At 52.7% G+C, this 71,119-nt stretch overlaps 4 protein-coding genes and 1 long non-coding RNA gene across 7 annotated transcripts; 1 reads left to right on the top strand and 4 right to left on the bottom strand.

Moving 5' to 3' along the window:
- Positions 1–12,566: 12,566 nt before the first annotated feature.
- On the bottom strand, positions 12,567–18,283 carry LOC119099971 (chitin deacetylase 1-like). The gene is given in 5 exon segments (XM_037223088.1): positions 12,567–14,525; positions 14,861–14,942; positions 14,944–15,114; positions 16,122–16,270; positions 18,218–18,283. Coding segments are annotated over 5 exon segments (1,596 nt in total). The 5' UTR covers positions 18,261–18,283; the 3' UTR covers positions 12,567–13,374.
- Positions 18,284–36,525: 18,242 nt separating this feature from the next.
- LOC119100424 (uncharacterized) lies at positions 36,526–39,526 on the bottom strand. Its single transcript, XM_037223521.1, has 3 exons — positions 39,359–39,526; positions 36,943–38,121; positions 36,526–36,573 (listed from the first exon to the last, which is right to left on the bottom strand). The coding sequence occupies exons 1-3, from the start codon at positions 39,518–39,520 to the stop codon at positions 36,526–36,528; spliced, it is 1,389 nt and encodes a 462-aa protein (XP_037079416.1). The 5' UTR covers positions 39,521–39,526.
- A 1,304-nt stretch (positions 39,527–40,830) lies between these two features.
- On the bottom strand, positions 40,831–41,894 carry LOC119100423 (mitochondrial mRNA pseudouridine synthase Trub2; the record flags this gene model as incomplete). The annotated part of the gene is made up of 1 exon (XM_037223520.1): positions 40,831–41,894. A coding segment is annotated over one exon (750 nt), but the record flags the coding sequence as incomplete, so codon positions are not given.
- A 9,318-nt stretch (positions 41,895–51,212) lies between these two features.
- LOC119101002 (cell division cycle protein 123 homolog) lies at positions 51,213–64,106 on the bottom strand. 3 transcript variants are annotated; one of them, XM_037224240.1, is made up of 10 exons: positions 64,085–64,106; positions 62,827–62,958; positions 61,775–61,934; positions 60,863–61,072; positions 60,484–60,598; positions 60,078–60,200; positions 58,275–58,398; positions 54,487–54,685; positions 51,886–51,986; positions 51,213–51,490 (listed from the first exon to the last, which is right to left on the bottom strand). In XM_037224240.1, exons 2-9 carry the CDS (start codon positions 62,910–62,912, stop codon positions 51,939–51,941), a joined length of 1,065 nt encoding a protein of 354 aa, XP_037080135.1. In that variant the 5' UTR covers positions 62,913–62,958; positions 64,085–64,106; the 3' UTR covers positions 51,213–51,490; positions 51,886–51,938. The 3 variants fall into 3 exon arrangements, with proteins under 3 accessions (XP_037080135.1, XP_037080134.1, XP_037080132.1); XM_037224239.1 differs by lacking the exon at positions 64,085–64,106 and adding an exon at positions 63,906–64,068; XM_037224237.1 differs by lacking the exon at positions 64,085–64,106 and adding an exon at positions 63,739–63,868.
- A 351-nt stretch (positions 64,107–64,457) lies between these two features.
- On the top strand, positions 64,458–68,723 carry LOC119101532 (uncharacterized). The gene is made up of 3 exons (XR_005094574.1): positions 64,458–64,703; positions 66,909–67,108; positions 68,587–68,723. It is a non-coding gene; the product is annotated as an uncharacterized LOC119101532 (long non-coding RNA).
- Positions 68,724–71,119: the final 2,396 nt, after the last annotated feature.

Raw genomic sequence — 71,119 nt, 5'->3', positions numbered from 1 at the left:
AAAGCGTAGATATCAATTTACTACAGCTATGCAAAGTTTGGCGTGGATGCGTCACACCGTTCGGGCGTTTTCTGGGAAAACCATGAGGGCAAATTGAGCCCCACTTGAACGCGTGTTATTTCAAATCTGGTATCAGGAGAGTAGTTTCCTAACTAGTTGAGAGGGCTACTTACGTCACTCCCTCCCCAAATTTGGGCTCCCGCCGGGAGGAAACCAGTTTGCTGGTGTATTTAGTGGAAGGCGTTTTCATTTACATTGTTTAGCCTCCACAACCTAATTTTGCGAAACTAAGTCCTGCATGGTACATTTTTGGGACGAACGGTGTGTTAAAATAAATGGAGAGATGTAAACTGCCTGGCTGCCATAGACATAGACATAGCCAACAGTTTTATTTACTCCTGGCGCATAGCTGATCTATTCGATTCCTCCATATCATTCGGAGAACAGACTACCCAGTTTGCTTAAGTCATCCATGCGTCTCGACACAGTTTACAGTGAAGAGACAAAATTCCAGAATTGGAGAGGTATTTGCCCTACCCCACACAGTAAACATCTTAAATTGTGGTCTGTCCTTACAGACCTAACTTAAATTTGGTTACAACGACGGCCGGTAGGCAGCAGCGGCTTTTTGTTGTACTTCGGCAGTCATTCTTCAGCGGCGCAACGCGGAGCCTGTAACGTTAGAGGGAAAAATCAGTGGGTCCAATCCCTATTATCTCCGTAATGTCGATCAGTGCCGTCGCTGCACTTCAGTGGGAAGAGCATCGGACCCGGATCGATGTGTTTCGGACACACGGTTTCTGCCTCGGGAACCATGCTGCATGCGAATTACTTCACGGGTGTGGTGAGTCAGGATTTTTGCAACTAAATAAGCAAAGTTATAACTTAAATCCCCAAGTTTTTCCCAGAGACAGGCTTGCAACATCTTTGGTCAAGTTTTTTTAAGGTGGAGCTTTATTTTAAAAAGACAAGAAATGAATTGTTTTACTAATAACTACAGTCTAAGCATCGGTCTAGTACACATTTGTTCTTAGTTTCTTGTCGCATTTCCGTCTCCTTTATATATGAGTGGCGTTTAATGCCATAGTACGGGATATTTCGCGGCTATTCTGACGCCATCTGGCGTGACATCAAAGCTCAAGATAATATAGCAGATCGGTCCGTTCCCTACGCACATGTGTTCTAGAATTGGTCATGTTTTTTTGCCTAGCAGAGCACCGTCGACAAGTTTGAATCTATTCGTTAGACCTAACGGGCACGCGAACAAAAAGTATTTTAAATGACCTTTCAAAAGGAGAAGCTAACCTTTTTTATTACTGTTATAGGCTGGCACAGAAAGTTCCGCCTTGCTCATTTCCTTCCCTCAAGACTGGATGCTGAATCAGCCCTTGAGGAGCTGGCCGCTCAAGCCGAAAACATACCATGTAATTCTCTGCGAGATTTTGGTTTTTGCTCAAGGTTTGAGGCACCTCCAACAGCAACGTGTGAGCATTTCCATGAATTTGGAGACACATTCCTCTCGTCCATGTGCCTCAGTAACTGAGAATGTGAGAAAGGCACCTGACCTAATCGCATATTTTTCGTCCGCACCGTCCACCGAACACCGGAAAATCAGCTGCGACATGGCCAAGGTTATGCGGGCTAGCTATGCTGCGCACTGCATCTCATATACAAGTTCAAGCGTAGGCAAACTACTTCGTGACGTCGTCTTCCTGTTTGGCCCCGCCCGCCACTTCCGCATGGCCAGATCTGTCGGGAGCGAGCCGGGCTCAGCATGCTGAGAGGCGATCCAGGGGGCGCCCGAAGGCCGCCGCGTCCGGCCGGACGCCTGTCCGGCGGCGGCCGGAGACAGGTCACGAACTGGCCGCGGAGACGGCAGTGGCGCTGGCGCAATCCAGCGACGGAGGGCCCGCGGGCTGGCCGCCTGTTAAGCAACGGACACGGCCTGCTTTGGACAGGATGAGCCGGCACGTGGGAAGGCTGAGAGCCGCGCCTTGTCGAACAATGCCCAACGTCGTGGCTGGCTGTAGTGCCCGGGGAAAAACGCGATTGCGAGTGCGGAGGTCCTTTCACATGGGCGATGGCTTCCCGTGTCGGATGCCAGACATATGCCAAACACGGTGACCTTCCCACACCGAAGGCCAGCGGCGCTTCCTTCCCACGGCATCAAACTGTGAATGCGCGTACGACTGAACTAATTATCCTCATAGTACTATTACCGATTTCTTATAAGAATTTCTAATTATCATCTTATTTTCATATTTTTCGTAAGAAATATGATACCAGCTACTATACGTATAGAATACATAAATATATCGTAAGCCCTTCTAGAGCCACAACTTAGCATTGAAAATCTCCCGGATCTGTAACCATGTGCGGTGCTGTGAGACAAGTGCGTGATTGGTAGGTGTTATTTAGGTGATGTGATTGATGTTCCGAATTCCGTAAATTTATTTCACCTGTTGCCTGGGCGGTGGTTGAAATCCCTTATTTGTTTTCCTGAACGTAGGGTGATATAAGCATATGTTAAGGAAAACTTCGCTCCCGCGGCATGGCCATAAATATCCCATGTCAACGGCCATCAGCCCGACTCAAACGAGTAAGGTAAACGTTTGCTTAAGTCCCGAGCACCCGACATACTACGCCTCCAAGACAGGTGTCTCCTAAAAGTGCCTAATCGACGACTGTTGCGGTTCGCTTTGTATTCACTACTGTTTGCACCGAGTCTGCCAAACGAGGGGTTAGCTATATTCACTTATAGCCTTCCACGGCTTGCACAAGATTAACAGTAAAACTCAGTTTAGGACAAATTTTTCGGTGAAACATTTAACGCCTCAGTTCTTCAGCTCCATAAACATAACAGGTATGGATATATTGAATACGCTTCACTGTTTGGCGGTTTTGACCTCCACTTTATTTCCCTTATTGTGCAGCGGTGCAGAGCCGATAACAGCACGCATTCCATTTTTCGAATCATCCTGCATTACGATACCAAAGTCATGACTCTTGGCACTTTATGCAAGCGTTTACCTGGTGGACGTCTAGTCGTTGGTAATCAGGATCTTGATAAATTTAGCGAACAATGCAAGCCACTTACGTGTGAATAAAGAGGATGGATGATGTGGCTCTTTACCGTGCACGCTGACCTTCGTACGCAATGGAATGCTTTTAGTCTTAAAAATATACCCCAATCGTGCTAGAAGAAATACTTTCCATGCTTTGTCACTGCCACGATTTTTGGCAGAAGACCAGCTGCCCTGACAACTCCACAAGCCAGATATATGCTCGCATAAACAACTCGAAATTTGAATTGTCCTGTAAGCACGATTTCCCTTCCATACTCTTACGACGACAGACCGCATGGTGTGTGCCCATCAGGCTAGGGAGGCAAATTTACCTAGACGATTGCCTTCGCGTGTCATTCCTTAACTATTGCAGTCTTGCAACGTTAAGGACAACTATGAACCAAGTGAAAACCCCTATGGCCTGCTCACCTCGACGAGCCTACACCAAATCTGTCGCTCTGACGCACGAGTCGTGAGCCATGCTTTGGTCGCCGCCTCAGTTGAGGCCGTAAACCGCTCGGCCCTCATGCCGACATACACTTCCCCGTGGCCCTGGTTAGTGGCCGATCAGCTCCGGTCTCAGGCAGGTACCAGCACAGACACGGGTGTTGGGGGATTGAGCCCGTCAGCCGAGGAGCCTAGAGGCCGTAGTTTCGGGTGTCAAGTGTGTAAATATAATCTTATGCACTGAAAGTCCCAAATCGCTCGTTATTTACCTTCCTGTATTATGAACACACACGCATCTTCCTCACAGTTGTGGTTTTAGTAAGTGCTGTCAGTCAACTCTATTATCATCACCCTCTCAAAATGACATAATTCGTCTAACTTTACACCACATACGATAATTTTTCGACTTCACCTTACAATGAAGACCTTAGAGACCCCTAAGAACTAAAAATGATCAAATAAGAGCCACGGGGAAAACGATGTTGGAAAGCTCGTATCAACCTGCATCAGGTATATGTGACTGAACGATCGCGAACGTGATTTTTTATGGTTCAAATTGGGCCATGGGAATCAAACTGGCGCCTCAGCCCCCCTCCCCCCTCTGGTATTCCAAGACCTAAGCACGCTGCGGCATGTCCGGCTGTGTCAATAACTGAGTTAACCTGATCAATGGGGAAAGTAAGGTCAGGACACTGGGGATGTAGGACGCGCTCAGCTGCTGAGGCTATATTGCTTCGCCTACCTTTCACCCTGGCAGGAAGGGTGACCACAGTGGGGAATCCACCCTGTACCTCTGATTTTCTTGACGAGTAGCTTTACCAATGCACCACCCACGAATAGGGACAGCAACGTTAGAAGTCCCTCCCCCCTCCCCCCCCCCCTTCTAAAGCTGTAAAATATGTTCCATGGAGGTTTAAACGTATGACAATCGAAAGGCAAATTTGGTCACAGAGGTCAAAGTTTATCTTTTGGATTAAACCTGAAATTGGTCTTACCTTTGAAAAAGCTAGAAGAACACTAGAAATACGCTTTAGATTGATATGGCTCAAACGCAGTCTGGAAAACCTTCTTGAAGTGCATGTCTGCCAACAATTCGTTATTTGCCATCTCTAAGCAAAATTTCACCGACATGACCCCCGATAAAGAAGTCATCGAACATGAACCATTTAAACTAGAGCTCTCAAACTTTCACAAAATGTTTGGCGTCGATGAGCACTCTGATACCCAAAATTTCAGCACTGTGCTCAAAATTGTCTTAAGATTATTTTGAAAAGACCTTTTAAGAGGCCTCTGTGGACCATCGCTGGCGAGAAGTTATTAAATTGGGTTCTACGAAACATTTCTCGCTCGATGTGCACGCTTCTTGCAGTCAACATAAACTGGTCATTAATTAATCCTTAACAGCGCCTCGCAGAAGTGTTGACAAAAATGCTGCATTCCTCTTTTTTAGCCGAAAATTCCGGTTTATTTCCAAACGTGACGTCTTCCGTAACTTCATGCCGAAATAACGGATCATGCTGATCAATATTTAAAAAGTTCCCTTGTGTTTGGTTCGGTGAAGTTGCTAATGTATTAGAACTTGTCTGTCGCGATAGCACGTCGGACGGCACAAGGCGTGATCTTCGGCTAGGTCTGGCGCTGACAGCCGTCTGAGCTGATCAGTAGCACCAGTGGTCGTGACGCCTGCGACCGCTGAGAACTCTGGCGCAAAGGTTGATCACTTTCTGAACTTGTTGGATTTAAGCAGCGCCGCATGACCCGTAGACGCTCATGCAATAGTGGAAGAAAGAATGCGTCGGTAGGTTGCACGATTATTTTTTGCGTGTTGGCAGGCAAAAGGCGTCGGCGCGTCTGAGTGCGATCAGGATGCCCGCGTATTTTGCGGAAAGAAAGGTGCAAAGGCCTTGACACGCCCCTGCGCTGCGCCGCTCACTGTCGTCAGTTGGCACGTGACTCGCCGGGCCGGCCTGGCCTCCCTCCGCACCACCGTGGCCGGGCTCATGGGCCCAGCTCTACCCTTGGCGGCCGACGCTACAAGGACGCGTACCCCGTGGTGGGCGTGCATTTGCGCTATTCTTGCACCTGGTTGCAGACGCGACTCTGGCATTCACCTCTGACCGGGGGAAGCACCCGGCAAGCGAATGAGCGCCGGGACATACACACGCGGCGGCCGGCCGGGGGACAGCCTGCCGCGCGGTGGCGTCCGTTTCGTTGACCTCCTCGAGAAGATCGACCGGCTCTGCGGCTGACACCGCGCGCTAGCGAGGGGTCGCTGGTACCGAGGGGTCGCTGGTACATTAGTACCGAGGTGAACCACATCCGCACCCGGGCCGCAGGCGGCGGCGCGGGCGGGTGAGCGGTCTCCGCCCGGGCTCCGTCACCGGTCTGTCTCCGACTGATCTCCGTCACCGGTCTGTCCCCGACTAATCTCCGCCACAGGTCTGTCTCCGCCCGGGCTTCGTCACCGGTCCGTCTCCGACTGCGTCGCTGGTCTGCCTCCTCCGCCGCGGGCGCAGGCGTGGCGGTGAAGGGGTGGGGGTGAAGGAGGGCTGGCGGGAAGACGTCACCTGACCGCGATGCATTGGTGGCCCGTGGCGCTCAGGCTCGCGGCGGCCGGGCCGGCCTTGTAAAACTGGTCGTTGCGCCACGCGAGGCACCAGTGAAATGGCTCCGGGCCGGCTCGCTCGAGAGGTGACCAGACGCTCCTGCCCACGGCGCGGGGCTGACCGCCGCCTCGCTTCTGGTCCCAGGGCCGGATATGGCCGGGTAATGACGTCCAGTGCGGTTTGTTCAGTGCCTCAAGGGGTTCACTGTCCCCGGCTGGAGACGCACTGTGATGCTCTGCAAACATTCTGTGATCCTGATGCCATATGAGCGGTATTGCAACGATGTGTATCACGCATCTGCGAGGATCTATCTCTATCTGTTGATCCTGTATATATCTTCTTCGATCGATCACGCACCCACACCCACATCTATAACTGGAAATGCATCGCCCTGCAATAGATCGGAGCGGAGCACGTGCGCACACAATGACAGAATGATCCGATGAGACGAACACCTCTTAATCCGTCACTGGATATGAAAACCGGAGCGGCAGTGGTGCGGAAATCTCCCATCGAGGTGCGCGCACCACCAAGCGTGGTGACTAGCGCAGGCCCGTTGTATCGAGGGCATGCCAAACTGAGACAGGTCACGTGTCGCACATTCGGTGACTGATTCCCTGAACGTTCTCCCCATGAGAACGACCCTCGTGACTTTCGGCCGGCGGCTCATGGTTTCGAACCAGATGAAGCATGGAAAGTGGTGGACAAAGTCCACGGCCGATGGTGCGGATGTGACTACGTCGTCGGTTAAGTGATGACTGTCCCTTGACTCCAATCGAAGTAGAATGAAGACGTCATTAATATATATTTAAGCACATTGCAGTTCATAATGCTTTGTCGTCCATGAGTTGCCTGCCTTGCGGCAGGTTTGGCAAGGAATACGTATGGATCATGTGATGTGAGAGAGTTTTGCAATACCGTCAGCTTTTTAGGCATGGCTTTTTATTTGTTATGCTGAACAAGATTTGTTATAGTGTTTCATCGTGGAAAAACATGAAGTGTCGCCTCGCTTGCTTCGTCGCACACATCACGCCAAGCCCTTGACTTACTTACGCCAGGAATTGCATATCTTTCAAACCGGGTTTTAGCACGGTCAGAACGGGTACGTGCTTAATCAGTATATGCTCACGCCATTGCTTGCCGTTCTTTGGAATGGCAATGTCGGCCATCGCCATTGGACGCGCAATCAGCAGAATATCTATGCTGCCATATGTACGGGATGCATAGGTATTTTTTCAAGTTAAGCGGTTTTAAACGACACGACCGACACACAGCCCGGCCTGTTCCTTTCACGCAGCCCAGCAAGGGCATCTGAACTTGCGTAATGCTGACTGGCTGTGATTCGATAATCTGACAGTGCTCTTTTGCATAATGAGCTGGACGAATTTTATGATACGGTAATGAGGAGCTGATGGTACGCTGAACGATTTCAGATCGTCCGCGCGCCGCACAGCTGGGAATGTCCTCACACTCCGATCACTGATCTTCGTCTACTTGTAGGCGAGCATAGCTCAGGTTCTTGTCCATTGTCCGTCTGAATGTCTCTGCCCTCTCCTTTTCCACGGCGCCACCGTCCGTTGTTGCACTCATGTCCATACTTATTTTTCCCTGTGGCTAGTTTGCTGAGACTTGATGCTATATAACACGGCAGGCTGTACCAAGATTTATTCGCCACGCTTCTGTCACCTGGGTATATATAACTTGGGTAAAGTATATAGAAGACACTGCTATGGGGCTTGAGCAGAAGCTCACTTCGTCAGTAAGTGCAGTCGTTACCCGCCGGCTGTTGCGTTTCAGTCGCGGTGAGGCTTGCATGTGCATGATCAAGGGTGTCGCTTTCTGAAATCGGTTGGGAGAGCCTGAACTGATGGGGCTCACCTAACCTCTTCCGCTCACAAAACCCGTTTTTTTCTCGGATTTTGGCCACTTAATGTGCGTTCTCAGACTTAAAGCAGCGAAATTTTTGATGCGGAATGTCGTATTGTGACACGCATGGACAAGGCCCTATGGAAGACAATGGGAGACTGGATTTACGACCTGTACGGCGTGACACGCGATCCCGTCCTGACTCATTCGGGCCACTACATGGCCCACTGTGAACACCCATTTTTGGGAGTTAGGTACGAGTTCAAAGACTCCAGAGGCTAGTCCTTCCGTATGTGCCGCGCAAACAGCTGCGGAGCGTACATGCTGTTCTTTTTAACTCGCCATTCACTGACCTGGTGCCGACCTGAGCGCCAGTGCTCGAGGGAATTCATGAGGGCTGGGCTTATGGCTGGCCTCACCACCTGAGTTGGCCAGAGGGCTGATGGCTGGCTTCGCCGATTCTGCTCTCGCCAGCCAATCGCTTTTGCAATGTCCAACTCTTTCCATGCATGGGAGGCTTATTTCGAGAATACCACTTGGTTCTGTCTATATGCGTAATTATAACTGAGCTCGCACGACTTTGGCATGTCCATAACAGGCACACAACAGACATGTCGGCAACTGGAACGATAGAAGAAGTCAAGACTGGTGACCGAATGGGTCTCCAGAGCGCCCGTCTTACCAAATAGCGTGACCAACGCTTTGATGTATATTGGAATTGACATCAGGAAGGAGGCCTCAGTTTTGCTGCTGTAGAGTGATGGGTTGGGAGTCCTCAAGTTGAAAATTGACCTTCAGTATACCAGGAGGCATTGTTAGGCGACGTTATCAGAAAGATTGGGTATACTGAGCAAACTCGACGCTCGGAAGCTGTGCTAGTCGTCACATTTGTTCACAAACGTCGATCAACATCATCCCAACATTTTTATTCACTCTGGAACACAGTCATATGGAAGGTACACCGCCGAGCTGTACTTTGAATCATCTCGTCCCGCAGCCGACTTAATTATGCCCGGTCAGCTCAGGTAGTTAGAGCGCCTGCTTCCCGACTCACAGGCCTGTGGCGGGGTAGGTTCAAACCATTTAAGGCGCCCGTTATTTGTTTCCGAATGGAACAGTCTGCGATCGGTGGCAGCGGCCGCGCCAACAGTCGGGTAGCGCCAGAGGGCAGGACGGACTGAGCGGAGCACTACGGTACGTTAAAGTCTCGCCGCAGCCTCTCGCCGTTGACACATAATTGTACGATCGGGTTAGTGCATGGTAATGCTGGTGCAGGAACAGGGGGGCCCACATAAAAGCTAAACCATGTTTCCCTCAACAGCGGCAACTGTGGTTGTCGCACAGTCGTGGCTGGCGGTGTTCTACTGCCGGTTGAATGGCAAACCACCGTCAAACGCTGTCAGCGACGGCGATAGCCATCAGTGATTCGACAACCGCCATATCGTGACACAAAAGGTGCTTCAGATGACCCACTGGTGGTCCAGCATGCGCAACAGCTGGGCCCGCCGCAGGCAGCTGATTGCCCGGTCGATCGTCCGCGGTGATACGGCCCATCTTAGGTCTGGAGGTGGCCTTGGGCTTTCGTGGGGTTACCCCACAGCACGGAATCTCGGAGCGACAGGTCGGGCGAGTGAGCAGTCACTGGACGGCGTACTCAGTCTGATGCGCATTCCAGCGAAACGAAACGAAACGAAACGAAACCTTTCTGCCGAGGACTATCCTAGTCCTGACCAAGCCCGTGAAGTCGCCCAGGGTGGGTCTAGAAGGGTCTCAGAGCAGTGGCGATGTAGTACTTTAAGGAAGTGTTGACAAGATTATTGCTGTCGCACTTCAAAGAGACATCTTTTTGAGAGTCATGGGCTGACGAATGTGAGATCACTGGTAGCTATCATTGCTGTTATGACGTTTTGTCATTTAATTGTCGTTCGAACGTCACCGCGGTCTCGATTACGCAATTAATACACCGACCGTCGTTTGATAGAACTTGGGTCAAGTTTGTCTGGGCCACCTTGCATAAACGGTAGTTCCACGCAGCCACAAACTATTTCTTCTTTGCCAACGTGATGCATTGCTGAATCGAGAATTTCTGGCCCAATCGGAGCATCCTACACAGTGCTCTGTGCTTTCGTTCTCATGGAAACTAAGGGATGCTTAAGTACGCCTACGTTTACACGAATGGGGATCAGAAGACATACGACTCTTTGCATTCGTGTTCCAAGGACTGCTTCGTTAATAGCCATGGGGTGGGCGTAATTGTAACACATTGTGATGGGGCGGCCAGACAGTTGCCAATATTTGGTGTGAGCCTTTTAAGCCGCATGAAGTTCTGGGATGAACGCATATGCCAAGCTCTGCTTGGTTGGTGAGCACTGAGCTGACCGTAAGATTCTGTATTTGCGGCAGGATGTCGCGACGAAGGCTCGACATGCCGTAGTGCTCCGCTCAGTCCATCCTGCCCTCTGGCGTTACTTGACTGTTAGTGCGGCCGCTGCCCCCGGTCGCAGACTATCCCAGTCGGAAACAAATAGCGAACGCCTGAAGCGGCTTGAACCTACCCCGCCGCAGGCCTGTGAATCGGAAAGCAGGCGCTCTAACCAGCTAAGCTAACCAAACATTCTAAAGTACACTGCAAAGCGAGACGACCTAAAGTACAGTTCGGCGATGCATCCTCCACATGACTGACATAAAAGGGCGTCGAGGAATGGAACCGACACGTTTTGTGCGGCGTGCTCCAGAGTGAAAGACATGTTGGGGGTGATGCCGATCCACTTTTGCGAGCAAATGTGACCATAAGCACAGCTTCGAAACATCACGTTTCCTCATAATACCGACGTTTCTGATGTCATGGATTAACCGCTACCTCCTGGTATGCCGCAGGTGGAGGCTTTGAACATGGAAACTCCCAACTCATCAACCAACAACGAGACTCGAGGCCTTTCTTGCTCACGTCAACTTTCAACTCGTGTAAAAGTGCTGGTCACGCTATTTTGTAAGACGGCCGCTCCGAAGGTCCATTAGGTCATCAGTCTTGACCTACTCCGTCCTTCCAGTTATGTCTGTTAATAATGTTGTGCAGGCCCAGTTTTAATTTTGCATATAGGTGGGAGTTCACAGCGTAGCAGTGGCTTTGCTCTTTCATAGGCCGTCGTCCGTATATGTCGGGATACGCCATTATACATCATAAGTTTTTGGGTCTCGAGCCACTTTCGGTGAGCTATGAACAGCTTTTTTTCGTTTATCACAATGCATCGAACAGCTCAAGTGTTTTTGTGTTTGAATTATATTCCATTCTAAATCATTCGTAAGCAGTAAAAGCCTTAAGGATTGACGAAATATGTTTCAACAATTTGAAGACAAAAATCTGATTTGGGAAACGCAATTTAAAGTGGCCGAAATTGGGGAGGAAGCAGGTTCGCGGGGTAAGTTACGTCAACCTTAACGGGTCATACCCCAGCCGGTTCTAGAAAGTGGCACTCCTGTTTTCCCGTTTTCAATCCGAAGTAAAGCCCCGGCAGCTTAGCAAGCATTGGGTAGATGCGATCCATCTCTAATTAATGTCGGCGGCCTCGCTCTGTACTCGCTCTCCGCCTCACATTAAAAGGCTCAGCCATGCTGCGACAACAGCGTAAACGACCGGGTCAGCGTGCAACAAATGCAGCGCAGCAAAACCCCCTGATGCCAGCGATCTCCGAGCCCACTGCAGATGTGACTTCCTTGGCCTGGTGACAGGAGGCGTGTCTGTTCTCTGACTGTTTTCGCGCTGCAGGTGCCACAGCGGCCGGCCAGTCCGGTCCGGTCCGGTCCAGTCCGCTGCAGCCGGGCCCGTCCAGTGAAGGGTGATCTCTCTCTAGGCCATCAGAGCCAGCGCGACGTCACAGCACCGTTGATTAAGGACGACCGCTCTCGGCAGGTGGGGGCAGCAGGAGGATTTCTGTGTGACCGAAGGCGCCGTCGCCGACTGCACTGCCTGGCCGCGGTGCACGGGCGGGGGCACGGCGCATGTGGCCGCGCGCGCTCCCCCTCGCAGGTGTGCGTGACGGCGAGGGCTCGACCGGGTGGGACGGGTTTCTAAGCAATACCCGCCGACATCCTGCGTCTAGAAGATAGCGTAATTCCGGAGAATATTGGGCATTGGTTTCTTTCATGCGCATTTTCTAGCGGCATGGCCGTTACGAAAGGCGACATCTCTTTTGGCTTCACACGGAATCTTCCGATCGTGAGTGAATGCATTGAATGTTTTGTCTTATGACAAACCGATTGCATAATGTTACTGAGTTTCCGAAGCTTTTCAGTAAAGGCTGCCTGAACTAGGTGTGAACATAAAGACTTGGTGCGAATACTGGCCCCCAGTGTGTAACTATTAAAGACTGTATGAATACGTGCTGCACGATATCAGCACCACCATCGAAACCCCAGCAGTAATCCAACGCAAGAGTGCACCATCTTGCTTCTCCACGCTCTGACCTATTGTGCACGTGTGCTGCGTCAGCTGGCGTCGTGCACGACAGGACACGCGTCCTGCCAATGCGGCGTCCGTTCCCAGAGCAACAGTGCCTCGCTCGACTCCTTTGAAACGTCCGGCTGACGACGACGGTGCGGCGGCGGCGCGGCCGACCTGTATTATCCTACCAACAGCTCTCTCACACAGTCGCAGCACACACCGCCCGTCCGCTCGCCGGAGGGCCGCCGCGCTCATCACAGCAGGTCACGGCGGGACGCGGCCGGGCGCCGTCAGAACGCAGCCTCCGCTGTGCCTTTGTACTTGGCAACAACATATCAACAAGGTGTGGCGGCCCCGCCGGACGCGGGGTCGCGACCCGACGCGGGACCGGGACCGGGCCTCGGCCTCGTCCCGTGCCAGTCCGGCTCGCCGCGCCGTCCGACACCCGGTCATCGGCGGCCAGACCGTCCGCGACGCTCAGGGTGACGCGCGGGCCAGAGCGGGCCCTGCCACGGAAGCGACTTTGAATGCGTTGAAGAGGCAGACAGCGAGGGAGAGAGTTGGTTTTGTGGCTTGTGGCGATCTGACCGATCGCAGTGCATCGATGGAGTGAAGGGGGTGCTCGACTGAAACTTGATAGAAGTGGAGATAGCTAAGTCATGTTATGCCGGACGAAGTGTTCGCACCACTAAAAAAGCGGGAGCGATGAACGGAAGGATCTGATGCCTTCCTATCATGTTGATAATCTGAGTGTTGCCAGTTCCCGAACGAATCGCAGTCGATGGAAAGAACACCGAATGTCACGCTTAAGATTACATGATGGGCAATAGTTCACAGTGAGGTCGTACTTGCCTCAACACCGCGATTTGGATGACTCACTGACGGCATGTCAACATACGACGCGAGCTACGTTAGCGCCTCCGGGAGCCGGTGGTGCGTCGCCAACGATCTACAGGGTGCCATCTCCAGTCGGGTCGTTCAGCCAGGGGAAGTCGTTGGGGCACCGCAGGCAGGTCTGCATGTTGAAGGTGCCCTGAACTCCGCTGGCGCGCAAGGCACAGTTGTTGCCTCCCGGCTTGGAACAGGGGAAGCCGAGGGGCTCTTCGCACTTGGTCTTCCACAAATCGAAATTCGCGGTTTCGGCAATTGTGAGTGGGCTCTGCATCCACTCGATCACCTGCGTCATGGTCACGAAGTAGGCGTCAGGGAAGGTTTCCTGGATCTCCTGGATAAAGTAGAGCAGGTAATCGAGGTATTCTTCCTTCTTTAACCAGGCGGAATGGAAGTTGAGACTGAGCGGCGCACGGTTGGTCAGGTAGTGGCGGTCGAAGTTGTGGTTGAGGAAGTTGTAGAACTGCTCGCCGTTGAGGATGTTGGAACAGGAGTCCACCTGAGCGCAGCCGGGAAGATTATCGTCCACACTCGGGTCCTCGCGGCGGTCCAGCTCATTCATCACCATCTCCCAGACGGGGAAGGCGCGTGTCGGACACTTCTGAGCGTTGCCGTGGCAGGCGTGCGGCATCTGGTTCAGTAGCGTGTACGGCCAGATGGGAATGTCGCTCAGCGGTGCCGTGATGGTCGAGTCGTACAAAAAGCTCTGGTCCTTCATCATGAAGAACTGGTTGTTGCCACCGACGCGCAAGTAAGGCGTGCGCATGCCGACCACCGAGTTGTCATCGATGGCGGAGAACTTTTCGATGATGAAGCGCTGGCCGGCCATCTCTTTGCTCCAGTCGGTCCGGGAGGCGTTCGACCAGAAGTTGACCTCGTCATTCTGCGTGATGGAGAAGACGGCGATCTCGTGACCGCGGTTGTGCAAGTCCTGCACGGCCGTGTAGTTGGTGTACTTGTGCGACACGAAGAACGTGCCCTTTATCGGACAGCCATTGGGGTTGACGCCAGCGCGCAGGAAGAGGTCGTCGAACAGGTCGATGTTGTTGTTGTTGATGGCGCCGTTGAAGGTGATCATGATCATCTGCGGCACGTCGGCCGGCGCCAGTCCGCCTGGCACGGTGGTGCCCAGCTCCGAACAGAAGCACGACGGCAGCTGGCAAGTGGTCGGGTCGCATGGCGGCGCCCGGTTCGGGTCGTTCTCTCGGTCTGCAAGCGCAGCCGGGACAAAGGATTAGGCTGAGCCATTGCATGACGGCCAGTGCTCCACATGTAGTTGGTCACGATTTAGAAAGCCTACTTTTATTACGAAGAAGACTCTACGCGGTGAGATTTTTTGCGAATCCCCGTGCTTGCATTAGATAAACTTTAAAGTTCACTCCTGACTTGATCCATTCAATATCTGATAGATTTTCCTAGCAGTCTGAAAATCCTGAACGAGGATGCAAACTGAAGCTGCTCATATGGCGCGAACCGAGCCGTTGTTAGAGCCGGGCACGTGAACAGTGGCACATGGCGGCGCGGACTGCAGGGGCATCACCTACCGCAGATGTTCTCATCCGACCCGTCGGTGCAGTCGACGTTGCCGTCGCAGAACAGCTCGCGGGCCAGGCACGTGTTGTCGCCAGCAGGCCAATTCGTTGGCGTCGAGACAGAGCGGGTCTTCTGTGTTGAACTGTGGCCGCGCCAGTTTCGGTCGCTGCTTGAGCTCACAGTCTTGGACGCTGGCTTTCCAGTCGCACGTCTGACCCTTGAGGTCAAACGCCAGTCCGGTCGGGCATTTGAGCTGCTGCAGACCCTGAGGCGGCGAGGAAGCGGAGTCAGCCCGTGGGCGTCAGCTGCTCGGCAGCCGGGGGCGGCGACTGAGAGGCGGGCGCAGGGGTCAGCGACCTTCCGAGCGACGCTTCCGTCAGCTGATCCCCACCGGCTAAGCTGAAGGAACTGGTACAGTTCTGGCCTGAACCTTGGTGCGAAAGCCCTACCCGTAGATGTGCTAGTTAGCAGCTAGAACTTCTCGGGACATGATTGTGAGTCATAATTTATGCAGGCAACACAATGTTCTGACTGGACATATCGAAAAGCGAGCCGTCCAACACTCGGGTGTCATCCTGCCGTGATTAATCCATTCGAACCAATGCAACGTTTCTGGTCAGCAGACCGGGCCGAGGCGATTTGGAACAGGGCGCGTGGTGGGCATGAAAGGGAATCTTTTCTAGGGCCCCACGAAAAATACCTCGTGTCGGCTTAGGTGGAATTTCCAGCACCCACCCAACACGCCGTAAGCCCCCCGTCCGCCGGACGCCCTCCCAGGAGCGGCAGATTATCGGCCGTCTCGGATACCGCGGCACCTCCGCTGTTGTGCGCTCAGAGAAGGCTGCACTGATCGTTTTTTCGGGAGTGTATCCAAGGCTACTGTATGTGACTCGGCTACTTTCCAATGCGGGCTCTGCCCTTGAGCGGGCGCCGATCGCGGCGACCAGTTAAGCAACACCGCGCCCACGTCCGCGGCGCCGTGCAGCCGACGGACGGCCGGGCTTGCATCAGGTCTGGGTGCGGCGGCGGCGCACCGGCGACCCGTCCCTGCCGAGCGGGGTGCCGAGGTGCACCGCACGGCGCCGCTGACCGCCGTCAGCACGCCCGGCCGCACCGATCGTGACGGCGTCGGCCGCCAGCCTGGCCGGCCAGACCCGTCGCGCGACCCCGCCGGCCAAGGTCGCGACAGTCGGACGGCGGGACGACCCGCACTGGCCGGACGACGACGGCGAACGGCGGGCAGGTGACGGTCAGTTGTACAGGGTCACTCACCGCCGCGGTGCACTGCACGACCTTGTTGCAGGAGGCAGCGCCGGCGTTCAGACGGAACCATTCTCCGGCCGTCTTGTCAGTACAGATGGCCTTGATGGCCTCTTCTTCGGTGCCCTCCGCATCCTGTCGCTTCACGCGATTCGCCGAGGCTGAAACGGGCCGAACGGTCGACACGTGAGCGCTGAGGCATGGTGACCTGTCCGGAAATGGGGAGGGCAGCGTTTGAAAAGGGGCCAGCTGCCATCAGACGAGCATTACATAGAGCAGAAACTGAAATGTTCCGGCTCTCCGGAGGCGGAGAGGGTAGATACTAAGCGAATTATCAGGAGATGGAAACCGATATAACAAAAATTGGAGCGCGCTTCCTCACCCGTGGCTATGAAATCACTGGGTCTGCAATGAGAGCTGAGTCCTCTTAGCGACCCAGATCGTAAGTGCTCGGAAACGTAAGTCTCCCCACCGTAAGCAGCATAAATTTGAGATGAGCACAATACAACCAGCTACAATTTGACGGGAGGATGGATGCGAGGCAGGAGTATCACGGGAGGACTAGTTGTTCGGACTATCGTCCTGTCTGGTCTGCTGGCACTTACACAGCGTTTTGGCCAGTTAACACCCCACCCGTCCTGAGGTGCCATTGAATCGTGAAATGAACTGGGTGGTATTAAGCTTTCAGCCATGTAAGCTTTGTACACCGAACTGTCTCCTTGGAATGGCTGGGATTCGAACCACGAGTGCAGGGTGCAGTGTTAAACCAACTGATATCAGTTGTTAGAGCAATAGACCCGCAATTAGATGGCTCTGGTTCGCATAACAGCAATGTCTAGTAGACAGTTATGGCTGTGATCGTACATGGCTGACAGCCAAACGGTACCCAGTCGTTGACGGGGCTCAATAACACCTGACGGCGGCCGTAGACTTAACCGGCCGAAACATTGTGTAAATACTAGCACACCAGAAGAAGACAATAGTCCGAGCACTTATTTCATTCGTGGTGCAAATGTGTACAGAGCCGAGCTCCGTACGTCGACTAGTGTACATGCGGTTAAATAACGCGCATTTGTCAGCACTCGCATGTCTTTTGTTTTCGTCAGTCGAGGAACTATTATTGAAACCGCCAACTAAACGTGATTCTGCTTAGGATATCAATAAGGCTTTATAGTATTGATGGGGCTCGGGTTTGTCGTCTAGGTAGTGCTAGAGGAGTGCATATAGTTGCATATAAATAAGCCAATAAAGTCATGCTGACAAAGCTGTTTCAAGCACGTTAAAACGCCGTTAAGTTGCGTTTCTTTTTTGCTAGGATTGCTCGTCGAGCGACATTAATACCATGGAAAAGCTGTCACATGTGTCACCCCCCATCGAAAGTACAGCTCAAGTTACGTTACTATGGAACCTGCACGTCCCTTGTGACGTGCCATCGGCGTCATGTCATATTTTCAAAAAAAATATTTTCAACAGTAATGAATAGTAAGAGCAACCTATCACTTGAGAACATCTTTATCTCGTAACGTTTGCTTATACATAACATTGCAGTGGCGGTTGTCACAGCAACAAAAAGGCACGCTCTATGTGTGATACCCGGCACTAAAACATGTCCTGTTTGGTGAGTTTATGTGAGTGAGATATATAATGGCATCTGATTTGTTGATCCTGCTACTTATATGCATTACTTAAGAATAAACACAAAAGGTGATTGGCAAATGTTAACAGCATAAACCGCTCTATCAAACAATCCTGAAACACCTTTCTTGCCAGCATGTTGAAATTTCAAGAGGTTCGTCTTGACCTTTCACATCGGCTGCAACCCATTTTGATTTGTCCCGCATGCCGTGAGAACCATTTCCAGCGTCAAACACCCCGTCATGCGCCTCGCTAGACTCTAGCAGCCACACTCAGCTCTTCGCTAGATTAAGCGGCGTCCACACATTCTCTCGGCGAGCACCTATTACGCAGCCTCGGCGGGCACCTGTCACGCAGCCTCGGCGCTGGTGAGCCACCTGGTCTCTGGAGCATGTGAGCCATCCCTTGCGGCGTCCCTCGAGGCCCCGTCGGCCGATCTAGGTCACGGAGGCCGGCCGGCCCGTCGGACTTACCCGCACAGACCAGGAGCGCCAGGAGCACCGCAGCCGGCCGCATGTTGCCGAAAGACTAGGCTGAGCCGGCCGGCGGTGGCCTTAAATAGCGACGGCACACGGCGGCGCCGGCGGCGGCCCCCGCCCCCTCCGCCGGCGGCGGCGGCGGCCGGCGGCGCGCTGGCGGCGCCGGCACACCGCCGCTCCGCCAGCACCCTGGGGCACGCGGGTCACGACGCTGTGACCCCTGGCAGGCCCGGGGGGCTGCCAGTTTGGGACGAGATGAAGTGTGACCGCGTGCGGCGCCTTTCACTTTTGCGGCGACTGGGTGGTACGGCCGCCCGCGAGTTGCCAAGGTCCGGACTGCTCGGCAGCGAACCAACACCTCGCGAGGAGCGTGCAGTGAGTTGGAGGCCAGCTTCGGAGCAGTTTCTGGCCGACCTGGGGTCACTCTGATCTATTTAGGTCTATGACAACATTGCAGTGTGAAATCTTGGCAGGGGTCGGGCTGGGTGCCTCGTCAGTGGTTTTGCAAGCACTTTGTGATATGCTTCTGTTGTTTGCCAAAGGTTAGGCCTGTCGTTTACCTATATTGGTTTGAGTGCATCACTAAAAGCTTGCGAGAGCCTTCTCAGGAATGCCGCAAAAACTTATCTTTAAAGGCCCGCCATGTCAAATAACACCGTTATCGACACCAACACATGAATAGTCGCGGTTACCAAACGGGAACCAAGAACTGAACCGGACGGGTAGCCTAGAACCTGGCATAGAGCGGGTTCAAGCATGGCTAGTAGGACCAGGAGTAGTTCTGAGATGATCCGGTCTGCGCTCATCTGACAACGGGCCTCCGTTTCCTTCCTCCACGCAATATATCACGAGCAAGCCTGAATGCATGTTCTTGAGTTTCATTCGTGAGCGCGCATTTATAACATCACGTATCGCGCACGCCTTGTCTCCAATTGCTGTACGATAGCCTCGCACAGATGCCTCGAGAGCCCTGAAGAGATACAACATCGAGCGACTGCAACGCCATCTGCCGCTGCCGTCTGCGGCTGCAGTGGATCGGCTTCGTCCCAGGGCTGATCATCCCTCAGCTGAGCAGACCGGCTTTTCCTGGATAACTGGTTTGCATCTCTACCAACGCCATTAACGTGGTCAGTGTGCGGTTGTGGAGCAGCTAATCGTGGGTCCGATCTTTGTATTATGAGGTAAGTTTTTTTGTGTGAATTCGCTGGTGTGCTCTAGCGCAATATGGCCTTTTACAGGCTGCGTATGAGTTTGCTTATGAAGGTCCATATGAATGGCCGCCATTTGAAAAAACTGTAACAAAAAAGTCGGAGCAGTATGAGACTGTTCAATTTTTCCCACTCTTCCCTCTGCTGAGCACCTTCTCGCTCTGTGTTAAGCGTGACGCTCCCGGAAGTTAATGACCCCTGTTAATAGGATTGTTAATGGACGTCAATGAATGTTAGAGGTGCGGAACAAAGAAGGGCGTGCCGCCATTCATGACGCAAAGAAACAAACGTTATCTGCTTTTGAGGTTTTAAAACATTCTCTTGAAGACTGTGCCATGATTTGAAACCACACTTGAGGGTAACGTTGCGCTGTCCCCAATTCCACTTGTCACGCTTCAGTTACGCTCCATCATCCCTCACACTCACTGCATAACATAACATAGGGGGGATCGTCACCTTTCACGTTCACGAGATGCTTTTTTCCGTGCATGCACGCTCATAGCACGAGCAGACGAGGATAGGAGCCCGCGCGACGAGACGAATCAAGCGTTTCGCAACTGCCGCAACGCAACGAAGACAGTCCATTACCACGCGTGCTCCCAGCACTTCCCTGCATCCTGCAGAAACTCTAAATCCACCAGCTGGAAAGATACCCGCCAATACTTAGTTGCCTCAAAGAAGCCAGAGCTGAGGCCTGCCGAGCCGGTGAGGGAACGGCCGGGCTGGTTTGACCGGCTGAACGTATACCCCGCGACCGTCGGCTGACCGCAGCGGACTGCCTGGCAGCGCCAGACACAGGGGAGACGCTCAACCTTCGCCGGCCGCGGGTCGGCAGCAGGGCTTTCCGCCCGCGGCCAGCTGGCCTGCGCCCACTCTCCGCGGGCCTACAGCGCGTGAGATTGTGCAATAACGACGGCATTACCGGCGCAATGATTGCAGGGACATCTTCTGTTGAAGGGCCACGCATTGTGCATGTTGTGAACAGTTGCTGAGCTGAGCAGTTGGACAACAACTCTAACCCAGCCCTGCCTAGCCTAGCATTCACCTTAACCTGACCCATAAAAGCCTTGCAGTGTCTGCCCATGGTGTGCCAGGAAATGTGCGCTTTTTGGGGGGGGGAGGCATCATCACCTGGATATCAGACTGATGATTAATCACTCGTCCATCGCAACTATCACCCCTCTCTCAGCATAACAACAAACCACATTTGCTGGCATAACAAGGGGATGCAGATCGGTTTCCGGCTGACGTCACTTGATTTGCGCTATATGAGGGTCGGACCTAACCGCTTCATCGACCAATGAATAATCATCACCCACATAATGAGCTTGGAAAACTATAGCCTGGCTTTGAAGAGGCAGTGTCATGCACCAGAGGGCAAAATATACTCTACGAGCGTATTGAGATCATTAGTACTGTCTTTTGAAGAGAGTGTAATATAATGCGGCAATTCTGTATTGCTGTCGATGCTGCGCAGTCTTGGGAGGACGTCTCCCACGGATTTTGTTGTGCAGAAGAGAGGTCCAAAGGTAAGCACGCACCCCCTTGTTGGATTAAAGATGTATGGCAGGTTACGTAAAGTTCTTTTAACAGTGTCATTGAAAATATTTGTGACATAGCTATGTCAATCTCGTGAAGGCCATACTGCCTTGCACAGCTGACGAAGAATAAAGATGGAGAAATAATATTTCTTAACAACATCAGCCGTCAATTCACAAATAAAAAAGATGCACCAAAACGCATACAGGAGTTAAGGCGCAGTCACAAAAAGCACCACAAAAATGCGGCTGATGTTCATGCGCAGAGTTCATCGCAGAGGGCGGGCTTGAAAGCCTGACTGGTAAAGTCAGCCCGATGAAATGAGCCAAAACAACCCTGGCCAAGGTTGCAAAATAAAAAAAGGCATTGCTGCTGAGATCTTAAAGACATGGGCGCTGACCCGGGCAGGAATTCGCCGTAGCATGTGCGCTGCGTTGAGGCTGGTAAGACAAGAGCTCAGTGTTTTCCGGAACAAGATGAACTCTCATCAAAAGCCGTCATTAACCGATAATAACGCGTGCATGCACCACAGTGCGTCGTTCCTTCGGCCAAGCAAACCTGTCCATTCGTTCAGTGGCCAGCTTTGGTTTAACGACGACACGCACCTTCATTTAGACGGCGTCGTCAACAGCCAACACCATCGGTTTTATCTGCCGAGGCCCCCGATGCGGTCTGTGAAGCACCACTGCACAATGAAAAATGCACCGCCAGTTACTTTCGACAGTCGAGGCGTCATTGACCACTGCTGGCTTCAGGACAGCCGAAAGGCTCAGCGGCCGTAACGACTAAACGGGACTCAGCGGCCCTCCATGACTTTTGGGCGACTTGAAAGGCAATTTGCGGTAGAGTTTTGTGACGTCACTACCTCAGCTAGATAATATGACTGCACACAGGGAGCGGCTCAAAAAAGACGAGGAAGTGACTCAGAGAGCGGCAAGACTGGTTTTACCTAAGCAGCCAAATACTGTCTCACGCATGTCATAGCTTTGAGCCCGCCAGGTTTCTTTCTGTGGGATATTTCAAGTCGCAAATGTACTCATAGAGCCTGACAACAATCTTGAAAGTGTATAAGATGGACCTAAAAGTGCATTGAATGGCTGTAAGGAAACAAACTCAGCGTCGTACCACGCGGTCGTTTAAGCAGCGAAGGATCAGGCCCCAGTGGCCATGGAGCAGCGTGCGGGTGGGGGATATTTGGAATACGTGCTGGCCGTCCAAGCTAAAAGGGTCGTGGAGAGAGCCAAATGGTCAGTTACAAAAAGGAAACGACGAATGCCCTTTACATTGATTCATCACTTGTGTTGCCAAGAAAATGCTTGCATGAAATATGAATGTCTTAAAACACTCCACTTTTCATGGCACGTACAGCATCGTTCCTCACGGTGATTTGTCTTCAACCATGTGTATGCAAATTTAACGAGGAACATTTGCTTTTTATCCAAGGTGAGATTTACCACATAGTTACATACTCCTGCACCTACTGCTGACACAAGAAAAGATTTCGTGCATCGTGTAACAATCCCGATAACCACTTCAATCCACTTTTGTAGCATACCATTCAAACAACACGCATTCGCAAATGTGTCCTTCCCCATTTACCTTTCTGAGTACACCACTGAACCCTGACAATTGCATGTCGAAAAAGGGTTTCGCTCCGGTGGTCATTTTATCCAGCCGGCCCGTTATGAGGGGGGAGGGGAGGGGGGAGCGGTACCCCTAAAGCCGACTGCAGGGTCCAAACCAGCATCACCGTCATCCACGTCTGCAGCTGATGCCGCGACAGTGCAGGGATGCCTCGAGAAAGCTTGATGCTGTCGTCCGAAGCGATCGACTCACGCCAACTGTGAGGCAATGTGACCTTTACCTGTGACGTGTCCGCTTGCGGTGGCCGCAGCGTTTCGACACACTTGTGCTGCATTTAGCCGGAATGCGGCCTGTCTTCACCTTTGAGTTAATCGTAATCCATTGTCAAGTCAGAGAGAAATGCAGGCGTCACCATAGAACTTCAGCTGGTGATAAAGTGGATATAGCTAAGATGATACAGCCGATGGAGTTTATACCTTTCAGTTGATCGCTTTCCCTGGTCTAGCCAGCGTGAGAGGTATGCGACGCCACAGATGTCGATTTTTATTATTTTGTGAGGGACCTGCGCCCCCCTCCTGAGTGTTGAGTCGGCCATTCTCCCAATGGTGGCTTACTCACCGTTGACATTTTGTTACAATGTATTTTTAATGTCACAAAAAATACAGAGAAAGTTGTTCGTCATACACAGACCATCTCCTTTCATGGTTCTTCGTAGGGAGTCGCCATGGAGGGTGCAGTGCGGCCTAACTTGTCATCGCATCCTCAAAATAATTTCCCAGATGAAAGGGATTATTCCAATCAACGAGCTTTTGACGATGGTTCAAACCATTTTTGATTCAAATAGATAAGACAGAACCAATAGCATTATTCCTCGTAGAATAACCTGGATAATGGACAAAAGATACACTGAAATTCCGGCTACAAGCCTTTATCGAAAGGAATATCAGAAGATATATCAACACTGCTGTTTATTTTTCCATTCGCCTTGTTATTCTAAGAGGAACTGAATTATTGATAGTATCTTATTAATATGTATAATGTCTCTCGAAACTGTTTTTAAGGGTTTGCGTAATTTTACACGCAACGTTTTTTCTACTTTGTCCATCAAACGTAAGCCCAGACGCTTATTTCCGGATGTAGGCTGGAAATCATGAAAATAGACATGATGTTTCACCCTAAACATGATATTGACGCCACTGATAAACCGGTCTCGTGGAGGTCTTTAGTCATGCACGAGGGCCTTGTCTTCTTCTCGTGGTGGGCTATGAACCCAAAATTGTTTTTCTCTAGATCCGAACTACCATGGTGTAGGACCTCAAGAGAAAATTAAAGCGAGCTCGAGTTTTTTTTGGCATGATATCTTGAGTTCATAGTAAACATCTAGTTCAACTATAAAATAAGAGAATGTGCAGAAAACAAAAATTTTGCTGGACCGGATTTGAAATCTGCTTACATGATTAACAGTATTTCTTGCCAGCACTCCGAGCCCACCATCCTATTATTGTCATGAGTGTTCAACGGTCCTTATCTAAATAGTATAAAAGGACTTTTACCCTCCCATGCAGCTACACAACTCTCGGCCGCCTCGTAAACCCCCCAAGAATAGAATTGTCGAGTCGTTCACATTTGGGCCCTTGGGCACGATTTCCAGATATAACGGTCGCCAACTGGCTCTCAACCAATGTTGTGCAAGGTACGATGACACAATCAAACGATAACGTCTTGAGGAGCATGTTTACTAAATGCAGAGTCTGCAATGTCTAGAGCAGGCTTTTCCACTTCAAACTATACCAATAGTTACAAGTGAGATTTTCGTCATATCTTATGCTTGTCTCGATATCTTCAAGCGTGGAACATCCTTTTAATTGGAACAACGTTATTGTTCTTGAGGTCCCGGAACCCGCTTCAGGACAAAATTACGGGGGGTCTGAGTTACCTGTGGCAACCTGTGGCCACTGCGTTTTAAATAATTAGCTGCGTTAAGGGAAAGCAGATAAACACACAAATAGAATACAGCGACGGGTGGAAAATTATCCAATAACAACGCACATCTGCTATTTGTAGCAGTGCACCTACCAGCACCAGAACATCTTCAATCATCGTAATAAAAAGTCGCGTTTGTCACCGCCAGATAAACATAATTGTTGCTGTAGTGGTGGGGTAGGTGGGTGAGCCCTCAGCTTGGGTCCCCAATAATTTACAAAAACCGACACCCCGGGCCATGCCATAAAGCCGCCGCTGCCGAGTGCGTCGTAAAAACTAATTGGCAACAGCAGCCCTAGTCAATGCGGTAAGTCTGGTGCCATCAGAGCCGTCTCGGGACCACGAGCTAGACTATCTGTCATGTGTGACAATGGGAGCGACAGGAGTCAGAAGGCTAGGTACAGCAGAAGCCAACCTCATGCGCTGTGTTCAAGTTACACGGTAGGGGCTACTATGTGCTGCTGCACGACTCCCCAATAACCAAAATATTCACCATGCATTGAGCAACTTTTTCTTCAGAGGCCAAACGAGCTAGCCTAAAAAAGACATTCAACGGTGAGGAATCACGGGGCCTGTTTTTTTCTGGGCGCTGCTTTGAATGGGCTGGAGAAAGCAGTGAAATATGGAATGGGTGAGCGACGCTGCCATTTCCGTGCATTGTATGGTTTAAGTGGCGGGTAACGGTCTGTCACAATCGGTCGTATTGCCTAGCGTCAAAAGCCGATCTAATTCCAGGTGGGCACCGGAGTTAGAGGCTTGTAGTTCAGTTTGAGGCTCCGTTGAGTGATAGTTAATGTGTTCTGATTTGGGTGACATCATCATTGATTGCAAGGGAACAGAATGAGTGGTGGTTTTCAAGGCCTTTGATGCACCCATGCATAGGAGAAATGAGCCATGGTGTCGGAAAGTTATCAGTTGCTTGGACAAAAGTCGAACATAATGTGAGCCGGTGATTATATGAATAAGGAACACAGCGCACGAGTTCCTGCACTATGCGCCCTTCATGCATAATCTTTCAAGTCAAAATTCTGCCTATCAAATTTTCAACTATCAATATATTCCAGACGCCCATTCAGCCCTTGCTGGTTTAATGGAAGTGTGTAATTTAGCACCCGTCAGCTGCTCGCACTTATCTTTAACAACCAGTGACGGAAGTCATGATCAATATATTACCAAACTCCTCCAGTTGCGCCCTCCTAAGATTTCTATCAGTTGCAGGGTACATGGAATTCATCGCCGTCATTGCTGGCCTAATTGGTTTGGCAGGCAATCTCAGAGGACTTTACGGCTTTCCCACGCTGGTGGGTATCCATACGGAATGGGTACGAGCTAGATCAGGTAAGATTTGCGGAAAACCGCGGACATTGGCAGGGATAGCGATAAGATGTCTACGACATTTTTGATCCACGTTTAAGAGATACTTACAGTGACTTCTTGTGCCAGCATTAAACATAATGAGCTCAATCCACACTACTTCATGAATTATTATCACCAGGAAGGTAAGCTTTGGTGTGAGCTTCTGTGAAATTCTTCCAAAATTTGGAGCTTAAGTACTATATGAAGACAATCGGATGAGTGACGAGAGCTTACAATGCCGAAGGAATGGTCGGCGGGCGGCTATGGGTGCAGCAAGATTGAGCCGTGAAGGTTTCCACAAGCTGCGTGCTTGGCGTGTGGCCAGGATAGGACAGCGAGGCTTGGAGCACTTTAAATCGTCAAGCATGAGGTCCAACAGGCTCGTTGTGCGAAAATGGAAGCTTTTCCCCACATCGCTGCAATCATAAGGCTCATTTTCTAAAGGGTTCGCCACTCATAGCGTTTTACCGCATCTAACCTAATCGCACCTATGATCGACAACTGAAGCGCATGGCTGCAGGTAGACATGCACTTCACCCTGAATATCTTTGTGCTGAAGAAAAGATCTTGCTGGAAGTATAGGCCACCATGTGATATAAGGCTATGTTTGTACATAGTTGACACGGCCTTGATATTTAAATACAGCAGAAATTAGCTGTCTGTTGAGATTCGCGCGTCCAGGACGGGACGACGGGTGAAGAAAACGTGTTTTATACTCAACAAACCGCATGAATTATGGTCTCCACTGTTAGTAGCACGCATAGTGCGTGTGGCTATAAATGCTAGTGTCCCGCAGGCGTAGCTATTCTTACAGAAGTTCCCAAGATGTTAGCAGAAGACGTGTCACGCCGCAAACACGGGCGACGAGGATTCTGCGCGACGTCACGTAGCGTAGAAAAGCACTGGTGCGCCGCGAATGCATCCCATGTTGTCCGGGTCTCTGAGAACACACCTTGGCATTTTAAGGTCAGTTATGACTCTTGTTGCTTTTATGTAGGTTGGGCTCTGGGAAACTGGCGTGGTTGCGGTTCGTGTCGGAATTGGCCGGGTGGCCGTATCCAAATTACGGAGGAAACGAGGGTGCTTTGCTTCTGGCCGCGCGGAAGTTGAAATGAAACAATAATGATAAAACACAGGGGACAGCGAAGGAGGGAAGAAGACCACTGACAAGGTGAAGAGGAATCTGTCTGGGAGAGATGTCGCACACAACCACAGTTAGCACGCGCCGAGCTGGCCAGTTCAATGCGACGCGTTCGGTTCGGGTGGGAGTGGGCGTAATTTTGCCGCTGAAATCTCCAAATTTTAGTGAGATAAAAATCCTAACACGGCGTATGTAGGACTCTATGTGAGCTCACTTGGGTCCAGTTTTGAAGTCCCTTGTCGTGACCTTCCGTTTAAGAAAGCTCAAACAAAGGTCAAACTCTAGATCGGTTTCCGAAGTCCACGAAGATGTAAGAAGTTGAAAGTCAACCAAAGTTGCAGGAAGTCTCTCCTTAGGAACATTTAACAATCATTTTGACATGTTCTTTTGGTCAGAGGATCTCATTTATAGCTAAATTCAGGCAGGTCAGGAGGTAAGATTAGAGTTAAGTATGGGTGAGGAACCTGGGTTAGACCGAACTGGGTGTGCCCCTATGATGTCTATATGATGTCTATAAAATTCTAGGTTCCTGGGTATGACTTTTGGGTCAAACATGGTCAAACAAGGTCAAATTACAGATGGATATCCAAAGCACCCCTAGACTTTCTCATGCAACCACTGTGAACCTAGATATCTGTTCTAAGCAAAAAGTCACTGGTGTCTATTTAAGGTCAGTGGCCTTATTTGACCCTTAGGTGGTCATGGTGATCAAATCATGCAGAACTGCTTTGATTTTTGCATATGGATGTCAAGGATTATGTGGGCGATGTGTTCCTGAAAATAAAATGTTGACAAGGGTCATTTTAGGTCAATGGCCTATTCTGACCTTTCGAGGGTCCATAGAAGATTATGATGCGGTTCCTATGATTGTCAATCAATTTAAAATGAGCACCAGGAGGTACTTCACACTGCAGCCTCTAGAGTAAAAAATAGGTCTGTTTTGACCTTGGCCCGAACTTCATGTGTGACCCAAGGTCAATGGAATTTATCAATCTAATCGTTGTGCTGTTCAAAAAGCCACCTCAGATATGTACCGTTGCAACAGCTTGAACGATTCCCCACAGATTGTTTTTGCCAAGCCATGGCTTGACCCTGACGTGCCGTAGGTCAGCGGCTTTAAGAGAACATATAAATTATTGATACCAAAAAATCCGCTGTTCAGCTGTCTATAGCTGAGCAAAATTGGGTGTGGCTGCGCCGAGCCGTTCGGAAATCATTACCGCAAAACTTTGAAGGCTCAATATCAACCCCCACCAGAGCTGCATGTTAGCATGCGCTCGGATGGGGATCAACTTGTCTCCCCCGCGAAGGTTTTTCCGGAATGATTTCAGAGCGACGCGGTGTAGCCGCGCCAAATTTAGATAGCTATAGGCAGTTAAATAGCGAATTGTTTGTCATAAAATAGTTATCTGTATTCTGTGAGGTCACTGATCTATGGTATGTCAAAGTCAACCCATTGTTTGAGTGAGGGACAAATTCTGGGAACCGTTCAATCTGATGAAGCAACGGAGTGTTAGACGAAGCCATGTATCTATGAGATAGTTTCTTAAGCAACACGATAGCTGAATTCACCAATCGCATTGACCTAGTGTCGGGCATGAAGGACAGACACTGACTTTACAGGTCAGACACAGGCCACTGGCCTAAAATGACGCAGGTCAACATTTTGATCTTAGGAGCATACCGCCTAGCGTAATCCTTGACGCTTATTTAAATGCAAACATCAAAATAGTTTTGCATAATTTTGGTCTCCACGACTTTCGAAAAGTGAAATAAGGTCGCTGGCTCTAAATGAGCACCACTGACCTTTTGCTTACGAACAGGTATTTAGGTTTACGACGGTTGCATGTGAAGGCCTAGGAGCACTTTGGATACCAATCTGGAATTTGATCTTGTTTTATCTTATTTTACCCAAAGATCATAACATAGAAACCTCAAATGTTGACACAAGCGTGCAGGGATTCAGGGAAAGGGGAATGTGCACGGAAATACATCATGTTCATCTGGTGTCTCTAGCTTTATCAGGTTCCAAAGATCTCAGGGGGTCAATTGACCCCCACCCGAGCGAAGGATATTCAACCGGCCACCCGAGCGTGTGTTAAAAGGCAATTTTCACGCACAAGTGATTTGTATTCTTATCCCAAGCCATATTCCGTGCTATAAATCCAGTCATACTCCGTGCTTTGCCATTTTGTTTGGAATGAATTGCGTGTGTGCTTTTTTGCCCCAAATAGAAGTTATTTCCAGGCCATCTTTAGCTGGCCTTTCTTTTGGCAAGATAAAGAAAGATATCACATGGAAGAAGGCTAGCAGAAAAAAACATGCAGATGGAGAAATAAGCTGAACTAGTAATAGGAGTTGGTGCGCAGGGGCATACCCCAAATTTTTGCAGTTTTGGAGTGGCGCAGCTCAAAAATGCTCACTGAAAACCAAGTTGAGTGCACCGTAGGCGCTCGAAATATATTGGGTGTAGTTTAATGATGTAAATTTATACTCATACATATATCATGCGACTATGTATGTGTGCGTGTGTATTGTAACTAAATGGATACATATGCACATAAACATATATATATATATATATATATATATATATATATATATATAGTTTAACTAGATATATATGTTAATATAATATATATATATATATATATATATATATATATATATACGTATGGTCAGGTTTTGGAGGTTTTTGGGATCGTTGATATGACTAACCACTTAAAAATTAAATATGCAGGTGAGCCTTGGTCACTGCCCAACATGTGGCGCCAACAGCGCTGGGAGACCGTCATAGGTGGCGTTGCTGGCAGTGCCATAACGTGTGTCTGCGAGGGTGCACACAACACAGAGATTATCTCAGAAGTCCTGGCCACTGGTGCCTGGGTCAGTATTATGTTTGTCTCAACTCAACAGATCCCTCAGTGGGCCGTTCTCCCCGGCATTTGTTTCAGCACTCGGTGCTACCTCGAGCAGCTGCACGCGGACGCGTGCGTCTCTTCCTCTGCCGTTCGCCTGGTACCACGGCTTGAGATCATGTGAGCTGTGTGGGCCGTAGAGATCAGGTTTGACTGGTAGACCGGGCCAAAGATCTATATCCCCTCCCCTCTCCCGGGCCCTAAGCCAACCTAAGAGGTGGCGGTCTGCGCGTGCAATGTGGGGGTCCAAGTGGTCCCGTGGAAGATTTTTTCGATTGGGGCAGCGCGAAAAAATGACCGTACTGAATGAGGAGACACAAAAATAACGTGTAACATATAATTCCAGACAGTATCACAGCCCCATCTGACTGCTCAGCAAACCACATGTGGCCCAGGTGATAGTCTTTCGGCCGTTTAGTGAACACTTCCCCCTATGTGTCCTCACAGTCATCTGAACACTGGGGGTCCTGTTATTTGCTTTTTCCGTTGGTAAAAGGCCATTTTAAAGACTCAGGCCCTTTTACCAACAGAAAATCGTTCTGGCTGCTCATGGTCTCCTCTGACTGTCCAGTGATTATCGGGATGTCCCGGGTTTTTAGTAAACGCTCAAGGCACTCCGTTTGTTCAGTGTTATCATAGCAGTTCAGGGACCTTTTAGTTGCTCAGAAGCCCGTCAGGTCACTTTAGAGCCCATCTGGCTGCTAAGAGCATACCAGTCGTTGAGCAGACCGTTTGGTTGGTGGGAGCTCTCTAGCTGCATTTGAAAGACCATCTGAAAGTTGGACTTTTTGGTTGCCCATCACAAATTATCCTTCCGCCTTAGGATCCTTTTGGCTTCGTGTCGGGCCTTGACCTGCCTGGGCACCCCGAGTCCTCAGGGGCACTTCCGTTTAAGAAAGCTCAAACAAAGGTCAAACTCTAGATCGGTTTCCGAAGTCCACGAAGATGTAAGAAGCTGGAAGTCAAGCTGCCCAGAAGCTGCGTTAAACACTCAATGTTCCATTTCAGTTCAGGTGCCTTTTTACCTGCTCGGGGGTCTTTCTGGTCACTGAGGGGCTACGTTGATCGCTGAAGGGCCTTCTGGTCACTGAGACGCCTCTCTGAGTGTTCATGGGACCCTTGGGTCTCTCAAGTCCTCTTAGAGGCGCTTAGAGGCGCACAAAACCGTCCCTACCAACCTTTTTACAGCTTTCTGTAAATTCATGATTATTTTAGCTGCGAATGGTCATTTTCACAGTTGAATGACCCTCTAGAGTTAACAAGGAACACACATGATCCTGTTGGCACGGACAAGGAATCCTCGCTTGTTTGTGCATGGTCTCTTGGTGGAAGATAAGGACGGTTCTCAGTGAAGCTAGATAGAGTTATCTCGTACTTCAGATTAGTCGCATTTGTACCTGCCTGAAATGAGGGACAACGACAATGCCGTGACTCTGAATCGGCCAGGAGAAGCTGGCCACGTTCAGATTCGACTCTGACCTCTCTAGACCTCTTTAGAAGGGTTAATGATGCCTATAAACCACTCAAATCCGGTTTGAGTGCTTCAAAAGGAATTTGAGTGGCAAAAATTGTGTTGCTAACAACCACGTTCATACTGACATTATCCCTCTCATCATGGAATTAGAAGTGCTGCTCAAACAGGCATGCATGGCAAATTAAGACAAATCTCATGCGGCTTTGGCTCGTTGAAACTGGGGAGCGCGTGTTAGATTATGCTTTAAACGGCGATGGACGCTGAGGCTGCGCGCCGACGCGTCGAAAGGTGTAACGAACGACAAGATGGGCTTCCTGTTGCAAGATGGGCTCCCTTCCTGAACGGCTGTTAAACTCAGCTGAGATCGGCGATAGTTCGGTTTCGTTTTAGTAACGAAAGTTTAATTGAGGTGAATGTCAGGTCATTGCTCAAGTGGCAGCAAATGCTCAAGCTTTAAGCTCTGCCCATCGTCAGTACGATTAACAGTGTGACATAAACTGCCCACACTGAGCTGGTAAACTAATGGACCAGATGAACTTTCCTCTGGGGCTAGTTTCCTCAAAAACTCTAACTGTTTTGAAAAAGCATGAGCAAAGGGACTCTCAAAATAAAGTACTCAAAAACAGAGCCTTTCTAAATTGAGCGGAAGAGAGATGACACTTATATGCGAAACTGGGCCCAATAGTCCAGGTCCCTGGATCCTGTCCCCACCCCCTTCACATTTCAAGCGCGATCTCCAGCCTCGCGTGACAGATACAGTGTCGCTATGGTGCGGAGCACCGAAGCAGCTACCCTCAGTGGGTCTGCCTGTACACAGCTCCAGGCTCACCAGTGCCGAGCGCTTCACCAGCTGAAGCATACGGCTACGCGACCTCGTGACGTGTTGACGTCACCAGCCGTCATCGTCGATGCAAACGATTGTGATCGCGCTTGTTTCCTGGTTCTCGCACTCAGTGACGCTGGCGTGCAGCCCCACCTGTCACGCAGCACCAACCGTGCGCCCAGCTCCGGCCGTGTGGGCCGCGTTCCCGGTAGCGCAGTGCCGTGTGTGCCGGAAGTGACCGGGCCACGTGCCGAAAGCCCAGTCCGACGCGGTGACGCCGACACAGCCGCCGGATGTGTTCCGGATGTCGCGGCGTCTGGTGCTTACTTATGGCATCCGGGGGCTGCCGCTGTTGTCATGGTGACGACAGGAATGCGGGCGGAGCTGCATCGCCGCGAGAGCAGGCTTCATGTTCGCCACCGCAGACAGCGGTCTCAGATGGTCTGGCCCGTCGGCTGACGCTGACACGGTGTGTGGTGGTGAGACGAGTTCCAGAGGCCATAGTTGGATGGTAAGGGGAGTTCATGGGGGATATTTTCTCTGTCCAATTCACTCGCTTCCCATGGGGTTGTCCCCATACCAAACCGTTGCACATTCCTAACCAGCTTTATCCACCCGTTACCCATCCGTATGGATCTTATTCAGTGGTTAAGTTATAAACTATAGCGTTGTTTACGTGTGAGAAGTCAGCAACAGTTTGATCTTCGTATTCAACAAAACTTGATGAAATCGGGTTTACGCTTTGACTGCCGAGGTCGCAATAGCTCCAGGACTGCACCAAAAGAACTGGAAAATCTCGATCACCAAGGGCTCAGACAAAAGAATCACGGCGACCGCTCCATGGTTAAGGTCATGTCAGTTCACATGATGACCTCGCGCAAAAGCGTAAGTGGTATCTTTGCAAACAAATTGCAATACTGCTTGGAACGATACCAGTTGCAACATCAAATGATGCTTAGTTCCAAGGATAAACTCATACATGTCGGGAATTTATCAGTCTCTGGCACGACACGTTATTTCCCGTTCATTTGGACACGGGACACTACAGGCTGGAAAATACCAATCCTTTGAATTTTTAAATGCATTTCAATTGTGCAACATCGCAGATAACGGTCTCACCTCTTGCCTTTTCGCGACGTATCAAAAACTGCATCCTCTGGAGGCCACCGAATACAAGATCGGTATTCCGCATCGACGAATAGAGCGTGCGTTGCTGGATAAGCAGGCTACCATAGCATGTTGAAGGCGAACTAAACCTCCTTCGGTCGAATATACAGTTGCATACCAATAGGATTTAGGTTTTCAATGTAAAAAAGTGGGGCGACCGACCCAATGACGCTTAATTGAAAACAGAGCTTATCAACATCTGGAAATATTCAGTTTCTGGGCCAGTGCATTATTTCCCGTTGGCTTAAGTACGGGAGCCTACGACCTTGAAAACCCCAACCCCATTGATGTTCTTTAGAACTGCTCTAAGAATTGCTCTAAGCACATTGCACATCTTAGACGACAGAGACATGTCTCGGCTTTTTGCGAGGTATGCAAAACCGTAACGCCAAGAGATCAAAGCATCACCGATTGAGATCAAAGCAAACAGACAAGAGATCAAACAAGAGATCAAAGCAAACCGATTGACGTACAGACAATCGAAACACGGCATGCTGGATAGGCCTGGGAACGGAAAACTAGCATAATACAACCGATCCAAGCCTATTGTAGTCGGATGTGCATCATACCAAAGGCATCAGAAGTTTTGAGGAGTTGACCGAACTTAGCCGAAAAGGGGATGACGTCATGTCAGGTCACGTGATCACCCAGCGCAAATATTTTAAAATGTAATAATACATTGCCTCTTCCAGCGAGTACAGGAAATGCCGAATCCAGTTGTGCTAATTGCCTGATCTAATGACGCTTAGCTAAAAGAATGTCCTCATTGCCTGGCATGACCTCAATACCGTTCCATAACTGGTTCGATCCAGTTGCTGTGTTTGTGCTCTCAGTCACAGCAGGCATAGCCTACCACAGTGTACCCCGGCCATTTTAATGAAGAACTTGCAATGCTACTGATCCTGCACAATGCGTTTCTGTTCATGCAGCGAACAACGGCATGCTACTAGGCCGACTGAAAAGATTCTATGTTTCGCAGCGAAAGTAACATCGGAGCAGAAGTGCGATAATAAAAATTGGGTCTTACAGGAGCTTGAGCGGTTTAAACCAAAAATATGTACCTGTACCACGAATTCACCATTCTTACTACTCTACTTTGTCTTACCACCTTGCTATCTTTCTTTCATTTTTCTTAACGATCGCACATATGTACTGTGAGGATGACGAGCTCGGGCGTTGGGTCAATTTGATCCCCGGGAATCTCAAATACCATAAAGCTAGATGCTCCAAGTAATCGGGACAGGTAGGGCTCTATGCAAACTCTTCCGTTTGAACCCTCTTACATCTGCAAGTCGTAACCTTCAGGTCAGCATAGGTCACCAAAGTCCCAACTGTGTTGCATTCGCGCTATCATTGCTTGAGTTTTTAGTTGTTCCGGAATGATACGCCGCGCCGTTCGGCGTGACAAAAATACAGAATAGCTGCAAAAAGCGTTGCTTGTTGCTGGAGGCTGGATGGCTATATTGTCAGTACTTGCGAATATATAAGCCGACTGGAGGGCCCACTGGACGGGTAGGACCCACTCGTTTGGTAACAGCCAACGCATATTTTAGCATTGCGAGGGCTGGCGGACTCTACCACACCAAAACACATGAGGACGCAATCACGGAAACCCTCTCAAAAGCGCAAGACATTTTCGAAACTTCAAGCGCACAACAGAGCCATGAATCACCAGCCCAGCCACAAACTTCAACCATCGACGAAGGACTGAGTCACGCTCCATGACACCACATTACCACGCATAGCAAAGTAGAGCAGCTTCAACTGAGCGACTACAGGGACATGGCTCACTCCACCCTAATTCCTGGGAGGCGACGGGTGCCTTCCCAACCATGCTGCGAGAGATTTACATTGGAAGATGATGCCATTTCGCGCATGGCTGCAGCACAGGAAATACGCTAACCACGCTACTTCCTCTTCCTCTTCGCAGCCTCTCGGCCCTGCTAGGCTGAGGGGCGCACTGGAAATGGGGCTCTGACCAGCCTGCTCCTGGCAGTTACCCGATTACATAAGACTCAAATAATTAGGATATCGATCAGCAACGGCCACCTCTCCGCTGAACCCAAACACCCTTAACGGGTGCGGACGCGATGGTGTCAGTCTCGAGAGGCTCTCTCTCCCTCCGTCCTGGCTGGCCCGCCGGGCCGGATGGCGTGACCGCAGAGACGGGACGCTGCCCGGCTCGTGTTTCCGGAACTCTAGCGCAGGCTGCTGCCACCCTCCCCCTACCCCCGCGCGGCGGCGGCGAGTGGGCCCCCGGGCGGGCAAAGGACATCCGCGGCCTCTTTTGCGGTACTTCAGGCGGGACGTCAGATCTGTGCAAATGCTGCGGGTAGTCCTCTACACAAAGTTGTTGACAACTTAGTCGCATACGCCTCGCTCCCTGGTGACACATCATATTGGCGCAAACAAACTAAGACTTCTTAAAAATGTACTGTGACATGTAAGGCCTGACAAACACGCAGCAACTGAACACAAAGCATGGTGAGCATAGGCCATCAATGAAATTTTTAGCCACCGTTTTGTGATCGTACGCAAAAAGAGAGCATTCTGGGGTCATATCAAACCAGCACACGCCACAACCACAGCCGCTGCAAAGCTGGTCTACCGTGGCCGCTGCCGGCCAGAGGACGCCTGTCGGCATACGCGTCGGCGACGACTGTCAGTTTACATCATAGCTGGTCATGAGTCAGCCTTTGTGTTCATCACAGCGGCTGAAACTACCGCCTGGCGATGACACGCATTGCGCATCTACCCTCGAAGGCGCGACATGTGTGATGCCCAGTCGGAAGGCCAGGCAACATTCGCGGACGGTGGCGAACTAGGCATGACCAAAGCAAAACATGCAGACGACTGTGTGGATCACTCGGCCAATCACGATGCTCACAGCCGCGCAAGTCAATTGTGGCGTCCGCGTCCTGTAGACCTACACACTTTCCCACACACACACATACACACATACACACGCACGCGCGCGCGCGCGTGCATGTATCCGTGGTAACTCTGAGATCAGCCTCAGCGGCGTGCGCCACGGCCGGGCGGAGAGGCGGCCAGCCCGGCCGGCGCGGTCCGACCACGCCGTCTTGCCTCGCCCCGAGTCCGACGGCCGTCAGAGGTCGGTCACACTGCACTTGCGCGAGTCCTGGGCTGGCACCGGCTGCTGGGCCGCGGCGGCGGCGTCGGCTGACACCAGCGGCGCGATCTCGGCGTACACGCCCGGCTCGGGAGGGCGGCTTGGCATCGAGTCGCGCGGGTCGGCGTAGTCGGACAGCGGCGGCGGCCGTGGTCGGATCTCATCGTAGATGTGCTCGGGCGCCGGCGACGAGCACAGCAGGTCCGGCAGCCGGCTGTCCGACGGTAGCTCAGTGCCGCTCGTGCAGGCTGACCCACTGCCGGCGCCACGCTGCTCGGCCAGCGTCGCCAAGCTGGCCGGCGGCGCTGGCCGGCCGCCCAGCGCGCGGCGGATGCGGTGCCGGTTGACCAGCAGCACGGCCAGCAGCGCAACGACCAGCAGCGCCGCGCCGGCCAGCACGCCGTAGAAGACGACGTCCTGGTCGAGGCTGACGGCGCCGCCGGACGCGGACCGGCAGGCGGTCGCCGCGTCCGCCAGGCGCTCGGCGCCGCCGTGCTCGTCGCGGCAGTAGCCGCTGCGAGAGACGTGCTCCGCCAGCTCGCGCTGGGTGTCCGTCAGCGGCGCGGTCGATCCACCGGCCACCAGCTGACGGGCGAGCTCCGCCGCCTGGCACGAACAGTCGGCGTCGAGCATGAGCGAGTCCCAGTTGACGGCGGCGGCCGGCAGGTCGGCATGTACGGCCAGCGACCCGTTCTCGGCGTCCCCGACGTGCAGCAGGTGCACGGTGAACGGGTGCACGTCGCTGTGCTCGCAGTTGGAGAGCCGGACAGCAGCCAGCGCCAGCGCCCGCAGCAGCGCCACCCGCGACTCCACGAGCCGCACCGACGTGCACGCCGTCACGTTCAGCGCGCGCGGACCCATCTCGGCCACGTCCACGCGCTGCAGCTCCAGCCGGTCCACCTGTAGCTGGAGCGCGCCCTCGTGCATGACGTCGACGGTGCTGGCCTCCAGCAGGACGGCGTCAACGGGACCCGAGAGCGCGCGCCGCCGCACGGCGCCCAGCCGGCAGGCGCGCACGGCCACGCGCCGCCAGCCCTCCTCGGCGCGCAGGCAGCCCGACTCGAGCGAGTCCAGGCGGCAGCCGAGCAGCTCTAGGCTGGTGATCTCACCCCGGAACGTGTCCGGCCGACACACGCGCATCGTCACGTTCACCAGCGACAGGTGGCCGATGGTGGCCTTGAAGGCGTGCCGCTCGGCGTGCAGGTCGCCCACCAGGTCGAGCACGACGCGCGGGCCCGGCAGCACGCCGCTGAAGTGGAACGCCAGCCCGCCCAGGCGCAGGTACTTGACGCGGTGCAGCGTGATAACGGCATCACCGCGCCACGTGCCCGACAGCGACTCGCGGCGCAGCTCGACGGTGTGCACGCGCTCCAGGCGCAGCTGCTGCAGGCTGGAGGCGGCCGACTGCGCCAGCCCGTCCGAGTGCACGTCCACCGAGTCCACGTCCATGATCACCAGGTCCCGCAGGGCGTACAGCGCGTAGATCAGGTTTCGCCCGATCACCACCGTCCTGGCGTTGGATATGTGCACGTACTTGACCGTCTTCGGTATGGAGCCCTCTCGCAGCCGCATCTGCGGGTGGTTCGGGTCTGTGATGCGCAGGTACCGCGTCGGGCCTTTGACGTGAGACACGCGGGGGTTTGCGGCGCTGTCACGGCCGGCCGGCACCGCACGCCACTGTTTCTGGCGGGCTGCCAGTAACGACGACCAGCGGCGGGAGCGGCATAATTAGTGACGAGCGTTTCAATGAGTGACCTCGTTGAGCTGGTTTAAGCCCCTGTCGCATAGTGCCGACCATTCAGAGAGCATGTCATCCGAGGGTCCGCTGAGTAAGTGTGGCACCCAGTCATGAGGAAATGAACAGCGGCCTTACACAGCCAAAAAAGGAAATTGAAAGGAGTTCAGAGGCATTGTCTACAACGTGTGTTAAAAGTGGTCGGCGTTGCCGTGAACTGCGGGCCTGTGGTATGCATCACTCTTTCCCGGATAAAATAGCATACCGGACCATGCTGGTATAGGCAAAAAAAAACATCGCGTCATGAGGTCGTGGTGGGTTCAGAGAATGTGGCGCACAGGTGTCTGCGAAAACTTAGCAGTAATATGGAAAGAAACGGATCTAAATATTTTATAGTCCCAGTCCCTCCCCTCCCCCCCCCCCCCCCCCCGCCTCAGCGCTCCAGCATGCTAAACTCGCTTCACAGCTGGGGGCAACACCGAAAAACTTCACATGTCGGAAATGACATCCAGTATGCTGCATATAAAATGACGCGGGTACGCACATGACCAATATCCTCCCAGCTGTGCTCATCGCTCGGACCCAGGCCCAGGCTCACGTATCGTCTGCGCACCGAGCGGCAGCTGCGCTATGTGCGTGATAACAGCACGATAGCGCGCCCCATATCGGGGGCCTTTGTTGAATCACCGACGAGCCCTCATGTTCGGCCAGTTAAGTGTCAACCAACGGGAGATAGGAGATTTCATATTTTCACTGCCGACCCCGACGTGCAGCTGACCGCAAGCCAACGACATTTTTGAAACGCCCAGCCCGGTCATGGACACAGGTTAGGAGGGAAGAAGCCCGACTCGCCCTTAGCGTCGTGTTTCTTATTTTATCACCACATATCGCGCCTGGAAGACGGCTAAAGATCAGCGTTAAGAGCTACCACTGCATTGCGCCCCTATCCTCAAGAGAATCCTTGTCCCTTCCACGGACTCGGCAACGTGCGGTCAAGCAGTGATCAGCCCCACGCTCCCACGCCAGACTTCTCGTCTTACTACGAACAGCCGGTCAGCGTCGACAGGAGCTCACCTCGTGCGAGTTCGGGCAGTCACAGCTCATGCTGGTAGCGTTGCTGCAGTGCGGCATGAGGTCGCAGCAGACGATCTCGCAGGCCAGTGGCCGCTGCGCGCACGCGCCCAGCGCCAGCGCCGTCCACACGGCCGCCCACAGCCACGCTCGGCCGCGCGCCATGGCGAGCCTCGCCAGCCGTCTGGCGGCGCAGCCAGCGGCGGCCCGGATCCCTCCCGGTGGCCGGACGGATACGACGCGCCGTCGAGCGGGCTGCGGAGGCGACGCCGCGGGGCTCCGCGGCGCCTGGTCTGTCTGCCGGCCGGCCGGGCGCCGCTGATACGCCGCGATAAGACAGCTGACGTCAGCGGCGTACCCGCCGGGGCGCACGGCGCGGCGGCCGCCGGCGGCGCACGCCCCGGGCAGGCAGGGCGCCGCTCGCCCACGCGCGCCGCCTGGCTTCCTGGAGCCACGCGGTGGGGAATCCGCAAGCCCGCACTGGAAACCTCGGCACCACTGGACATGTGCTTCGTGAGAAACCGACAGCCAGGGAGCATGCGACTGCAAAACTGCCTCATGCAACGCCCCACCGTGCGTCTGGGCGTGACCATGGCGTGCCGTGTACAATACACCCGACCTGTCGTGACATGATGAACGACCGTCCGCTCGGACTGTGCGGCGTGCTCGAGGAGTCACCGGCTGGAAATAACGTCCCGCAGTGGTACTCTACGTGTGTACTCCGGTTACGTTCGTGCTGGACGGGGTCAGATACCATTGCGATAGACGGAAACGGCATCACCACTTCCACTTCATTCGCCGTCATTCACCTTCGCAAATGGTCGCAGCCTTCTTGTAGGACAGCACAACGGAAATATACGTCAAAGAAAAACCTCGAGCCCCTGCTTTTCCAGCATTGTGATTTGGGGTGTTTATTTGACAAAAATCGATATTCCTTATACCGGGAGGTACGGAACGTTATCAAGCAAGCACTGCACCTTCAATAAGAGCAGTGCTTTCTTATTAACATCGCTTAACCTGTTCTATCCATTATATTTGAGGTCAACTTTTGTCAGAACAACAAGTCCAAACTTGCCTAAAGCGGCATGTCATCGTGTCCGCCGGCCCATCGTCGTCATTTTATGGATCACATATAAATATTAATGCCGGAAATGGCGTAACTGCAACATTTCGCTGCCTAGCCGAAAGAGAGCATCCATGAAAGCATGAGAGTTGCACAGAAAACATGGCCATGGTCAGTTTAAAGGAAATTGTTTTGTCACTGAGAACAGTTATCACGAGTGTACTGAGCCCTGAAAATTGAAGTTTTCTATATTCAGATAAACTATGCAGCGTATCGTTAGGATTCAATACAAGGGGACGGTAGAGGAGGAGCAAACAATATTATCATTTCCCCGCTCTCACACATAACCGCTATTTTTTTGGAATTCACGCTCTGAAAGTCGTCTTCAATTTTGAAACAAAATCGTGCTTACAAACGTCCCATTTATTCGGAATCTTACCCCTGCTGCCAGCATCACAGGTGTCGACATGAAACACTACCATGACACCGCCATGACCATGACACCATGACACCATGACCCGTGGGAGGTGCGGCCAGCCGCTGACTAGACGCTTCAAGTCACGACCCACTGCCGCCACCATCAGCCACCAGGCTCGGGCGCAGCGCTCCGTCCTTCGCAGCAGCAGTCTCACCGACCATCCGCCGACCCTGACCAGTCCACAGGCCGGTCCCGGCTACTCGGCTGGTCCCGGCGACCGGCTACCGGTCCCCGGGCCGGGGGCGTCGCTAGCCGGCGGGTAGCCGCTCGGGAGCCGCCGCCACCGGCCGCAGCGTGCCCGGCAGCGGCTGGCATAGCTCGCTGGCAGCTATCGTCAGACACTGCGACATGTTGTCGCGAACGTGAGCCAGCCGCCAGTGCTTCAGCAGCAGCGAATGCTCGAGCGTGAACGGGCCGTGGCGGAGGCAGCGGACGCGCACGGTGGTGGCGGCCGAGCGCAGCTGGCGGCCCAGGTCCTGCACCAGCGTCAGCAGGTACTGCTCAGACTCGTTGATGGTGTGTACCTCCAGCGTGAAGAACGGCGGCGCGAACTGCACGCAGCGGATGCCGTACAGCACGGGTGGAGAGCCCCGGACCGGCCGCGGCGGGCCGCGCGACGCCAGCTCGTACGCCGCCTGCGAGTTGACCGGCAGGCCGGAGTGCTCGAACATCAGCCGCTGGTGCGCCGCCTGCAGGCCGGCCAGCACCGCCTCCAGTCGGCCGCGTGTCACATGGCCGTATGTGGCGCGGTCGGTGGCACGGCCGTCGGCGAACAGCGTGTTGGTGGCGATGCCCAGCCGGCCGCTCAGCTGGTACACGCGCAGCAGCGGCCCAGCCGCGCGCAGGTCCGGCACCAGCCGCGCGCCGCGGTTGACGGCCAGCAGGAGCGGCCCGGACGTGCGCCAGCCGAGCAGCGAGAGCGGCGTCACGCGCACGTCCGGCGGGAGGAACGCCGGCCCGATCACCAGCCGGCGATCGAGCGCGGCGCGCGGCGCGTCCGCGGCCGGCTCCAGCGCGCGCGCGCCGGCTGGTTCCAGCGCGCGCCCGTCGACCGACAGCGCCGGTCGCCGCGGCGGCCCTTCGACTGCAGCCCGCTCTACGGCATTCAGGTCCACGGTCAGCTTGTGCCGCAGCACACCCATGCACTTGTCGACTGAGTATCCCGATGGTTTGTACAGGCAGGCAAGACCATTGAGCCGCTTCCAGAGGTCTCCTGCTACCCGCGACCCGGCCGGCATTGCAGTGGGCATCTGTGAACAAGGTCATGGAGACCAACACGTGACAGACATATCCAGAAAGAAAATGCTGACACTCCCATACAACACATGCAGATGGACGATGTGGAATCATGTGCATCAGAATCATATGAGCAAGGTTGGAGTCCCGCTAACGGCTTTCTTTCACTGACACCAAAGTCTAAGTCTATTTTCTACATCTATATGTGTGCAGGCCTTTAGGGATTGAAGGTGATAGACATCTACAACATGTGCGACACGGTGAAGTAAAAAAAAGTCCCGACCTTTGCCTACTTAAACGTTTACTTTTCATAAATTTACTTACTCCTTAATTATGAATGACTTGCAGGAGTGGTACAGGGTTCAAGGTGCATGCTAAGCATAGCATTGTTCCATGCCAACTCTACCAGTTGAGTCCACACCATCTCAGATATGAACGAACTCGTGGGATAACAACAATACACTCGTACAGAGCGAATGCGATCATAGCCAGGTGGACCAGAGCGCAGTGGTGCCCCGGCCGGTCGGCCACGAGCGCCACCCAGCCTCGTGCCGGCCGGCCCGGTCCGTGTCGATGCCACCGGCAGCTGTCTCCCTCCCGTGATGGTCCAGAAAGGCGGCTCCAGGCGGCTGGAGCCCTTTTTCAAACATGGTTACCACCGAAGTGGTGGGAGCAGTGAAGAGATGGAAGCCACTGAAGCTGTGGGGGCAGGTTCTGAGCTGTGGGGGCCTGACTGAGATGGAACCGATTTGGTCAGAGTCCGAATGGTACAAATCCATGGGTTTCAGATCCCTCCTGGGACATGCTCTTTGCACATGGGCATGGTTTATCGCTGACAGACACAGGTCCCAGATGCGAAGATCAAAGATGAGTCGTTCTATTCTTCAGATTAACGTTAATGCATACCGTATGGTTTAGGTCGGGGTAAACACAAACTCTCCCATTTCAAAGGTATGATGCGTGTTTGTGCACGTAGAATCCTCCATACAAAGCGCATGCTGCGAACCGAGCCACGTCTGAGAAGACTGGCTGAGGAAATAAGGTGTGAGGAAAGAAGGCTGAAATCGGTGATTAAGTCTTTCAAACAAAGATGTCAGCTGTCTGGTGTCATCGTTTTGATCGGCATGGGAGTGGGCCGACAACTGCCGGTAGCATTGGTGCAAGCAAGCCAGGCCGTCTGGCAGGGAGCCAGATGGCGCGCCGGACGCGCCGGTCCCCTGGCCATGATTGCTGTGATTGACTGCTGGCTACCCATGCTGCATGAGTAAAAAGGGAATCTCCACTTTTCTATGAAAGATTCCTGGTGTAGAAATATAAAGCAATGCCAAAAACCAAGATTTCTTATGAAAAGAGGGGTCTTCAAATTTGGAAATTGGGTTTTTAATAAGAAAAGTGTATACCAATAACAATGCCAAATGGCTCAACCTGTCTAAAATTGCCAGTTAGGAAACTGTATCACCTGCATAGTATTTTACTCTGATAAGAATGTGGTGTGGCTGTGGGGTGATGGCGGTATTATTTGGCACATTCCTGTATGCCATTCAATGACACCATCCACAGTAAACAGCCATGCACTGAGGTCTTACTTTCAGAATCATGATTAAGGGTCAAGGTAATTCAGAGTATGAATTGAGTGCAGACATAACATTATGGTATCTAAAATTGCCCTTCTAGTGATTGAGTTACCACAGAGTGATCACATAGCTTGTTGCATGTACCTTAAACCTATGACCCAAGCTGACCATTTGGTTTGATAGATAAGTCAGCCTCTGACTTTTGACCATACAGGAATGGGAAAGGTCTTACATGTTACATGAGTGCTACTGGATTACAGATCCAGCAGCCTTTCCCTTGATCATGAAGATGATGAAGACTCAGAACCAAGCTAAAACCTTAATTTGAGCCAAACATAAGCTGGAATCAAGCTATAAATTGCATCAATCCTCACTGATCTAACAAAACCCCAAATGGCATAAAATGAAATGATCTTTTAACATAACTCATGTACTTTGATTCTGAATCAAGAAACTACAGTGGCATTGACATCATATGTTATACTGTTATATGCATGTTATGCATGTTATACTGATCTGATAACCAACAGTGAGCAAATGACAGCAATTAAAATAGCATGGTTTAAATGCAGATGTCTCCATTAAAAACAAATATGATTCACTTTAAAACTTGTGCCCAGGTTCAGCAACTAGCAAATGATGATGGCTGAGCTCTTCAAAGTGTCAAAACGGTGACAAACACCTATATCAGAGCCTAACTGGCAAAATATTCATATGAAAAGCAATGAATGTCATCACTTTATAGTGTCACAAGTGGTGAGAACTGAGGGCCAACATTCAGGCCATGCAGACAGGCCAGTTTGCAAACTGTAGGATATGTGCCAACAAGATGAAAACAGATTGCATTCATTTGAACACATTGCACATTGCACAGATTGCATTCTTGCCACTGGCAGAAAATCATAATCTATTATTACAGCTGACTTTACCAAGTGGGGAGACCATAACACACATTGTCATCCCCCCAAACATCCAATTAAATCACTTGAGATGATACTTTCACCCCTAAATTTAAAAAGCTGCACCAAATTGGATATTGCGACCCACCTCTCCCCAACAGGACCACGTTAAAATCTGTCATGGCTTGCCGACTGGCAGGCAATCAACCTACTTACCGTCCAGCCAACCTACCCTTCAAACCCAAGAGCAATCACGCATCTCATAGCATGGTATCTCAAAACTTGGACTACACACTGTCATGTAACCGTGCCTACCTTTGATGGAATCTCTCAGCTCTAGTGCAGCTGGTGGGTATTACCTATCTAGAACCAATTGCGTATTACCCTGGTCCCCTGGTCCTTAGCATTTACCTACATGCGGCTCGCAAATCCCGCGATTTTTTTGACGGATATCCACCTTTTTGGGGGCCACAATCGTAACGAGTGCGCAACGATGCACGAAATATGGCAGGAACCGGCAGCAGTGCTGTAGGGGAATTAGGAAGTTGGCCGTAAAACTAATGTAGTGCGTTGAGAACTGGGATCTCTTTCGATCGAGCATTCTCAGGCACCTCATTATTCTGAAATGGCAAAATAATACGTGTATGCAGCATGATAGAGCAAGAAAAACAATGTGAATTCTCCGAATTTCCGATTCCGGTTGACGCATCACTCCACTGACACATCACTTCCCCATCTCAATGAACTCAGGTTATTATGGAGCAGCCTGGCCCAGAACCCAACCGAGGATTCGACTCCAGACACGCAGCCAAGAATCGGAGGGGGTGGTACGCAGTCGGGCCCATCTGGGAAGGGAATTGAGGCAGTTTGTGCAGCCGAATTATTTATTGCGCTTGGACTCGGATATTCAGATGGTTTCGCTGTCACTGACGGCAACCTTGACTATCGAGGCAGGCAAAAACCAAACGGCACAACTTCGATGCTCTCGTGGTCAAACTTGCTTTGACGCCATGCGCTATCGTGAGCCCAAAAATACGTTCTCTCTAAAACGGCACGTTTATACCTACCACAGCACAAATGCTTTTTGATATATTTCACGACGACCCTGTCCACGCAAAGCTTTCCGCCCATTCCCTGGCTGCAGCATGCATCGTGAGAGCTACCACAGATCTCGGAAGCGTGACTCGGGCTCCTCCTTTTCCAGAACTAAGCTCGCACACAGGACAATATATCTTTCCGCTTGGCATCAATAACAACGCAAAGATCGTGTGGCATATGATCTGTCAATGTACTCGATGTCAATGTTTATGGGGAGAGGGCAGTCTGGCGGATTCTTAGCGTCCTAGTCAGATTTGCTACTATCTGACAAATTTATTTACTCTGATAGCAGCCCTGGTATGAACGCCCAACACCGAATAACTTCATCGACACTTGTCCGAAAACGACTGGGTCACATTGCGACATTTTTCGTCACCCGCTGTGCAGATTATTTGCTCACAAATTAGAGTTCGCACGAATTCGTAACATCTAACTGCAAAGGCAGACCATGCAATTTGTTACAACATAGACCACATAGATACAAAACGCCAAAGGCCAACAGGTCACCACTATGCACATAAAAATAACCCACGAACTCAACTCAAATCGTGGGCATCGATCCAGTGCGCCAGGAGCTGTCTGACAAACCGGTCCCGCCCGTTCTCTTCACGTGGTGGTGTCCGACGGATGAGCTTGGGACGTGGCACATGCCACGGATCCGTCGGTGGTGTCAGAGCCCAATACCACGGAGATACAAAGATGGGCCAGTACTTCCTGTGCCACCAGGGATGGCGCCACGAACACAATGTGTGGTCTATCGCATGTTTCCCAGCGTGTCATCAGGACACATTTTCTGCGCCCCTTCCTTTGGGACTAGCGGTACGTTTCGCTTTCGACGGTTTGCTTCTGTACCATTGCGTACGTTGGGATCTACCCTGCGCCCCACCAGAGCCCTCTGGTGCCTGTCGACGATCCGCTGGCGGTGGGCGATAGCCTCGCAGAGGGAATCGATATTTCCCTTGAGGGGAGAGATAACCCTCCTGAGGGGAGCGATAGCCTGCCTGAGGCTGTGGAGCCTCGCCCTGCTGCGGTCTAATATCACTCTGAGGCGTCCGGTCATCGCCCCGCGGTGATTGAGCGCGACCTGTCGACGCTTGAGCGCCGCCGAGCGATGCCCGCAGCCAGTTGCTGAGCGTCGTCCGCAGCTTGGCGGCGCCGCGCGGCGCCGGCCGCTCGCCGGGCCTCTCAATCGGTGGCAGGCGCCGCGCCCGGGCCGGTCCCGGTGGCGGTGGCGGTGGCGGTGGCGGTGGTGACGGCGATGCCGGCGTCGGCGCCCACCGCGGCCCTTCCAGCATGGTCGAGTGCTCCTGCACCGAGTCCCCCGACACGTCGGTGATGAGCGCGGAGGCGGTGACGCTGGGATCAACCAGCGCGCCCTCCACTGGGTGGTCCATCAGCAGCGCGCGCACCACCATCCAGGCGATGTAGCCGAGCGCCGCACCGGCCAGGAAGCAGACAACGGCGGTGATGATCGTGAAATGACGCGTCATGATCACGGCATGGCCGAGGTCGTTGGTGACACCCTGAGCGCTACACGCGGGCACCTCCACGAACGTGACGTTGATGACGATCTTTGCTATGAATGCAAACACCTCGGGTCGCGGCACGGTGAGCATCATGTAGCCGTACGTGTTGTTGATGCTGAAGCGAGGCATGAAGACGAGCGACGCGTCGTTGAAAAAGTGGTCGAGGCAGTAGGTGCGCCAGCCGTGTTTCGATTGCTTCAGCATGATGGTGAAGTACAGCTCACACCAGTTGTTGTCCTAGAAAACATGAGGAGAAAGAAGGCCGCGCTGGCAACGGCGCAGATGGTGGTCGCACCATCGCCTCTGACCGCACACATCCGGGGCACTGCAGCGTAGCACGCTTCCTGCTAAATTCCTACGCAGCCAACGCCAGCATGTGTCTGGTTTGAGCTAGCTAGCAGCCACACGCGCGTAGGAACGGGAGAATTGGCACTAACAACACACTTCTCGTTTAAGTTTGGCATTAACCGTGCGGTGAAAAAAGAAGGAAAAGTCTTGAAAATGTAAATGGTTGGGGCTGGCCACCTCTCCCTCTTTTTGATGTGTTTTTGCTCCTGAGCCGGTGCGCCGGTGGTGAGTGACCCCGGCGCGCCGGGCGAGCCACCCACCTTCAGGTCAGGGTTATCGTTGGAGCGTAGCGGCGCTAATGAGCTGGTGTTGACGTAGATCAGCGGCCGCATGCAGCCCGGCGCCAGCACCGTCAAGTCGCACGCGTAGAATGGCTCATGCTCGTCCACCAGGCCGATCTCGGCCAGCGAGAAGGTTGTCTGGCTGCGCACGGACACCGAGCAGCTGGAGCCGAACGGGTCCTCCCCGCCTGGCTTGAAGATGTGGTTGGCGCACTGCTGGCCGGCGTACTGCGGCGGGCACAGGCACTGGCAGTGGCGGTCCCAGTAACCGCCGTTTTGGCAGGGCGGATGGTTCGTGCAATTCCACTGCCGCGCGCAGTCGTACGCCCGGTTCAGCGCCAGTGTGTCGAGGACAGACAGGCCCCTGTGGCGGTGAAGCTTGTAGTCCAGCATCCACTGGTTTCTGTCGAAGGCGAGAAAATGCACTTCTCTGGTAATGGTCGTCTGTAACGATCGCAGACAGAGGCAAAGAATTTACAAGCGCATGTGATATTAAACCGTGTCTGCAGATGGCAAGGACGTAATTTTTAGTAATTTTGACCTTTCATAAACGAAACTTTCGTCTCTGGTTTACAATATTGTTAACGTTTAAATGGCGACAGATGGTTCAAAACAAAAATGAGCACATTTCGAAAAGTCAACATTGGTGACTGTCCCTCCCAACGTTTACTCTCTCATTGGTGTTTTTCAAACACCACAAAAATAAAGTTGTAATGTCACACAAATACAGATGCCTCTTCCCTTTCCTGCTCCCTGAACGACGAATCCCGACCCGTGTCGCCGAATGGCACGCACCTGACGTTACCTGATATTGCGCACGCTCATCACCATGCCGTGTTCGAGGGAGCGCCGGCCGCCGAAAGAGCCGTGGCGCAACGTCGAGCCAATCGTGTCGTACTGCGTCACAGAGAGCAGGTCGTAAGGCGTGTCGTCGCCGTAGTCGCTGCAGGCGGTCGTCTGACCCTGGGCGAAAAGCAGCCGGTCGGTGCCGGCCGCCGTCACCATCACCGTCAGCGTCTCGTCGCGGTCGCGGCGCTGCTGCTCATTCAGCATGCCCAGCGCCTTGGCCAGGCTCTGCACGCCCTCGTGGAAGGGACAGGAGGCATGCGGCACGTGCAGCACCTGAGCGACCGAGCCGTAATCGCCGCCCCACTGGCTGCCCACGTTGTCGCTGTAGCACGCGTCGCTGTCATCCTCCGCCGTCAAGCAGAGCGTCGGCTCCTTCGCGTACTCGAAACAGTCGGCGCGCGGCGCCAGCCGCTCGAACGTCACGCACGTCAGGTTCTCGATGTGCTCCATGGCCGACTCGATCAAGGTGACGTTAGGGAGACTATTGCGTCTTCCCGTTACGAAGTAGCGAACAACGCAGCGTCTCGTTCCTTCAGACGGCCACAGAGCTGACGTAAGCACGCCGCCCGTCTTCATCACCTTTTCTCTGTCTTCACCGGTAACGTTTGCGTCGGTTCGACCACTAGGTCGCTGTATCATATCGATAGGCATCACAAGGACTGAAAGCCATGCAAAGTAGACGACAACTGTTCCACGAGGACCAATGTGGCGGAACGGACACATCCTCAAAAAGCTCACGTCAAGTCAAACGGTCTTCTGGTTACGTAGACATGTGCGAGGACCGAGACAAGATGATTTGAGTTCCGATGGTGCGATGACAAAGATTTCAATATGACGCAGTCGATAAAAGTAATACAAAACGAAGTCACCAAACACGACAGAAAACAAATGAACTAAGGACATGGGAAATGACACAACAACCACTTTTTCCAAACAGAGGGGAGTCTGCACATGCAGTTTTTAACCACGCTCCTGTGGTCTGCAAATCAGATATGCCCAGTAGCATTACATAACTAATCACGAAGCAGGTAAAAATGCGCTGTGGTCACTTGTACTTGCAGTTTGAACCCCGAAACGACGCCGAGTTATTTAAACGCATTTTCCCCGAGGAGTGGAAAATGTCCGTGCAAGTTTTCTTCACGTAATTTAACAGCGAAACTTTGAGCAGATGTTTCAAAAGAAATGTTCTAAATTTGACGATGTTGGGGCAAGCAGCAGATGTGATGGAGAAGGCTGACTTATTACTACTGGCGTGCTGCTAATGCTGAAAACTTCTCGAAATAACACAATTTCACCTCCTAGCAAACATGCGCCACGTTACGCCGGAGACTGATTACGTCATCGTATCTTTTGCAACATGGATTGAGAGCCAATTGAATGCCATTTTACCTGGAAATCGTGCTTACGAACGCCAGATATGAACGACTGGAAAGCTATGTCGCTCTTGGCCTTGATCGCCGTATGGTCAGTTTAATTGAATGACGTTATGTCGGCGTCATGGATACCGGGGTAACCTAAAAATAGTCTTCCCAAAATAGTCTGCACATACTCGCAGACGTTTAGTTCAAAAACTAAAGGGGTGAAGGACAGGATTGGCAACTGCATTGAATGATCTTGGAAGTGGCGATTTCATTTTCATTCTCCACACAAATGTAGAACACTATCTAATAACATCAACACATATGAGTGAATAGGTATCGACAATCGTGACCGTGGACAAGGAAATCCCCTCCAATGGAACGCTCGTGACTTATGAAAAACGTATACCTGATGTCAACGTTTTAATATAAAGTTCTGTATTGATTTTGGGAGCCCTCGGCTCGCCGCAGTGATTTTAGACCTGTTGATCTTCGTGTCAGGAGCGAAACCTGGTCTTTTTCGGGCATCCCTGATAGTTACATGCTTGCGAAAGATCACCATGTTTCTTCATGGCGATGGCTGCGTGGTCGCACGTGACCGGAGAGTGGGTTGTTCTTCTCTTCTCAGCTGGGCGGGGGCTCCCGCCTCCTAGCGCTTCCCAGTTTTGACAAGGAAGTGGACCAAATGCGGGAGAAATCTTTTTTGACGAATTTTTTTTTGGGGGGGGGTGAATTTCGCTTTTTTTTTGTTGCTCGGTACCTTAATTTATTCTGCACAGCTACCCCTGGTTGGGTACACTCTAGCACAACACATGACCCACTGGATACTTGTGAGGCTTACCTTAAAAAGACCATGTTCCCGCGGGAGGATGAGCTTTACAGGATTACCTTTAACCGCTGCCAAATTTATCACTTAAAGCGCACGAATTTCCTCAAGCAGTCACGAACATGCGGCAATGACGCAAACTACATCATTTTGCTGTATGTGAAGGCCTGCGATGAGATGCAGATAGCTTTCCGGGCGGTCAATGACACCGACTGTGCGATTGTGCGATTGTCTATGTTATCTGTATCGTACACGAATTCCGATTATGTAAATGATTCATCCGTTGGGGAGACATGGTATGGACACGCATTCATTAGATACCTTTGCAATTTATTACACACTCACAAAAATGCGTCTGATATTCATTGGTCACCAAATGATCGCACATCAAATATTTATCACCTAACAAGGTTCACGTATATCTTTGCGCTGCATTCTCATGACCGTATCGACCAACTGGCCATGGTTTTACGGGTAGGACGGCATGATGGAAACGAAGGCACTGATCATTCCGGAACACTGGAGATAGTCCTTTCGCCGTTGTGCAGGTGCCCATTCTGTGCCACCGCCAGTCCCCGTCTTCCGTCACGACTCTGCAGCTACAAACGACACGCTTGGGTCAAGGATAACCATGCCTGTTTACAATGTTTGTAAGTCGTTATAATGTCTTGGCTTTTCATAGTGGCCTTAACAATGGAAATAAGTTACCCGAATACTTCCACTGCGCACACTACTGTTCATCATGAGCTAAACTGGCGGCGCTGATCAAGGGCATTTGTTCCGCATACAAATAATCAATACATTTGCCGAAGAAAAAAGCCCACAGAAGCAGGCCTCCTGGCCCTATACCTGAACCGCACCACGGAAAAGCGCCTGAAACGTGCCTAGAAATCGCACCGGAACCAAGGTAGGGAAATCACCTGGACGTAACTGAGAGATCGCACCGGAACCAATGTAGGTGCATCACCCTCCCCGAGTTTGCCCAGGAACGCACCTGAGCAGCAGCGCTGGCGCGCGCTATTTGGTCACCAGGTGACGGCACCGGCCTCAGCCGTCCTCTTCATCTGAGCTGCCGTCAGACTTTCCCAGCTGGCTCTGAGGAGACATGGGATGATGATCATGAGATCAGACGATGAGACAGATGAGGCAGGCAGGTTGTGGTACGCCAGACTGGCAAGTTCACAGGCTTTTCCACCAAACATTTTCCCGTTCCGAACGTTCCATGCGATATGATGCGCTCCTGGAACATCATGATCACCTTTGCACACTGACTTCACCGTGCAGTGCACTGACTAGTAATACCGCACGTTAGCTCACGACGCAAACACCGTTCTATTTGTGATACTAAGACCGTGATTACGTTGCGCCTAGCACAAACATGATCACACTAGTTGGACACGAATCAAAACTTCCACCACATCTATCTTTACCTCTACACAATTCATGCGGAAGTATTACCATAAATTACGCATAAAACTGCCCTTTGCACTCAACTTGCGACATAACGATGATAGGGGTTAGGACCTTTCTAACACACCGTGATCAGCAAGGACTACACCCCAAGCCCCAAGAACAGTACGGACTATACCACAAGCCCCAAGACCAGTAAGGACCATACCACAAGAACAAGGACAAAGGAAACTTGGCTGGTGCTCACTTTAGACATTCGAATCAACATCACGGCCAACTGGTACATATGTTTGCACCACCGAAAATACACAAGACCACCGTATCCTTAAGGTGCATTGTCAGCTGTCAAGGTTCATCCTGCCATCCACTGCACCAGTTCCTGGTTACGATAATCAACCGCTAGTAAGAAGTCATCACCATTCGCGAAGAACTCAGCCCACTTGGTCTCGTTGGAACAAGACATGTGACCAACACCTGACACAGAAATCATGAGCCTCGACATGGTGAGCCTGCTCACGCACGTACCAACGCATCAGGCCATAACCGTTGTACTCAGCATATTGGATAACGACGACTCGATCGTGGAAAGAACAGGCATCCCAATCAACATCATGGAGCTGCTCACGTTTTGCCACCACGACCGTGTGCCGGCTAAACAAACAATGCTACCAGAAACCGAAGGAATGGCCATGAAATCACCTATGTCACCGGTGCTTGCCAACATCCACATGGAGGATTTAAAAGATATGGGAAAGGAAATCACACCACGGGGACCTTCAGCATGGCAACGGTACGTCGACGACACCTTCGTCCTCTTGTAAGAGCAGAAAATGAAACGACATTCCTGGACCTCATCACCAGCTTGCGACCATCCATCCGGTTAATCACGGAGCGCCAAGACAAGAACAGGCTACCGTCCCCAGATGTACAAGTCGAGAGAACCCCGACAGGTTCAGGACATCGATGTGCCGGACAGCAAGAGCACACCCACCGGCCACAGTAAAGACAGGCATCATGAGATGTAATGTTAAGTGCATCTGCGAGGAACATTATTCACATGGCTAAGACAGTAGCAGTACCCTTATGCGTCGGAGAAAAAAAAAACAGAAGAATGGAGATATAGATGCGTTCACATTTTGAAAGCATGCCTTCATCAAAACAATCGCAGAAGCGAATTCAAAATTCCCTTCAATTAAAAAAACAGACATTAAGAGATGCTTTGAGAACCACGCAGATGTCAGCAACGATGACGCAACTAAGAAGAGAGAAATAAATCAGCTAATCGAGTCGTTCCGCAGGGACAGGCACCCAAACGGCTTCACAGACAGCAAGCCCGAAGGGCATGCTCAACAAGCGGGATAATAACCATACAATAAGGACTTGCCAAAAGGACACGAAATATTTGTAGGCGATGCATCAGCAAAGACTTCAGAAGAAGTTCCACGTTACGGATAACACCCACCAAAGTCAGACGACTGGCGTCTGGGGAAGACACGAAGAAATGCACACAACGCACAACACGCAGCTATGGCGGATCCCACAAAGAAAGGACAAGTCGCCTTCTACAGGGCAAGCTGGAAGAGAACAGAAAGGCAACCACCTGGGGTAGACTCTAGTCTGGTGTGGTGTGGTCAGGCGGCGATCACCGACCGGCATGGGATAAGATAGCCACAATCGACTGAGGGCAATGCTGGAAAGTCAACAAGATCACATAGACCACACACGTGACATTGGCTAACAAAACCATCACTAAGCCAAGCACAGACGCCAGCCCCGTATGGCACCGAATTCTGCGGAAAATCACCAAACATCCAGGACAAGAATGACAGCAACTCTTATCACTAAAAAATCGCCCTTCCCGGCTGGCCCGGTCGGTCGAGCAATGGACTAGCAATCAGAAGACCCTGGTACCGATCGCAGCAATACCAGGAAGGGAACGGGTTTGTGATGAGCACATCACGGAAAGCTAGACATTAGGCATTCCTTCTTATGACTCCCTAATGCCTGACCACGCCTGGGAGTAAACTGGCCAAAACTTCACAGACCTACTACCACGTCAGAAGAAGACGACAGTCAGGATAATTACCCTATCCGCACAGACCTCTCAGCTCCCTGCACCGCCTTCCAGCCGGCTCCTCGCAAGCAGTCCGTGATGAAGCCCCACCAGACCCCAAAGCCCGCTCACCTTGCGCAGCAGGCTGATGATCGCGGCAGCACCACCGGCCTCAGCCAAATGGCGCACGTCATAGGGCACCTCGGCGTCGGCGAACGGCGCCCGCTGAATGCCCTCCTCGTCGGCGATGTGCTGGAACACGGGCAGCACGCCGCCGGCAGCCGCGCACGGCGCGCAGAGCGGCGAGCCGGCCGGTGGAGGCTCCTCACACCTGCCGCGGCACGGGGAGAGTCAAGGGGACGGTACACAGACGGGAGATACTCACACCTGTCACGGCACGGGGAGGGTCAAGGGGACGGTACAGACGGGAGATACTCACACCTGTCCCGGCACGGGGAGGGTCAGGGGGACGGTACACAGACGGGAGATACTCACACCTGCCGCGGCACGAGGAGAGTCAAGGGGACGGTACACAGACGGGAGATACTCACACCTGTCACGGCACGGGGAGAGTCAAGGGGACGGTACACAGACGGGAGATACTCAACCTGTCACGGCACGGGGAGAGTCAAGGGACGGTACACAGACGGGAGATACTCACACCTGTCACGGCACGGGGAGAGTCAAGGGGACGGTACACAGACGGGAGATACTCACACCTGTCACGGCAGGGGAGGGTCAGGGGACGGTACACAGACGGGAGATACTCACACCTGTCACGGCACGGGGAGGGTCAGGGGGACGGTACACAGACGGGAGATACTCACACCTGTCACGGCACGGGGAGGTCAGGGGACGGTACACAGACGGGAGATACTCACACCTGTCACGGCACGGGGAGGGTCAAGGGGACGGTGCACAGACGGGAGATACTCACACCTGTCACGGCACGGGGAGGGTCAGGGGGACGGTACACAGACGGGAGATACTCACACCTGTCACGGCACGGGGAGGGTCAGGGGGACGGTACACAGACGGGAGATACTCACACCTGTCACGGCACGGGGAGGGTCAGGGGGACGGTACACAGACGGGAGATACTCACACCTGTCGGCACGGGGGAGGGTCAGGGGGACGGTACACAGACGGGAGATACTCACACCTGTCACGGCACGGGGAGGGTCAAGGGGACGGCACAGACGGGAGATACTCACACCTGTCACGGCACGGGGAGGGTCAGGGGGACGGTACACAGACGGGAGATACTCACACCTGTCACGGCACGGGGAGAGTCAAGGGGACGGTGCACAGACGGGAGATACTCACACCTGTCACGGCACGGGGAGAGTCAAGGGGACGGTACACAGACGGGAGATACTCACACCTGCCGCGGCACGAGGAGAGTCAAGGGGACGGTACACAGACGGGAGATACTCACACCTGTCACGGCACGGGAGGTCAAGGGGGACGGTACACAGACGGGAGATACTCACACCTGTCACGGCACGGGGAGGGTCAGGGGACGGTACACAGAGGAGATACTCACACCTGTCACGGCACGGGGAGGTCAGGTCAGGGGACGGTACACAGACGGGAGATACTCACACCTGTCACGGCACGGGGAGGGTCAGGGGACGGTACACAGACGGGAGATACTCACACCTGTCACGGCACGGGGAGGGTCAGGGGGACGGTACACAGACGGGAGATACTCACACCTGTCACGGCACGGGGAGGGTCAGGGGGACGGTACACAGACGGGAGATACTCACACCTGTCACGGCACGAGGAGAGTCAAGGGGACGGTACACAGACGGGAGATACTCACACCTGTCACGGCACGGGGAGGGTCAGGGGACGGTACACAGAGGGAGATACTCACACCTGCCGCGGCACGAGGAGAGTCAAGGGGACGGTACACAGACGGGAGATACTCACACCTGTCACGGCACGGGGAGGGTCAGGGGACGGTACACAGACGGGAGTACTCACACCTGTCACGGCACGGGGAGAGTCAAGGGGACGGTACACAGACGGGAGATACTCACACCTGTCACGGCACGGGGAGGGTCAGGGGGACGGTACCGAGACGAGAGATACTCACACCTGTCACGGCACGGGGAGGGTCAGGGGACGGTACACAGACGGGAGATACTCACACCTGTCACGGCACGGGGAGGGTCAGGGGGACGGTACACAGACGGGAGATACTCACACCTGCCGCGGCACGAGGAGAGTCAAGGGGACGGTACACAGACGGAGATACTCACACCTGTCACGGCACGGGGGGGTCAGGGGGACGGTACACACACGGGAGATACTCACACCTGTCACGGCACGGGGAGAGTCAAGGGGACGGTACCGAGACGAGAGATACTCACACCTGTCACGGCACGGGGAGGGTCAGGGGGACGGTACACAGACGGGAGATACTCACACCTGCCGCGGCACGAGGAGAGTCAAGGGGACGGTACACAGAGGGAGATACTCACACCTGTCACGGCACGGGGAGAGTCAAGGGGACGGTACACAGACGGAGATACTCACACCTGTCACGGCACGGGGAGAGTCAAGGGGACGGTACACAGACGGGAGATACTCACACCTGTCACGGCACGGGGAGAGTCAAGGGGACGGTACACAGACGGGAGATACTCACACCTGTCACGGCACGGGGAGAGTCAAGGGGACGGTACACAGACGGGAGATACTCACACCTGTCACGGCACGAGGAGAGTCAAGGGGACGGTACACAGACGGAGATACTCACACCTGTCACGGCACGGGGAGGGTCAGGGGGACGGTACACAGACGGGAGATACTCACACCTGTCACGGCAGGGGAGAGTCAAGGGGACGGTACACAGACGGGAGATACTCACACCTGTCACGGCACGGGGAGAGTCAAGGGGACGGTACACAGACGGGAGATACTCACACCTGTCACGGCACGGGGAGAGTCAAGGGGACGGTACACAGACGGGCAGATACTCACACCTGTCACGGCACGGGGCGAGTCAAGGGGACGGTACACAGACGGGAGATTACTCACACCTGTCACGGCACGGGGAGAGTCAAGGGGACGGTACACAGACGGGAGATACTCACACCTGTCACGGCACGGGAGAGAGTCAAGGGGACGGTACACAGACGGGAGAGAATACTCACACCTGTCACGGCACGGGGGAGAGTCAAGGGGACGGTACACAGACAGGAGATACTCACACCTGTCACGGCACGGGGAGAGTCAAGGGGACGGTACACAGACGGGAGATACTCACACCTGTCACGGCACGGGGAGAGTCAAGGGGACGGTACACAGACGGGAGATACTCACACCTGTCACGGCACGGGGGGGGGGGGGTCAGGGGGACGGTACCGAGACGAGAGATACTCACGAATGTAGAAATACGGGATGGCCAACAAATAATTACCCAGCAGGGTGGTGTGAGGGCCTCGAGGCGCAATGAAGCAGCGATGAGGCTCATTCACGCTGGAATACCATTTTCCATATCTCGGCCTTAAAAAAGTAAAAAACTTGTACAATTGAAGTAAATGCATCGCTTACTTGCACCAAAATAACCTCAACATGACACGAGCAGACAAAACACTTCTATCCCCAACACCTATTTTCCTGGCGGTAGCTGGAGACAAAGGGCTGTACCACACCTGCATGTACATTACCTATGTCGTGGGTAGTGCGGCGACCTGTTGTCTCCGTACCTGAGATCTGCCGTTTCCGTACCTGAGAACTGCCGTCTCCGTACCTGAGCCCTGCCACCTCCGTGCCTGAGCCCTGCCATCTCCGTACCTGAGAACTGCCGTCTCCATTCCTGAGAGCTGCCATCTCCATACCCGAGACCTGCCTCCTCCGTAACTGAGACAATCTGTCTCCGTGCCTGAGATCTGCCGTTTCCGTACCTGAGACAATGTTCGCCCCGCAGCTGTGGCCAGGTGAACAAGGCTGGGTCGGTGGGCGGCGCCAGAGGACTGAAGTCCAGCAGACGTACGCGGTCTTTTGTGGGGCGATACACGTCAAAGACGTCTGCAACACGGCAGATTCGTTGAACATTTGCCGGGTGTGAGGAGCAAAAGGGTACAAGCTGTACGTAGAAGAATGCTGCGAAGTACGCATATTAGTACTACAAGGCACAAAAGACGGGATGTCTCAGAAAATGGGATGTCAAAACCAGTTTTGGAGTCAATTGTTTCCATGCGTGGCCATGAGGTCAAAAACCGTAACTATCCTTACGATACAAGGGTTTCAGCCTAATGCACAATTTATCGGCAGCTTTCCTGACCTAATGTTTTACATGACGAAGATGTTTCCAATGGAGAAAGCCGGCCAGTATTCCGCCCCATCGTCGCACCGTGACGTAGCAATCGTGTCGTATAAGTTGCCAGTCTCGACTACTTATCGTTGTTATGTCATGCTATGGAAAAAAGCACAAGCTTTATCAATGAATCTAATCAAAAAAATTCGGGTGCATCTGCGCTTCAGCGACGGACGTAGCTGGCGAATGTGACCAATACAGCATTTGGCTTTGTCGCGACTGGCGACCGGCTGCTCGTTTTCACAACAGGAGAGCATGGCGGTCCGAGCACGCCAGGCGGCAATGCCTCTGGCTCGGACCGGGCTTCTAAAGGACGGTCTGCTCAGTTGTGTAACACGCGCCCGATGGACTGATGCCGATCATGGAGCAACACCATGTAACGGAAAAAAATGCCACGGCTTCTTCTGCAATAGGTCGGAATGCCGAGCACCGCGACATCATGTTTAGCCCCAGGGCAGACCTAGGTGAGTAATGGCAGCTCAAGGTCGCCTCGGGCGACATTGCCTACCGCGGTCGGCTCCTTCGGGCCATAGTGACATCACGCCGGTCAACATTCCGCCCCATCAGCTCCGAATGCGTGCATTTTCACTTTCTGCTCTATGTTAAAGGGAGTGTGCGACATTTGTATGGGGGTTTGAACTGAAATAGCCATCTTGAAGATCATTCTGTGAAGTTCTCCGCCGTGACCTTCTTGGGAATAAACCCGTCTGTCCGAGCTGAACGCCCGCAAAGATGAAGACAAGAAGACCATTTCAAGGTCACCGAGGTATCCATGGCGTTGAGATAACGTCATTCCAATTATGTCATTCCATCAACCATGCGGCGATCAAGACAAAAAAAAAATCGAGTCGTCCATACCTAGCCTTCGTGAGCACGATTTCCAGACATACTGGCCCTAAATTAGCTCTCAAGCAATGTTGTGCGGGGTACGATGACGTAATCACACAGTGACGAATTGGGAAGTATATGTACGAAACAGAGAATTCCATTGTCAAGAGGAGTCGTTCACAATGAAAGGTATACCAATAGTTGTAAGTAAGCTTATTTTATCATATCTGATTCTTGTTTAAGCATCTTCAAATGTAGAACATTTCCTGTACCAAGACAATAAGGCAGTACCCCGTTGGTGTACGAAATCTTGGGTTTTTACGGACCCGATGTTCGTTGCAAGTGTCACGTAGCACGTCGAAAGGTCCGTGAAAATGTGAGTAGGTTGCCTGTGTACATGTGTGCAAACAAAACATGCACAGAGTAAAGAAGAGCAATCACTAGAATGGCACTCACATGCACGCAACGCATTAGAGTATACAGTACGCGACCGACCGCTGCAGGCGTGTGTAATTAATTGTGTTATATACACGGAGTACCGGGACAGCTGAACGAAACTCACAGTTTTGTAGAGGAAACTTGGCCTGGATATGCTCTTTAAAGAAACTTGAGATGTCTGTAACTATGCCGGCAGCATCTCGGACCAAATGAGGAAAATACTGACTGATTTCACGCTGCGATATTGCTGAAATAGCGACGTGGAATTAAACATCGCACTGATAACATATAATCAAAACCAGAGCGCTCGGTTACTTTCCATTCTACCACAACGGGGCGTTACTCGGTCATCATGACGCTTTTCCGCTACAAACAATTGCAAGCAATCATGCTGGCCTGGAAGAAGCCTTTATCCGCAGCACGAGCAACAGTACCCGACAGCACACTCGAGCGAGGCGGCGATCACGGGGGCTGCGCGCGGACCCTGGGGGCTTTGCGTGAGCCGAGCCGGGCCACGGCACCCCACTCACCGATCAGCTGGCCGGCCTGTACGAAGCACCGGAACTCGGCGGCCGGGCTGACGTCCTGCCACCGGCGCAGCACTAGCAGAGGCGTCACCGAGGCGCCCTGGCCGTCCGCACAGTCCTGCCGGCCGACCGCGCCGTCACGCCGCCGCCGGCGAGGCGGCGGGGGGGGGGGGGGGGGAGGGGCGCACGGACGGACGAACCGCGGCGCACCCGATCATACCGCACAGCCGCATCAAACGCTCGTCCCACGGAATCCCCAACAAGGGGCACCCAACGACCTGGACAAACGATGCCCGCCACTTGAGAACACGCCGGCAACCGAGCAATCGGGTTCGACATCACCGACGCGACAGCCCCATGAGCCATGACACGGCGGACGGACCCGGAACGGTTGACAGAGGTCCTGCTGGAGCCGGTCGGAGCCCCGCAGCAGGAGGTGCACGTCGCCCGGCGTCTGCGAGCGCAGCGCGCGCCCCACCGACAGCCAGCGCACGTCCACCGGCGCGCTCCAGTTCAGCTTGACGAAGGCGGCGCCTCCCACGGCCGCCAGCGCCGCGCGCAGCTCGGTGTCGAACGAGGCGAACTCGGGCCGCTGCCGGACGACAGCGGGGGGTCACCGGTTGGCGGTGATCGTGGAGGGGTACAGGTCACAAATTCGTTCGGTGACGGATCGGTCCCGGATAGAGGACAGTCATCAATCATAAGCCCGCAGATATCACACATCGGGACGTCACGGGCTGGTGCACTCACACGAGATTAGTCACGGAAGGTCAGAGGTCAGGGATCGGTAGCCGTTCCGGATCGGCAGATGTCACGGACACGCAGGTGTCACCAGTCTGTAGCGATCAATGATCAGTGGAAGTCTCAGATCGGTAGTGGTCAGGAGTGATGGCAATTCGTTACTGAGCCGTCACATGTCGGCAGCGATTCCCTATCCGTGGCACGTGTTCAGTGACAATCTGGCACCGAGCCGTCAGATGTCGGCAGCGATTCCGATCCGTGGCACGTGTTCAGTGACAATCTGGTACCAGGCCGTCAGATGTCGGCAGCGATTCCGATCCATGGCACGTGTTCAGTGACACGGCCAGACGGGTACTAGGTGTGATAGTTCATAGCCAACAGCAGTGACGGCGATCACGTCTGTGACAATCCAGCGCAAATCCACCACCACAATATTGAAGGCACATACAACAAACAAACCTCGCCCGTTTGGAAGTGCATTTCTTCACCCGCGCCCCATTCCCTCCCCGTCACTCGTCCTGACAGGCGCCGTGCGGGCCAGCGGGCGTCACACCTGCAGCTCCGGCGCGTCCTCCTCGGCGGCGTGCCAGTCCACCGCGTCCTCCTCGTCCTCGCTGTCGGTCTGCGTGTCGGCGTGCGTCGCCTCGGTCGAAACGACTGTGCCGTCGCTGCGCACGTACGCCGCCACTTCGTCCGGCAGCGGCAGCCACACGCTGACAAAATGGCTCACATGAGGTCACATGCCACACTACAGTGTGGCTGGTACAAGGTCACACCTTTCATTACAGAGTGGCTCACATAAGGTCACACCCTGCATTACAGAGTGGCTAACATGAGCTCACACTCTGCATTACAAAGTGGCTCACATGAGGTCACACCCTGCATTACAGAATGACTGACACAAGGTCACACACCACCCTCCAGCATGCTACTGAGTGGCAATGCTCATGCTATACACCATGGTCTCATGCCCCTGATTTTTGGTGACTGTGTTGCAGCATAGCAATTGATGAGGCAGTTTACTTTGCAGTGTTGGTGCCAACAATGATGGGGCTTAGGGCATTGGTAGCACAGTGGCCTAGCTGAACATCTGGGAAAACAAAGGTACAGGGTTTGATTCCTGCAGTGGCTATTCCCCAACCAAGGTGAGAGGCAGGCCACACCATATAGCCTCAGAAGCTGAGTGCCTGAACAACTGACAATGATGGGGCTCAACAAAACATGCAACACCTCAGGTTGTTTAATGTCATAACCTCTCAGACCAATCACTATGGCAGGTGATGAGGTTCTTGGCAGGAGGCAGATCTAAACTCTGCCCATGATTCTATGCACAGATGCTGAATGAATAATATCCCAACTAGCCTACACAGATCCATCAACACATCCTGTACTCCAGCCTAGAGTAACATGCAATGCCCATCTGAGTGAAAATGCTGAATAAATAAATGTAAGGTTTGGTTCCCAGAAGGACTGGGATGACAAATAAAATAAATGGTTTCCACTGGTCTTGAGTTTTCATGAGCATTTGAATCCCAAAAATGCTAGTGGAATCTGACCTCATATGTAGTCAGCATTGATATGCTGATACATGTGACAGAGCATTACCTTTTCATGGTAACTTTCTCAAATAATGGATACCAGCTGCTGAAGGAGCATGCCAGCACATCAGAAACTTTTCTTGTATGCTCCATCTTGAAGCAGTCAGAGCAGTTGGCTGGTATACAATCTTTTGATAATCTGGAAAGAGTTAGTACAGTTGCATGAAAACATAGTTATATGTAGCACAAGCAAACAAACCCATTTGTGTGGCATTCTTGCTAAACTGGCAAACTTGGCGGTAGTCAGGTGTTTTACAAATAATAACAGCATGTGTTATTGCTGTCTGGAGGATATACTTACCATATATGTGAATATAGTTTAAAGCATTCAGAAAGGTACATCTGTAAACTAAGAATCACAACAAATGCAAAACATGACCTTCTGAATGGAGCCAATACCATACCATGTGATCAAGAGCTTAAAATGATCCTGTTGAGCAACAGTCTCACCAGCAGCCTGCTTGGTGTACACATAGCACAGCAACACAGCTGTGCTGAAACATGCTAACAGTGCAGCCACCAAGTCCCATGTAAGATTACAACACAGAACTGGCCAAATACAATGGAAGTCCTAATTTGGATGGTCAGTTGGTCATATCTATCCCTGGTATCCTGGTTTTCATCTCCCTGGAGGTGGCACACCAATAAAAGCAGTGTTTTAGTCCATTATATTCAAACTGGGGACAAAATGTAAGCATACTGATGCTTTGGTTCTCAGGTAGTTGTTGGGCTCATAAGTGCCTTTATAAAGCTGGAATCATATGCTCATACCATAAGGAGACAGAATTACACAAGTTCCTCTTGGAAAAACCTAGCTAATTCATTCAAAACACTAGAAAATGACACGATGCTGATAGGGCCCTTCAACTGATTCATACCCAGTACTCAACCAGCATGAAAGGGAGCAATCAACACTCACATGGGGTTTTGAACTGAAATGAAATTGACATTGTCAAAACATGACACATTGGGAAGCATATGTAATTAACAGAAAATTTTGCTTCCTAGAGCAGTCTCATCCACTTAAAAGTATACCAATAGTTACAAGTGATCATGTTTAATCATATCTGATGATTGCTTAGATACCTCGAAATGTGAAACATTCCTTGTAAAACACAAATGCACAGTGATGTTGGTAGGCACAGACTACAGCCCAAACTTGTGCCTGAACCCAATGGGTGAATCTAGGATCCCAAAGAGTTTCATGTCAATGGAAACTTGTGACGCTTTGGGGCCCTAGCATACAACCACCACCCACATCTCACCCGTTTCAAATGAGGGGCTCGGCTCCACAGCAGAACATTGTACGCCACAACCGAACCATCTGCGTCATAAACCCCCTTCATCCGTGTACCAAAGAACTGGGTTTGGGCTAAAATCAAGGCATAAATCATTATTTTATTTCACTTAAAATGAAACATTGGAGCTCGCATAGCTAGTCTCCTATGTGTTTTATGATAAAAACTTTCTTAGAATGTCAAATAATTTTTATTACGTATTTTTTGTTTAACTTGTAATGCCCATTTTGACATGCTTCTTTAAACGTAAAGCTATTTATGTTATCGCCCTTCACGTCCGTCATATCGGTAGTTTGTAACTAGTGCGAAGGTGTAGTACATATTTCTCGACGACGGTCGTTGTTGGCGATGCCGAGGGGCAGAGGTCGGTGGCTCAGGGGCATTGCGGTAGTTGTAGTTCCCCGAAATTGATCCCTGCGCGAAACGCAATGTAGGGATGCCATGTGATCTTCGTCTACCGGTGCCTGTTTTTGAATCTGATCGTAAATCTGGCAAAATTGGTCAAATACTACCCAAGCGTTGCCTAGTAACAAGACAACAGACGGGCTCATAATCCAAGGAAAATGGTTTGCGGATGGATGAGAAGGTAAGTACAGCAGTCTGCAGAAGGTGGCACACAAGTCGATGAGATGTTTGGGACAGGCCCAATCATGTCTCAAAGGGGACAACTAACTTTCCTGCATGGGGCAAGGCTGGTGATCTGGCAAGGGGAGAAGATGATCTCAATGGTTTTACAGGAAAGCTGATTGTGATATAATGACTACCTATCACCCCTGATTTTGTGCTCATCACAGCCAGAATGGAACTGAATTTACCATGCATCATTTTGCATTATGTTTTTACTTTATGAAATTTACAACATGTAAATGTGATAAAACAACATGTTATTCACAGCGAGCAGTGGAAGCTGCCACAAACTCAGCGAGCTGCCACAAACTTCTCAGCTTGTGCATTATTTTTGCCAGTGCTTCCATGGAATGGTTGAAAGTCTGACTACAGAGCTTGTAAGGACAGCTGCATACTCAGTCTAATGGGATAAAATGGTAGCTATGAAAACATCTATGATATAATGGAGGCAAATGTAGATCATTACGCCTTTGAACTTCCAGTTTCAATCAGTGACTTTGACATTTTACTATGCTTATAGTGAGGCACACATCTGTGCTCTCAATCATGTGTAATAATTACAATTGCATATACATCATCTTCAGCTCATTCATAGTCTTATTGTTAAGTAAGTGGCAGCCCAAATCATGGCATTCAGACATGCTGCACCAGGTAGCACTTACCCATCAGCATGTACTTATCTGCAATACAAACTGATACCAAAGATGAAGGGAGACTTGTTTACCAGTGTGGGAACTTGGTGGGACATAGGTACAAAAGCTGAAGATGATTTTATAAGATAAAGGGATGTCTCTTTAGTCTTACTGTACATCTCTGGTTTTACAACCTACACAGTTATACATGCATTATAAATATCATAGTCATGCATAGGAATATAGCAAGTTTGCTATTTGCATAAGCCCTGCAATATATTGAGTTGGTGAATGCATGCAACTTTGTTTTAGATAGGTGATTCATCAGACTAATGCTTGACATCTGTACATTGATCATTCCTTTCCAAAATTGTCATTGAATAAATGCCCCAAGTATTTTTCAGTCATTCAAGATGCCAGCAATAATGTTCTAGGCACCAATTTCTGTGCAAATAATTGAGAGCAATGAGTTCCATTCACTTTGCAAATACTCCAGTGATACAATCATCTAGTATCGATATCCAGATTGAGTACCTTCATTATGGTTATCTCACATCACATAATCACACCACATTGTGCACATGATGGTCACATCATGATCATCACACATCAATGATAAGATGATTTAATCACAGCACCACACCTTGCTGAGTGATGTGCTGACAGAAATGTATGTGTCACAGCAGGATGTGTGGAGGGATGACAACCTGCCACAAAGCCAAGAGAGCAAGTGATCAGGTGCTTGAGAAATTGATGTTTTAAAAATTAAATGATTGAGACCAAGTGATTGTGCTGTGCTGTGCTGTGTGGCAGTGCTATGTCTTTGGGCAGTGCCATCTTGTTGGGAACTTTGAGCTTGCTATGGATCAGTTCCTTCCACTGCAGATTCATCTAGAATTCCATTGGTCCCAAAGTGGGCATGACCAAGAGCTCCAAGTCTTGGCTGCTGATTGGTCTTCCTTATCAGACAAAAGAGCAGTTTTTCAGTTGTTGCTATGCATAACCAGGGTGCTGCAATGTTGCAGATTCTTTTTGGGCTAAAATATGATGTTCCTTGCTTTCACTTCCCTATCCCTGATATCCCCTTCTTGAAACAGACCATCATGAAAATGCTTCCATACACCTTGACTAGGTCTTTATGTTAGTCAAGGACATGCATGCAGACTGCTCCTGATGGTACATCAAACATCAAAGTTGCATGCTGGTTCTGAATATAGGTGTGCTTAATTAAAATGTTCATTGACCTGCAGTAACTAAAAAATGAAACCTGGGTTTCTTGTTTTTGTGCAGCATGCTAAATGGTTGGCTCCTACACAGCAGGTTCTGACATTTTCTATTCCCATTGCCCCAGTCAGGTGATGTTTGGGAAATATGGTTCAATTCCCACAACATTTCTTTTGTCAGCCAATGTCATTGTGTCAGCAGGTCTGGATTACTTCCAACCCTGATGCATAATGGCTTCATTGTTTCATGTAGTGGGGTGTGTAATTGTGAGTGTTTGTGTTTGGCTGATGACAGGCCTTTCCTTGCAGTGCAACAGCAAGGAGCACCAGTACCAGCACCACAAAGGCTGACTGGAAGTTGGACCACACAGGACTACACTAGAGGGCACTACACCACAGCCGACTGCACCACAGCTGACTGCACCGCGGCCGACTGAAGTACGGTGGACTGCACGACAGCAGACTGCACGACACCAGACTGTACCACAGGCCACAGCAGTGCCATGAGGGTAAGTGGCTTCCTGTCCCTGCTGGACTCTGTCAGCTGCTTCAGTGTGGCGTTCCGCTGCCTGACCACGAAGAGTTTGACCGTCGTGAATGTTCGGGCTCTGTCGGGTGTGTGCTACGCACCTGACAGAGCCCGAACATTCACGACGGGTTAGCATATTTCCATGGGCTCTAATATAACTAGGTATATATATATATATAGTGAAATTTCCACTGGGCTGAAAGGTAAGGAGCGGGTTAGCATCTTGGAGCATCTTAGAAATCTGTGTTTCAACATCGACAATCCACAATGTTTATGTCGCTAGCTTACTTATTATGTAAACAACATACCCGAACTGTCTGTTGGGGGTAGACGAACGGAGGCACGGAGTTGCCATAGACAGTATCTTTTTCAGTGGTGTATGCCACTAGGCAGGACCACTGTAAGTTCCTCACCCTCCGCCGCACCGAGTTTCCGGCGCCGCCTGCTGTGCACAGGGAGCGGGCGGCGGCCGCTCGCACTGCCGTTCAAGTACGTTCAAGTTCAAGTTCGCCCGGCTGCGGTTCAAGCGTGATCGATTCAGAATCGGATGCGCAGAGCGCAATGTCGATTCTGACCGCGACTTCGAGCGAAAGGGTGCGTGCTGAGTCTGCTCTGTTTCCGACTCCTAGAGGTTTGACTCGATCCCTGGGTCGATTCCCTTTGAGTCGGGTTCGTGGGGTGATGGGGGCACTACGCGCGTATGACAACTGTGTGGTCCATGTACGCGTGTGCCTGCGGCCTAATAATTGCCATTTTTATTAGGCAAAATATTCGGCCTTTTTTAGTGCTGCTTATGTTTGTTGGATTGGTAGCATTGTAAGCCATGCGGTGTCATTGAACGAAGCCCAACATTTATCAGTGTATTCACCTAGCATGGTTCGTAGCCCTGCGGTTCAGAAAGGGGTCAAATGCTATAATCCTTCCCTTCCCCGGATACGGCACATCTACACGCCTGCCTTCTAGCTGCTGGTGCGCTGGCCGCCGTTATCGTCGCACGGCGGCCGGTCCGGCTGATCAGGCCATCTCTGACTCACCCCTGTGTCCCCCGGTTATCGCGCCGATGCTGAGTGTGCGGAATCAGCCGGGTCCGAGCATTAGTGGCTGTTCATGTGCACACAGCGGGGTTTTCCAGGGCTGGTGACCCGTGCACTCTCGTTGTGGCGAGGCTGTTGTGCTCTGTGTGGATGGTGCGTCATCATTTGCCGGCGGGAAACATGAACATAGTTACACCAAACAGTATGCAGAGTCTTTGTGTCAAAGGCATTGGTGGTCGGGGTTAACGAAGACAAAGGGCGTAAAAATGCAGGTGACACAGCGCTTGAGATTGTCGGCGCCTCGTATCGCCACTCGTGCCGGATTATTTTGTTTATGCTGTTGTGGTCGACCGCTCTGCACTGCGTCATGCTGTATCGCTGTTGTGCGCGCTGCCAGCTGTACATCACTGTCACTGTCCGGCAGGACTCAGAGTCGGAGTCGGAGGACGGCGGCCGTGCCTCGCGGCGGGCGCGCTCCGTGACTCCAGCCGTCCACCGTCACTTCAACCAGCCGTTGTCCGTCTCCATGGCCGCGCTCAGCATCTCAACATCGGACCTGCGCGGCGGCGGCCGGCCGGCGCGCGCGGCGCCCGCCCTCTGCACGCGCCACCGGCCGCCGCTGCTCTGCGACCGGCGCTCGTGCCAGGCGCTCCACCTCTGCCGTCTGTACGTGGACGGCTTCTGCCCGCGCGGCGACGCCGCCTGCCGCTGGGGCCACGCGGTGCTTTCGGCCGACAACTGGGCCGCGCTCGAGGCGTTCCAACTGCAGGCGCTGCCCGAGCGGGAGCTGCTCTGGCTGGTGCGCGCGCTGCTGCGCCGCACGGCGCCCGTCTCGGCTGACGAGTACCAGCGCGAGCTGGCGCTGTGCGCTGAATACGCCGCCGCCGCCGACTGCCAGCAGGCCGACTGTTTCCGGCTGCACCTGTGCCCGCGCCTGGCGGCCGGCCGCTGCCAGGCCGGCGCCTCCTGCCGCTGGAGCCACCAGCTCGACGACCCGGACAACTGTGATGGTGCTGCTGCGGCTGCGGTGCGCCGAACTGACCGAGGCAGAGGTGCTGGCCCGGCTGGCGCGGCCGCCGGACGACTCCGACGGGGTGGACGGCTGGTCCGACGGCGCCGGCCCGCCCGGCGCCGCGGCAGACGGGCCCGACGGTGTCCGCTCGCGCGACGTTCCAAGCCGACCGCCGACCGACGCCGGCACCGGCCGCGGCGAGACCACGCAGGCCACCCGGAAACCGCCGGCCGCCAGCGACGTGGAGAGCAGCGTGGACGGCGCGTCCACGACATCGCACACCACCTCCGATCGTTATACGAGCGGGCAGGAGTCAACCCCCCGGCCGGTGGCCCACCCTCCGCCCACCGGCGACACGCCGAGGCCACCGGCCGACAAGCCCACGGCAGAGGAGATGCAGGTCGCGGCTGCGACGCTTGATATCTGCCGGCGCAACGTCCACCCGTCGGTGTGCCAAGGCGAGGCGTGTGGCAAACTGCACCTGTGCCGCTTCTTTGCGGCTGGAGTGTGTCCGTACGACGTGAAATGCAGAAGCGGCCACACCCTCAAGGCGTCAGACCACAACATGCGCGTGTTGCACAGTCACCAGCTGCAGTCGATCAGCGAAAGGGATCTGGTGAACGCTCTCCGAGATGGATACCTGGTTCGACACCCGCTGACGAATTCGGAAAGACACTTCCTGCTTCAGATATGTCGTCCGTACCAAAGATTTTTCTGCAAGGACGCCAACTGCCATCGTCTCCACGTGTGCAGCGAGTACGTGGCCGGGACCTGCGAGAGCAGCTCCGACTGCGGTCTGTCCCATCAGCTCAACAGCCCAGCCAGCGCCACCGTCGTGCGGCGCCTGGGCCTCAGCTCGCTCCAGGCCGGAGACCTCATCGAGATTCTGAATCACCCTCTGAGCGCCAAGGAGGTGTGGCGCAGCTGGGGATGCTCCCCGGTCGCCTCTCCACGCCGGTTCTCTGGCGCCGTCGAGTGTGCTCCGTCCGACAAACGTGGCTCGGCTGCCGGCGAGCACCTGAGAATCCGCAGGCCCTCTAGCGGTGCGTCGACAGATTCATTGCGGACCACTGGTGCTCTGTCACTGCCGGCTGCCGTTCTGTCGCCTTCGGTGTCCGCTCCGTCGCAGCCGGCGACCGCTTCGTCGCAGCCGGCGGCCGCTCCATCGCCGCCGACCGCTCCGTCGCCGCCGACAGCTGCTCCATCACCGGCGGCGGTCGCTCCTTTACTGGCGTCTGGCACTCCGTCACCGGCGGCGGCCACTCCGTCACCGGCGGCAGCTGCTCCGTCACCGGCGGCGGCGGCTTCGTCACCGGCGGCGGCTGCGCCGTCACCGGCGGCGGTCGCTCCTTTACTGGCGTCTGGCACTCTGTCACCAGCGGCGTCCGCTCCATCACCGGCGGCGGCCGCTCCGTCACCGGCGGCGTCCGCTCCGTCACCGGCGGCGTCCGCTCCGTCACCGGCGGCGGCCGCTCCGTCACCGGCGGCTGCTGTTTCGTCACCGGCGGCGGTCGCTCCGTCACTGGCGGAAGCCGCTCCTTCACCGGCGGTGACCGCTCCTTCACCGGCGGTGGCCGCTCCTTCACCGGTGGCGGCCACTCCTTCACCGGCGGTGGCCGCTCCTTCACCGGTGGCGGCCGCTCCGTCACTGGCGCCGACCGCTCCATCACCGGCGGCGGTCGCTCCGTCACTGGCGGGGGCCGCTCCTTCACCGGCAGCGAAGACTTCCTCATCGGTGGCGGTCGCTCCGTCACTGGCGGGGGCCGCTCCTTCTCCGGCGGTGGCCGCTCCTTCACCGGCGGTGGCCGCTCCTTCGCCGGTGGCTGCCACTCCCTCACCGGCAGCGGTCACTTCGTCATCGGCGGCGGTCGCTCCGTCACTTGCGGAGACCGCCCCTTTACCGGCGACTGCCGTTTCATCGGCGGCTGCTGCCGCCCCGGCGCTA

The sequence above is a fragment of the Pollicipes pollicipes genome, unplaced genomic scaffold (assembly GCF_011947565.3).
Source record: "Pollicipes pollicipes isolate AB1234 unplaced genomic scaffold, Ppol_2.1 Scaffold_4881;HRSCAF=5763_pilon_pilon_pilon, whole genome shotgun sequence".
In the NCBI taxonomy this organism is placed as follows: domain Eukaryota; kingdom Metazoa; phylum Arthropoda; class Thecostraca; order Pollicipedomorpha; family Pollicipedidae; genus Pollicipes; species Pollicipes pollicipes.
Note: the sequence above shows the minus strand (reverse complement) of the source record. Positions and strands in the feature narration are given on the sequence as shown.

Coding starts and splice junctions, on each gene's coding strand:
- LOC119101002 (XM_037224237.1), bottom strand. CDS start 63,797: ATGCTTCCCAATGTGTCATGTTTTGACAATGTCAATTTCATTTCAGTT. Junction 60,599..60,862: donor ACCTCTGTCAACCGTTCCGG/GTCCGTCCGCCG, acceptor GTCGGCCGGCAG/GACTGTGCGGACGGCCAGGG. Junction 60,201..60,483: donor ACAGGCCGGCCAGCTGATCG/GTGAGTGGGGTG, acceptor TCGCTATTTCAG/CAATATCGCAGCGTGAAATC.
- LOC119100424 (XM_037223521.1), bottom strand. CDS start 39,520: ATGGCGCGCGGCCGAGCGTGGCTGTGGGCGGCCGTGTGGACGGCGCTG. Junction 38,122..39,358: donor ACTGCCCGAACTCGCACGAG/GTGAGCTCCTGT, acceptor AACCACCCGCAG/ATGCGGCTGCGAGAGGGCTC. Junction 36,574..36,942: donor TCGTCTTCTACGGCGTGCTG/GCCGGCGCGGCG, acceptor GCGGCCCAGCAG/CCGGTGCCAGCCCAGGACTC.